This window comes from Electrona antarctica (assembly GCF_951216825.1).
Source record: "Electrona antarctica genome assembly, contig: scaffold_187, whole genome shotgun sequence".
Classification (NCBI taxonomy): domain Eukaryota; kingdom Metazoa; phylum Chordata; class Actinopteri; order Myctophiformes; family Myctophidae; genus Electrona; species Electrona antarctica.
The window spans coordinates 139,269-211,357 of NW_027637309.1; the positions used below are offsets into that span (position 1 = coordinate 139,269).

General features: G+C 51.9%; 1 protein-coding gene and 1 long non-coding RNA gene across 2 annotated transcripts; both read left to right on the top strand.

The window, feature by feature from the left end:
• Positions 1-19,138: 19,138 nt before the first annotated feature.
• LOC306918991 (putative nuclease HARBI1) lies at positions 19,139-22,193 on the top strand (the record flags this gene model as incomplete). Its single annotated transcript, XM_079531826.1, has 2 exons — positions 19,139-19,536; positions 21,311-22,193. 2 exons carry the CDS (start codon positions 19,139-19,141, stop codon positions 22,191-22,193), a joined length of 1,281 nt encoding a protein of 426 aa, XP_079387952.1.
• Positions 22,194-23,238: 1,045 nt separating this feature from the next.
• LOC306918990 lies at positions 23,239-24,589 on the top strand. Its single transcript, XR_013789449.1, has 4 exons — positions 23,239-23,512; positions 23,755-23,996; positions 24,138-24,270; positions 24,413-24,589. It is a non-coding gene; the product is annotated as an uncharacterized lncRNA (long non-coding RNA).
• The last annotated feature ends 47,500 nt before the right edge of the window (positions 24,590-72,089 follow it).

Below are 72,089 nucleotides of genomic sequence, written 5' to 3' on the forward strand. Positions count from 1 at the left end.
TGGTGTTAGATTGTGAAGATTCCGGGGGGGTGCTTAAGAGTGGGTACCCGGGTTCGGATGGAGAGCCGGGTCGTGGGTTTAGCTGGCTTCGGGCCTGGCACCCCGGTGGGGGACCAGGGCTCCCTGGGTCCGAGTGGAGAGCAGGGCAAAAGGTACCCGGGTTCGGATGGAGAGCCGGGTCGTGGGTTTAGCTGGCTTCGGGCCTGGCACCCCGGTGGGGGCCCAAGGCTTCCTGGGTCCGAGTGGAGGGCCGGGCAAAACGACTTTCTGCTGTCCACACTTTGAAGATTCTACACTCGTGCCCCGGAAGTCACGTTAGAGGCTGGCCCAGGCCACCCCCTCCCCCTCCTGGGTGACAAGGCTCCCCGGGGCCGCGTGGAGAGCCAGGCAAAACGCCACATTGGGTGTTTTTCAGGTAGGGTAGGGCTCCTTTCCAGCACTATCCGCATGTTTTCAACACTTAATCAGGGGAGAGCGCGAACGCAGTCCCCCACTACCAGAAATTGTGCAGTCGAGATTCCCACATTTGGGGAATTCGCCCGGGTCAGCAAAGCACGGGGTGCAATGGCTGAGCCTCGCCGAGGGTGAACCACCTTCATGATCATGGTGTCTCCCCTGCCAGGTAAGTATGAGTTGTACATGCTGGCCATAGAGGAAAGCACTCAATCCACATACCAGTGCCCTGCCGGTCAGTCAACGACTAGTCCCCTCCACGTGGGCGTAACAATGGCCTCTTTGCGGTACCCAACAACCAAGTCTTAAAATTCCCCTTTAAGCACACACACAAGACACAGTGGCAGTATGTGAGCTTGTAGATATTAAGACTTTGACACATTTTGAGAACCTTCGATACTATTAGTTAAAGCGCTCACACCTATTTGCACTCAAGACAACCGAGCGCACCACCGTGCTCCATGTCATTTTCTTCAACAGCTGAGCTGGCCTTGTCCAATGGGCAAGGCCTTCCAAAAATATCCATAACTCATCAACGTCCCTCTCCACGGAAGTCTTTAGTAAAAGGCGAAAGGCTTATTCGTCATGAAGAGAGACCCGAGTAATTCTACCCGCTTGCCACAGCGGCCGGCAAAGCCTCTAGCCGCGCCGGTCAAGCGCTTAACGGCGCGCGTGCACGCACACACTTGGCGTGGGCAGCTCCGCAAAACAGCACATGCGTTATTTCACAGTCCGAGGTGGCCCTGTGCCCCCGCGGCTGGGTTTAAGGCGTCTTGGGTGGGTGGTTAAGAGCGGGTGTCCGGGTTGAAAGCGGGGCCTGTCGGATTGAGGGTGGGGTTTAATGATGTAGGCGTGGCCTATGCGCTTTGGGGGGCAAAAAGTTTTAGTGGTGCACAAAGATCTAGTGTTTAGCATGGCCATTCATGAATGACCATTGCTCATTCAGTATGCCGACATGAAAATGCTTACAGCACCTGGTATTCCCAGGCGGTCTCCCATTCAAGTACTAACCAGGCCCGACCCTGCTTAGCTTCCGAGATCGGACGAGATCGGGCGTGTTCAGGGTGGTATGGCCGTAAGCAAAGGCAGTGGTGGCCGGTACGGCCCATATACATCAGATGGCAGTAGCCAATGCGTTAATGAAAAGCTTACAGCACCAGGTGTTAGATTGTGAAGATTCCGGGGGGGTGCTTAAGAGTGGGTACCCGGGTTCGGATGGAGAGCCGGGTCGTGGGTTTAGCTGGCTTCGGGCCTGGCACCCCGGTGGGAGACCAGGGCTCCCTGGGTCCGAGTGGAGAGCAGGGCAAAAGGTACCCGGGTTCGGATGGAGAGCCGGGTCGTGGGTTTAGCTGGCTTCGGGCCTGGCACCCCGGTGGGGGCCCAAGGCTTCCTGGGTCCGAGTGGAGGGCCGGGCAAAACGACTTTCTGCTGTCCACACTTTGAAGATTTTACACTCGTGCCCCGGAAGTCACGTTAGAGGCTGGCCCAGGCCACCCCCTCCCCCTCCTGGGTGACAAGGCTCCCCGGGGCCGCGTGGAGAGCCAGGCAAAACGCCACATTGGGTGTTTTTCAGGTAGGGTAGGGCTCCTTTCCAGCACTATCCGCATGTTTTCAACACTTAATCAGGGGAGAGCGCGAACGCAGTCGCCCACTACCAGAAATTGTGCAGTCGAGATTCCCACATTTGGGGAATTCGCCCGGGTCAGCAAAGCACGGGGTGCAATGGCTGAGCCTCGCCGAGGATGAACCACCTTCATGATCATGGTGTCTACCCTGCCAGGTAAGTATGAGTTGTACATGCTGGCCATAGAGGAAAGCACTCAATCCACACACCAGTGCCCTGCCGGTCAGTCAACGACTAGTCCCCTCCACGTGGGCGTAACAATGGCCTCTTTGCGGTACCCAACAACCAAGTCTTAAAATTCCCCTTTAAGCACACACACACACACAAGACACAGTGGCAGTATGTGAGCTTGCAGATATTAAGACTTTGACACATTTTGAGAACCTTCGATACTATTAGTTAAAGCGCTCACACCTATTTGCACTCAAGACAACCGAGCGCACCACCGTGCTCCATGTCTTTTTCTTCAACAGCTGAGCTGGCCTTGTCCAATGGGCAAGGCCTTCCAAAAATATCCATAACTCATCAACGTCCCTCTCCACGGAAGTCTTTAGTAAAAGGCGAAAGGCTTATTCGTCATGAAGAGAGACCCGAGTAATTCTACCCGCTTGCCACAGCGGCCGGCAAAGCCTCTAGCCGCGCCGGTCAAGCGCTTAACGGCGCGCGTGCACGCACACACTTGGCGTGGGCAGCTCCGCAAAACAGCACATGCGTTATTTCACAGTCCGAGGTGGCCCTGTGCCCCCGCGGCTGGGTTTAAGGCGTCTTGGATGGGTGGTTAAGAGCGGGTGTCCGGGTTGAAAGCGGGGCCTGTCGGATTGAGGGTGGGGTTTAATGATGTAGGCGTGGCCTATGCGCTTTGGGGGGCAAAAAGTTTTAGTGGTGCACAAAGATCTAGTGTTTAGCATGGCCATTCATGAATGACCATTGCTCATTCAGTATGCCGACATGAAAATGCTTACAGCACCTGGTATTCCCAGGCGGTCTCCCATCCAAGTACTAACCAGGCCCGACCCTGCTTAGCTTCCGAGATCGGATGAGATCGGGCGTGTTCAGGGTGGTATGGCCGTAAGCAAAGGCAGCGGTGGCCGGTACGGCCCATATACAGCAGATGGCAGTAGCCAATGCGTTAATGAAAAGCTTACAGCACCTGGTGTTAGATTGTGAAGATTCCGGGGGGGTGCTTAAGAGTGGGTACCCGGGTTCGGATGGAGAGCCGGGTCGTGGGTTTAGCTGGCTTCGGGCCTGGCACCCCGGTGGGGGACCAGGGCTCCCTGGGTCCGAGTGGAGAGCAGGGCAAAAGGTACCCGGGTTCGGATGGAGAGCCGGGTCGTTGGTTTAGCTGGCTTCGGGCCTGGCACCCCGGTGGGGGCCCAAGGCTTCCTGGGTCCGAGTGGAGGGCCGGGCAAAACGACTTTCTGCTGTCCACACTTTGAAGATTTTACACTCGTGCCCCGGAAGTCACGTTAGAGGCTGGCCCAGGCCACCCCCTCCCCCTCCTGGGTGACAAGGCTCCCCGGGGCCGCGTGGAGAGCCAGGCAAAACGCCACATTGGGTGTTTTTCAGGTAGGGTAGGGCTCCTTTCCAGCACTATCCACATGTTTTCAACACTTAATCAGGGGAGAGCGCGAACGCAGTCCCCCACTACCAGAAATTGTGCAGTCGAGATTCCCACATTTGGGGAATTCGCCCGGGTCAGCAAAGCACGGGGTGCAATGGCTGAGCCTCGCCGAGGGTGAACCACCTTCATGATCATGGTGTCTCCCCTGCCAGGTAAGTATGAGTTGTACATGCTGGCCATAGAGGAAAGCACTCAATCCACACACCAGTGCCCTGCCGATCAGTCAACGACTAGTCCCCTCCACGTGGGCGTAACAATGGCCTCTTTGCGGTACCCAACAACCAAGTCTTAAAATTCCCCTTTAAGCACACACACAAGACACAGTGGCAGTATGTGAGCTTGTAGATATTAAGACTTTGACACATTTTGAGAACCTTCGATACTATTAGTTAAAGCGCTCACACCTATTTGCACTCAAGACAACCGAGCGCACCACCGTGCTCCATGTCATTTTCTTCAACAGCTGACCTGGCCTTGTCCAATGGGCAAGGCCTTCCAAAAATATCCATAACTCATCAACGTCCCTCTCCACGGAAGTCTTTAGTAAAAGGCGAAAGGCTTATTCGTCATGAAGAGAGACCCGAGTAATTCTACCCGCTTGCCACAGCGGCCGGCAAAGCCTCTAGCCGCGCCGGTCAAGCGCTTAACGGCGCGCGTGCACGCACACACTTGGCGTGGGCAGCTCCGCAAAACAGCACATGCGTTATTTCACAGTCCGAGGTGGCCCTGTGCCCCCGCGGCTGGGTTTAAGGCGTCTTGGATGGGTGGTTAAGAGCGGGTGTCCGGGTTGAAAGCGGGGCCTGTCGGATTGAGGGTGGGGTTTAATGATGTAGGCGTGGCCTATGCGCTTTGGGGGGCAAAACGTTTTAGTGGTGCACAAAGATCTAGTGTTTAGCATGGCCATTCATGAATGACCATTGCTCATTCAGTATGCCGACATGAAAATGCTTACAGCACCTGGTATTCCCAGGCGGTCTCCCATCCAAGTACTAACCAGGCCCGACCCTGCTTAGCTTCCGAGATCGGACGAGATCGGGCGTGTTCAGGGTGGTATGGCCGTAAGCAAAGGCAGCAGTGGCCGGTACGGCCCATATACAGCAGATGGCAGTAGCCAATGCGTTAATGAAAAGCTTACAGCACCTGGTGTTAGATTGTGAAGATTCCGGGGGGGTGCTTAAGAGTGGGTACCCGGGTTCGGATGGAGAGCCGGGTCGTGGGTTTAGCTGGCTTCGGGCCTGGCACCCCGGTGGGGGCCCAAGGCTTCCTGGGTCCGAGTGGAGGGCCGGGCAAAACGACTTTCTGCTGTCCACACTTTAAGAGATTTTACACTCGTGCCACTGAAGTCACGTTAGAGGCTGGCCCAGGCCACCCCCTCCCCCTCCTGGGTGACAAGGCTCCCCGGGGCGGCGTGGAGAGCCAGGCAAAACGCCACATTGTGTGTTTTTCAGGTAGGGTAGGGCTCCTTTCCAGCACTATCCGCATGTTTTCAACACTTAATCAGGGGAGAGCGCAAACTTGCGTTCACACTCTCCCCTGAGGGTGAACCACCTTCATGATCATGGTGTCTCCCCTGCCAGGTAAGTATGAGTTGTACATGCTGGCCATAGAGGAAAGCACTCAATCCACACACCAGTGCCCTGCCGGTCAGTCAACGACTAGTCCCCTCCACGTGGGCGTAACAATGGCCTCTTTGCGGTACCCAACAACCAAGTCTTAAAATTCCCCTTTAAGCACACACACAAGACACAGTGGCAGTATGTGAGCTTGTAGATATTAAGACTTTGACACATTTTGAGAACCTTCGATACTATTAGTTAAAGCGCTCACACCTATTTGCACTCAAGACAACCGAGCGCACCACCGTGCTCCATGTCATTTTCTTCAACAGCTGACCTGGCCTTGTCCAATGGGCAAGGCCTTCCAAAAATATCCATAACTCATCAACGTCCCTCTCCACGGAAGTCTTTAGTAAAAGGCGAAAGGCTTATTCGTCATGAAGAGAGACCCGAGTAATTCTACCCGCTTGCCACAGCGGCCGGCAAAGCCTCTAGCCGCGCCGGTCAAGCGCTTAACGGCGCGCGTGCACGCACACACTTGGCGTGGGCAGCTCCGCAAAACAGCACATGCGTTATTTCACAGTCCGAGGTGGCCCTGTGCCCCCGCGGCTGGGTTTAAGGCGTCTTGGATGGGTGGTTAAGAGCGGGTGTCCGGGTTGAAAGCGGGGCCTGTCGGATTGAGGGTGGGGTTTAATGATGTAGGCGTGGCCTATGCGCTTTGGGGGGCAAAAAGTTTTAGTGGTGCACAAAGATCTAGTGTTTAGCATGGCCATTCATGAATGACCATTGCTCATTCAGTATGCCGACATGAAAATGCTTACAGCACCTGGTATTCCCAGGCGGTCTCCCATCCAAGTACTAACCAGGCCCGACCCTGCTTAGCTTCCGAGATCGGACGAGATCGGGCGTGTTCAGGGTGGTATGGCCGTAAGCAAAGGCAGCGGTGGCCGGTACGGCCCATATACAGCAGATGGCAGTAGCCAATGCGTTAATGAAAAGCTTACAGCACCTGGTGTTAGATTGTGAAGATTCCGGGGGGGTGCTTAAGAGTGGGTACCCGGGTTCGGATGGAGAGCCGGGTCGTGGGTTTAGCTGGCTTCGGGCCTGGCACCCCGGTGGGGGACCAGGGCTCCCTGGGTCCGAGTGGAGAGCAGGGCAAAAGGTACCCGGGTTCGGATGGAGAGCCGGGTCGTTGGTTTAGCTGGCTTCGGGCCTGGCACCCCGGTGGGGACCCAAGGCTTCCTGGGTCCGAGTGGAGGGCCGGGCAAAACGACTTTCTGCTGTCCACACTTTGAAGATTTTACACTCGTGCCCCGGAAGTCACGTTAGAGGCTGGCCCAGGCCACCCCCTCCCCCTCCTGGGTGACAAGGCTCCCCGGGGCCGCGTGGAGAGCCAGGCAAAACGCCACATTGGGTGTTTTTCAGGTAGGGTAGGGCTCCTTTCCAGCACTATCCGCATGTTTTCAACACTTAATCAGGGGAGAGCGCGAACGCAGTCCCCCACTACCAGAAATTGTGCAGTCGAGATTCCCACATTTGGGGAATTCGCCCGGGTCAGCAAAGCACGGGGTGCAATGGCTGAGCCTCGCCGAGGGTGAACCACCTTCATGATCATGGTGTCTCCCCTGCCAGGTAAGTATGAGTTGTACATGCTGGCCATAGAGGAAAGCACTCAATCCACACACCAGTGCCCTGCCGGTCAGTCAACGACTAGTCCCCTCCACGTGGGCGTAACAATGGCCTCTTTGCGGTACCCAACAACCAAGTCTTAAAATTCCCCTTTAAGCACACACACAAGACACAGTGGCAGTATGTGAGCTTGTAGATATTAAGACTTTGACACATTTTGAGAACCTTCGATACTATTAGTTAAAGCGCTCACACCTATTTGCACTCAAGACAACAGAGCGCACCACCGTGCTCCATGTCATTTTCTTCAACAGCTGACCTGGCCTTGTCCAATGGGCAAGGCCTTCCAAAAATATCCATAACTCATCAACGTCCCTCTCCACGGAAGTCTTTAGTAAAAGGCGAAAGGCTTATTCGTCATGAAGAGAGACCCGAGTAATTCTACCCGCTTGCCACAGCGGCCGGCAAAGCCTCTAGCCGCGCCGGTCAAGCGCTTAACGGCGCGCGTGCACGCACACACTTGGCGTGGGCAGCTCTGCAAAACAGCACATGCGTTATTTCACAGTCCGAGGTGGCCCTGTGCCCCCGCGGCTGGGTTTAAGGCGTCTTGGATGGGTGGTTAAGAGCGGGTGTCCGGGTTGAAAGCGGGGCCTGTCGGATTGAGGGTGGGGTTTAATGATGTAGGCGTGGCCTATGCGCTTTGGGGGGCAAAAAGTTTTAGTGGTGCACAAAGATCTAGTGTTTAGCATGGCCATTCATGAATGACCATTGCTCATTCAGTATGCCGACATGAAAATGCTTACAGCACCTGGTATTCCCAGGCGGTCTCCCATCCAAGTACTAACCAGGCCCGACCCTGCTTAGCTTCCGAGATCGGATGAGATCGGGCGTGTTCAGGGTGGTATGGCCGTAAGCAAAGGCAGCGGTGGCCGGTACGGCCCATATACAGCAGATGGCAGTAGCCAATGCGTTAATGAAAAGCTTACAGCACCTGGTGTTAGATTGTGAAGATTCCGGGGGGGTGCTTAAGAGTGGGTACCCGGGTTCGGATGGAGAGCCGGGTCGTGGGTTTAGCTGGCTTCGGGCCTGGCACCCCGGTGGGGGACCAGGGCTCCCTGGGTCCGAGTGGAGAGCAGGGCAAAAGGTACCCGGGTTCGGATGGAGAGCCGGGTCGTTGGTTTAGCTGGCTTCGGGCCTGGCACCCCGCTGGGGGCCCAAGGCTTCCTGGGTCCGAGTGGAGGGCCGGGCAAAACGACTTTCTGCTGTCCACACTTTGAAGATTTTACACTCGTGCCCCGGAAGTCACGTTAGAGGCTGGCCCAGGCCACCCCCTCCCCCTCCTGGGTGACAAGGCTCCCCGGGGCCGCGTGGAGAGCCAGGCAAAACGCCACATTGGGTGTTTTTCAGGTAGGGTAGGGCTCCTTTCCAGCACTATCCACATGTTTTCAACACTTAATCAGGGGAGAGCGCGAACGCAGTCCCCCACTACCAGAAATTGTGCAGTCGAGATTCCCACATTTGGGGAATTCGCCCGGGTCAGCAAAGCACGGGGTGCAATGGCTGAGCCTCGCCGAGGGTGAACCACCTTCATGATCATGGTGTCTCCCCTGCCAGGTAAGTATGAGTTGTACATGCTGGCCATAGAGGAAAGCACTCAATCCACACACCAGTGCCCTGCCGATCAGTCAACGACTAGTCCCCTCCACGTGGGCGTAACAATGGCCTCTTTGCGGTACCCAACAACCAAGTCTTAAAATTCCCCTTTAAGCACACACACAAGACACAGTGGCAGTATGTGAGCTTGTAGATATTAAGACTTTGACACATTTTGAGAACCTTCGATACTATTAGTTAAAGCGCTCACACCTATTTGCACTCAAGACAACCGAGCGCACCACCGTGCTCCATGTCATTTTCTTCAACAGCTGACCTGGCCTTGTCCAATGGGCAAGGCCTTCCAAAAATATCCATAACTCATCAACGTCCCTCTCCACGGAAGTCTTTAGTAAAAGGCGAAAGGCTTATTCGTCATGAAGAGAGACCCGAGTAATTCTACCCGCTTGCCACAGCGGCCGGCAAAGCCTCTAGCCGCGCCGGTCAAGCGCTTAACGGCGCGCGTGCACGCACACACTTGGCGTGGGCAGCTCCGCAAAACAGCACATGCGTTATTTCACAGTCCGAGGTGGCCCTGTGCCCCCGCGGCTGGGTTTAAGGCGTCTTGGATGGGTGGTTAAGAGCGGGTGTCCGGGTTGAAAGCGGGGCCTGTCGGATTGAGGGTGGGGTTTAATGATGTAGGCGTGGCCTATGCGCTTTGGGGGGCAAAAAGTTTTAGTGGTGCACAAAGATCTAGTGTTTAGCATGGCCATTCATGAATGACCATTGCTCATTCAGTATGCCGACATGAAAATGCTTACAGCACCTGGTATTCCCAGGCGGTCTCCCATCCAAGTACTAACAAGGCCCGACCCTGCTTAGCTTCCGAGATCGGACGAGATCGGGCGTGTTCAGGGTGGTATGGCCGTAAGCAAAGGCAGCGGTGGCCGGTACGGCCCATATACAGCAGATGGCAGTAGCCAATGCGTTAATGAAAAGCTTACAGCACCTGGTGTTAGATTGTGAAGATTCCGGGGGGGTGCTTAAGAGTGGGTACCCGGGTTCGGATGGAGAGCCGGGTCGTGGGTTTAGCTGGCTTCGGGCCTGGCAGCCCGGTGGGGGACCAGGGCTCCCTGGGTCTGAGTGGAGAGCAGGGCAAAAGGTACCCAGGGTTCGGATGGAGAGCCGGGTCGTGGGTTTAGCTGGCTTCGGGCCTGGCACCCCGGTGGGGGCCCAAGGCTTCCTGGGTCCGAGTGGAGGGCCGGGCAAAACGACTTTATGCTGTCCACACTTTAAGAGATTTTACACTCGTGCCACGGAAGTCACGTTAGAGGCTGGCCCAGGCCACCCCCTCCCCCTCCTGGGTGACAAGGCTCCCCGGGGCCGCGTGGAGAGCCAGGCAAAACGCCACATTGTGTGTTTTTCAGGTAGGGTAGGGCTCCTTTCCAGCACTATATCCGCATGTTTTCAACACTTAATCAGGGGAGAGCGCAAACTTGCGTTCACGCTCTCCCCTGAGGGTGAACCACCTTCATGATCATGGTGTCTCCCCTGCCTGGTAAGTATGAGTTGTACATGCTGGCCATAGAGGAAAGCACTCAATCCACACACCAGTGCCCTGCCGGTCAGTCAACGACTAGTCCCCTCCACGTGGGCGTAACAATGGCCTCTTTGCGGTACCCAACAACCAAGTCTTAAAATTCCCCTTTAAGCACACACACAAGACACAGTGGCAGTATGTGAGCTTGTAGATATTAAGACTTTGACACATTTTGAGAACCTTCGATAGTATTAGTTAAAGCGCTCACACCTATTTGCACTCAAGACAACCGAGCGCACCACCGTGCTCCATGTCATTTTCTTCAACAGCTGACCTGGCCTTGTCCAATGGGCAAGGCCTTCCAAAAATATCCATAACTCATCAACGTCCCTCTCCACGGAAGTCTTTAGTAAAAGGCGAAAGGCTTATTCGTCATGAAGAGAGACCCGAGTAATTCTACCCGCTTGCCACAGCGGCCGGCAAAGCCTCTAGCCGCGCCGGTCAAGCGCTTAACGGCGCGCGTGCACGCACACACTTGGCGTGGGCAGCTCCGCAAAACAGCACATGCGTTATTTCACAGTCCGAGGTGGCCCTGTGCCCCCGCGGCTGGGTTTAAGGCGTCTTGGATGGGTGGTTAAGAGCGGGTGTCCGGGTTGAAAGCGGGGCCTGTCGGATTGAGGGTGGGGTTTAATGATGTAGGCGTGGCCTATGCGCTTTGGGGGGCAAAAAGTTTTAGTGGTGCACAAAGATCTAGTGTTTAGCATGGCCATTCATGAATGACCATTGCTCATTCAGTATGCCGACATGAAAATGCTTACAGCACCTGGTATTCCCAGGCGGTCTCCCATCCAAGTACTAACCAGGCCCGACCCTGCTTAGCTTCCGAGATCGGACGAGATCGGGCGTGTTCAGGGTGGTATGGCCGTAAGCAAAGGCAGCGGTGGCCGGTACGGCCCATATACAGCAGATGGCAGTAGCCAATGCGTTAATGAAAAGCTTACAGCACCTGGTGTTAGATTGTGAAGATTCCGGGGGGGTGCTTAAGAGTGGGTACCCGGGTTCGGATGGAGAGCCGGGTCGTGGGTTTAGCTGGCTTCGGGCCTGGCACCCCGGTGGGGGACCAGGGCTCCCTGGGTCCGAGTGGAGAGCAGGGCAAAAGGTACCCGGGTTCGGATGGAGAGCCGGGTCGTTGGTTTAGCTGGCTTCGGGCCTGGCACCCCGGTGGGGACCCAAGGCTTCCTGGGTCCGAGTGGAGGGCCGGGCAAAACGACTTTCTGCTGTCCACACTTTGAAGATTTTACACTCGTGCCCCGGAAGTCACGTTAGAGGCTGGCCCAGGCCACCCCCTCCCCCTCCTGGGTGACAAGGCTCCCCGGGGCCGCGTGGAGAGCCAGGCAAAACGCCACATTGGGTGTTTTTCAGGTAGGGTAGGGCTCCTTTCCAGCACTATCCGCATGTTTTCAACACTTAATCAGGGGAGAGCGCGAACGCAGTCCCCCACTACCAGAAATTGTGCAGTCGAGATTCCCACATTTGGGGAATTCGCCCGGGTCAGCAAAGCACGGGGTGCAATGGCTGAGCCTCGCCGAGGGTGAAGCACCTTCATGATCATGGTGTCTCCCCTGCCAGGTAAGTATGAGTTGTACATGCTGGCCATAGAGGAAAGCACTCAATCCACACACCAGTGCCCTGCCGGTCAGTCAACGACTAGTCCCCTCCACGTGGGCGTAACAATGGCCTCTTTGCGGTACCCAACAACCAAGTCTTAAAATTCCCCTTTAAGCACACACACAAGACACAGTGGCAGTATGTGAGCTTGTAGATATTAAGACTTTGACACATTTTGAGAACCTTCGATACTATTAGTTAAAGCGCTCACACCTATTTGCACTCAAGACAACAGAGCGCACCACCGTGCTCCATGTCATTTTCTTCAACAGCTGACCTGGCCTTGTCCAATGGGCAAGGCCTTCCAAAAATATCCATAACTCATCAACGTCCCTCTCCACGGAAGTCTTTAGTAAAAGGCGAAAGGCTTATTCGTCATGAAGAGAGACCCGAGTAATTCTACCCGCTTGCCACAGCGGCCGGCAAAGCCTCTAGCCGCGCCGGTCAAGCGCTTAACGGCGCGCGTGCACGCACACACTTGGCGTGGGCAGCTCCGCAAAACAGCACATGCGTTATTTCACAGTCCGAGGTGGCCCTGTGCCCCCGCGGCTGGGTTTAAGGCGTCTTGAATGGGTGGTTAAGAGCGGGTGTCCGGGTTGAAAGCGGGGCCTGTCGGATTGAGGGTGGGGTTTAATGATGTAGGCGTGGCCTATGCGCTTTGGGGGGCAAAAAGTTTTAGTGGTGCACAAAGATCTAGTGTTTAGCATGGCCATTCATGAATGACCATTGCTCATTCAGTATGCCGACATGAAAATGCTTACAGCACCTGGTATTCCCAGGCGGTCTCCCATCCAAGTACTAACCAGGCCCGACCCTGCTTAGCTTCCGAGATCGGATGAGATCGGGCGTGTTCAGGGTGGTATGGCCGTAAGCAAAGGCAGCGGTGGCCGGTACGGCCCATATACAGCAGATGGCAGTAGCCAATGCGTTAATGAAAAGCTTACAGCACCTGGTGTTAGATTGTGAAGATTCCGGGGGGGTGCTTAAGAGTGGGTACCCGGGTTCGGATGGAGAGCCGGGTCGTGGGTTTAGCTGGCTTCGGGCCTGGCACCCCGGTGGGGGACCAGGGCTCCCTGGGTCCGAGTGGAGAGCAGGGCAAAAGGTACCCGGGTTCGGATGGAGAGCCGGGTCGTTGGTTTAGCTGGCTTCGGGCCTGGCACCCCGGTGGGGGCCCAAGGCTTCCTGGGTCCGAGTGGAGGGCCGGGCAAAACGACTTTCTGCTGTCCACACTTTGAAGATTTTACACTCGTGCCCCGGAAGTCACGTTAGAGGCTGGCCCAGGCCACCCCCTCCCCCTCCTGGGTGACAAGGCTCCCCGGGGCCGCGTGGAGAGCCAGGCAAAACGCCACATTGGGTGTTTTTCAGGTAGGGTAGGGCTCCTTTCCAGCACTATCCACATGTTTTCAACACTTAATCAGGGGAGAGCGCGAACGCAGTCCCCCACTACCAGAAATTGTGCAGTCGAGATTCCCACATTTGGGGAATTCGCCCGGGTCAGCAAAGCACGGGGTGCAATGGCTGAGCCTCGCCGAGGGTGAACCACCTTCATGATCATGGTGTCTCCCCTGCCAGGTAAGTATGAGTTGTACATGCTGGCCATAGAGGAAAGCACTCAATCCACACACCAGTGCCCTGCCGGTCAGTCAACGACTAGTCCCCTCCACGTGGGCGTAACAATGGCCTCTTTGCGGTACCCAACAACCAAGTCTTAAAATTCCCCTTTAAGCACACACACAAGACACAGTGGCAGTATGTGAGCTTGTAGATATTAAGACTTTGACACATTTTGAGAACCTTCGATACTATTAGTTAAAGCGCTCACACCTATTTGCACTCAAGACAACCGAGCGCACCACCGTGCTCCATGTCATTTTCTTCAACAGCTGACCTGGCCTTGTCCAATGGGCAAGGCCTTCCAAAAATATCCATAACTCATCAACGTCCCTCTCCACGGAAGTCTTTAGTAAAAGGCGAAAGGCTTATTCGTCATGAAGAGAGACCCGAGTAATTCTACCCGCTTGCCACAGCGGCCGGCAAAGCCTCTAGCCGCGCCGGTCAAGCGCTTAACGGCGCGCGTGCACGCACACACTTGGCGTGGGCAGCTCCGCAAAACAGCACATGCGTTATTTCACAGTCCGAGGTGGCCCTGTGCCCCCGCGGCTGGGTTTAAGGCGTCTTGGATGGGTGGTTAAGAGCGGGTGTCCGGGTTGAAAGCGGGGCCTGTCGGATTGAGGGTGGGGTTTAATGATGTAGGCGTGGCCTATGCGCTTTGGGGGGCAAAACGTTTTAGTGGTGCACAAAGATCTAGTGTTTAGCATGGCCATTCATGAATGACCATTGCTCATTCAGTATGCCGACATGAAAATGCTTACAGCACCTGGTATTCCCAGGCGGTCTCCCATCCAAGTACTAACCAGGCCCGACCCTGCTTAGCTTCCGAGATCGGACGAGATCGGGCGTGTTCAGGGTGGTATGGCCGTAAGCAAAGGCAGCGGTGGCCGGTACGGCCCATATACAGCAGATGGCAGTAGCCAATGCGTTAATGAAAAGCTTACAGCACCTGGTGTTAGATTGTGAAGATTCCGGGGGGGTGCTTAAGAGTGGGTACCCGGGTTCGGATGGAGAGCCGGGTCGTGGGTTTAGCTGGCTTCGGGCCTGGCAGCCCGGTGGGGGACCAGGGCTCCCTGGGTCCGAGTGGAGAGCAGGGCAAAAGGTACCCGGGTTCGGATGGAGAGCCGGGTCGTGGGTTTAGCTGGCTTCGGGCCTGGCACCCCGGTGGGGGCCCAAGGCTTCCTGGGTCCGAGTGGAGGGCCGGGCAAAACGACTTTCTGCTGTCCACACTTTAAGAGATTTTACACTCGTGCCACGGAAGTCACGTTAGAGGCTGGCCCAGGCCACCCCCTCCCCCTCCTGGGTGACAAGGCTCCCCGGGGCCGCGTGGAGAGCCAGGCAAAACGCCACATTGTGTGTTTTTCAGGTAGGGTAGGGCTCCTTTCCAGCACTATCCGCATGTTTTCAACACTTAATCAGGGGAGAGCGCAAACTTGCGTTGACGCTCTCCCCTGCGGGTGAACCACCTTCATGATCATGGTGTCTCCCCTGCCAGGTAAGTATGAGTTGTACATGCTGGCCATAGAGGAAAGCACTCAATCCACACACCAGTGCCCTGCCGGTCAGTCAACGACTAGTCCCCTCCACGTGGGCGTAACAATGGCCTCTTTGCGGTACCCAACAACCAAGTCTTAAAATTCCCCTTTAAGCACACACACAAGACACAGTGGCAGTATGTGAGCTTGTAGATATTAAGACTTTGACACATTTTGAGAACCTTCGATACTATTAGTTAAAGCGCTCACACCTATTTGCACTCAAGACAACCGAGCGCACCACCGTGCTCCATGTCATTTTCTTCAACAGCTGACCTGGCCTTGTCCAATGGGCAAGGCCTTCCAAAAATATCCATAACTCATCAACGTCCCTCTCCACGGAAGTCTTTAGTAAAAGGCGAAAGGCTTATTCGTCATGAAGAGAGACCCGAGTAATTCTACCCGCTTGCCACAGCGGCCGGCAAAGCCTCTAGCCGCGCCGGTCAAGGGCTTAACGGCGCGCGTGCACGCACACACTTGGCGTGGGCAGCTCCGCAAAACAGCACATGCGTTATTTCACAGTCCGAGGTGGCCCTGTGCCCCCGCGGCTGGGTTTAAGGCGTCTTGGATGGGTGGTTAAGAGCGGGTGTCCGGGTTGAAAGCGGGGCCTGTCGGATTGAGGGTGGGGTTTAATGATGTAGGCGTGGCCTATGCGCTTTGGGGGGCAAAAAGTTTTAGTGGTGCACAAAGATCTAGTGTTTAGCATGGCCATTCATGAATGACCATTGCTCATTCAGTATGCCGACATGAAAATGCTTACAGCACCTGGTATTCCCAGGCGGTCTCCCATCCAAGTACTAACCAGGCCCGACCCTGCTTAGCTTCCGAGATCGGACGAGATCGGGCGTGTTCAGGGTGGTATGGCCGTAAGCAAAGGCAGCGGTGGCCGGTACGGCCCATATACAGCAGATGGCAGTAGCCAATGCGTTAATGAAAAACTTAAAGCACCTGGTGTTAGATTGTGAAGATTCCGGGGGGGTGCTTAAGAGTGGGTACCCGGGTTCGGATGGAGAGCCGGGTCGTGGGTTTAGCTGGCTTCGGGCCTGGCACCCCGGTGGGGGCCCAAGGCTTCCTGGGTCCGAGTGGAGGGCCGGGCAAAACGACTTTCTGCTGTCCACACTTTAAGAGATTTTACACTCGTGCCACGGAAGTCACGTTAGAGGCTGGCCCAGGCCACCCCCTCCCCCTCCTGGGTGACAAGGCTCCCCGGGGCCGCGTGGAGAGCCAGGCAAAACGCCACATTGTGTGTTTTTCAGGTAGGGTAGGGCTCCTTTTCAGCACTATCCGCATGTTTTCAACACTTAATCAGGGGAGAGCGCAAACTTGCGTTCACGCTCTCCCCTGAGGGTGAACCACCTTCATGATCATGGTGTCTCCCCTGCCAGGTAAGTATGAGTTGTACATGCTGGCCATAGAGGAAAGCACTCAATCCACACACCAGTGCCCTGCCGGTCAGTCAACGACTAGTCCCCTCCACGTGGGCGTAACAATGGCCTCTTTGCGGTACCCAACAACCAAGTCTTAAAATTCCCCTTTAAGCACACACACAAGACACAGTGGCAGTATGTGAGCTTGTAGATATTAAGACTTTGACACATTTTGAGAACCTTCGATACTATTAGTTAAAGCGCTCACACCTATTTGCACTCAAGACAACCGAGCGCACCACCGTGCTCCATGTCATTTTCTTCAACAGCTGACCTGGCCTTGTCCAATGGGCAAGGCCTTCCAAAAATATCCATAACTCATCAACGTCCCTCTCCACGGAAGTCTTTAGTAAAAGGCGAAAGGCTTATTCGTCATGAAGAGAGACCCGAGTAATTCTACCCGCTTGCCACAGCGGCCGGCAAAGCCTCTAGCCGCGCCGGTCAAGCGCTTAACGGCGCGCGTGCACGCACACACTTGGCGTGGGCAGCTCCGCAAAACAGCACATGCGTTATTTCACAGTCCGAGGTGGCCCTGTGCCCCCGCGGCTGGGTTTAAGGCGTCTTGGATGGGTGGTTAAGAGCGGGTGTCCGGGTTGAAAGAGGGGCCTGTCGGATTGAGGGTGGGGTTTAATGATGTAGGCGTGGCCTATGCGCTTTGGGGGGCAAAACGTTTTAGTGGTGCACAAAGATCTAGTGTTTAGCATGGCCATTCATGAATGACCATTGCTCATTCAGTATGCCGACATGAAAATGCTTACAGCACCTGGTATTCCCAGGCGGTCTCCCATCCAAGTACTAACCAGGCCCGACCCTGCTTAGCTTCCGAGATCGGACGAGATCGGGCGTGTTCAGGGTGGTATGGCCGTAAGCAAAGGCAGCGGTGGCCGGTACGGCCCATATACAGCAGATGGCAGTAGCCAATGCGTTAATGAAAAGCTTACAGCACCTGGTGTTAGATTGTGAAGATTCCGGGGGGGTGCTTAAGAGTGGGTACCCGGGTTCGGATGGAGAGCCGGGTCGTGGGTTTAGCTGGCTTCGGGCCTGGCAGCCCGGTGGGGGACCAGGGCTCCCTGGGTCCGAGTGGAGAGCAGGGCAAAAGGTACCCGGGTTCGGATGGAGAGCCGGGTCGTGGGTTTAGCTGGCTTCGGGCCTGGCACCCCGGTGGGGGCCCAAGGCGTCCTGGGTCCGAGTGGAGGGCCGGGCAAAACGACTTTCTGCTGTCCACACTTTAAGAGATTTTACACTCGTGCCACGGAAGTCACGTTAGAGGCTGGCCCAGGCCACCCCCTCCCCCTCCTGGGTGACAAGGCTCCCCGGGGCCGCGTGGAGAGCCAGGCAAAACGCCACGTTGTGTGTTTTTCAGGTAGGGTAGGGCTCCTTTCCAGCACTATCCGCATGTTTTCAACACTTAATCAGGGGAGAGCGCAAACTTGCGTTGACGCTCTCCCCTGCGGGTGAACCACCTTCATGATCATGGTGTCTCCCCTGCCAGGTAAGTATGAGTTGTACATGCTGGCCATAGAGGAAAGCACTCAATCCACACACCAGTGCCCTGCCGGTCAGTCAACGACTAGTCCCCTCCACGTGGGCGTAACAATGGCCTCTTTGCGGTACCCAACAACCAAGTCTTAAAATTCCCCTTTAAGCACACACACAAGACACAGTGGCAGTATGTGAGCTTGTAGATATTAAGACTTTGACACATTTTGAGAACCTTCGATACTATTAGTTAAAGCGCTCACACCTATTTGCACTCAAGACAACCGAGCGCACCACCGTGCTCCATGTCATTTTCTTCAACAGCTGACCTGGCCTTGTCCAATGGGCAAGGCCTTCCAAAAATATCCATAACTCATCAACGTCCCTCTCCACGGAAGTCTTTAGTAAAAGGCGAAAGGCTTATTCGTCATGAAGAGAGACCCGAGTAATTCTACCCGCTTGCCACAGCGGCCGGCAAAGCCTCTAGCCGCGCCGGTCAAGCGCTTAACGGCGCGCGTGCACGCACACACTTGGCGTGGGCAGCTCCGCAAAACAGCACATGCGTTATTTCACAGTCCGAGGTGGCCCTGTGCCCCCGCGGCTGGGTTTAAGGCGTCTTGGATGGGTGGTTAAGAGCGGGTGTCCGGGTTGAAAGCGGGGCCTGTCGGATTGAGGGTGGGGTTTAATGATGTAGGCGTGGCCTATGCGCTTTGGGGGGCAAAACGTTTTAGTGGTGCACAAAGATCTAGTGTTTAGCATGGCCATTCATGAATGACCATTGCTCATTCAGTATGCCGACATGAAAATGCTTACAGCACCTGGTATTCCCAGGCGGTCTCCCATCCAAGTACTAACCAGGCCCGACCCTGCTTAGCTTCCGAGATCGGACGAGATCGGGCGTGTTCAGGGTGGTATGGCCGTAAGCAAAGGCAGTGGTGGCCGGTACGGCCCATATACAGCAGATGGCAGTAGCCAATGCGTTAATGAAAAACTTAAAGCACCTGGTGTTAGATTGTGAAGATTCCGGGGGGGTGCTTAAGAGTGGGTACCCGGGTTCGGATGGAGAGCCGGGTCGTGGGTTTAGCTGGCTTCGGGCCTGGCACCCCGGTGGGGGCCCAAGGCTTCCTGGGTCCGAGTGGAGGGCCGGGCAAAACGACTTTCTGCTGTCCACACTTTAAGGCGCCGTTCACACCTATCAGACGGCCGTCTTATGAAAGTCTTGTCGTCTCATCTGTCTTATCGTTTGCCGCATCAGTTTCCCACAATGCTTTGCGGGTGTGGGCGGTGCGAGGGCGGTGCGAGGACATGCGGAAACAGATCCACGTGTTGCTTGTTGTGCTTACGCTGTTTAGCTGCCAGAGACAGTAGTTTGTTGGTTGTGTGTGTGGTGACTGCCGACAAAATGGTTTTTTGGAGGAGAAAGAGGGCTCTTGTCCTGGCGATATTGGTGGCGAGGAGAAAGAGGGAGAGGGAGACGCGCCAGAGAGAGATTGTGGCCAGGAGATTGAGGCAGGAGGAGGAGGAGAGAATGCGAGCGAGGGAGATTCAAATGGCCCCGCTGGTCCGTAGAAGGAGGCGAGTTTGGGTCCATCCGATCTTCCAAGTTCGGAAACAACTCGGGGACGGCCACCAGCTTTATTGGGAGCTACGGAGGGATGAAAGTCGTTTCCACCAGGAATTCAGGATGTCTATCCACCAGTTCGATTTCCTGCTGGCGAGGGTGACTCCAGAAATCCAGAAGCAGGACACATTCTTCAGGGAAGCTATACCTCCCGCTGTACGTCTTGCTATCTGTTTACGGTAACTACTACAGTAACTATTTTACGTTCATTTTGTTCATTACCCACCTAGTAAATGCATCGTTAGCTCGAAAACTCGCCAATCAGCTAACGTGTGCAGCAAGGAATGCCAGGTTGACTTAAATATGTTACTGTAAGCTGGAAATCATAACAGCACCAGGAATGTAAATGGATGTGAGGATGAAAGATAATATTATATATATATATATATATATGCTTAGTGGTCTACTAAAGGCTGCTGGTGTTTGAGACCATGCGAGGTGGAGAGAGCACCAAATACTTTCCAGCTCTGTTCAACTGGCTTTTTATAGCTTACCTACTGTAAAGCAGCGGGTCTTAAACTTTTTCATGTCAAACTCCACATTAATATGATTTTCTGCCGAGGATCCCCATGTGAAAAGATGTGTTGGGAACCCCCTGGTCCAGTGCGTCATGACGCACTGGGCACCCATGCAAGGACCAGGGCACCAATGCAAGTAGCCCAAGATTAGACTTTTCGATTCGGACGATATCACAATCTTGGGCTACCATGCAAGATTTGTGTTACAAAAATGAAAACAAAAAGCAAATCAACAAGCTTGTCACAAAGCAATGGGTTGTGAGCTAGTAGATCGCCTCTTTTCAAATCGCTGGGTTAAAGGCGTTCAAGTGATTCTGATGCTATATTAACACATTTTGCAACACACTTCTCACTTTGAGAACCACCACTGTAAAAGCAGTAATCCAATTTCAATTCAAAGGAGATGTATTGGCATGAGAAAACAAACGTTTACATTGCCAAAGCCAGTGTCACAATACACTAAAAAAAGTTGAAAATGGGGAAAGTATTGTATGCAGTTGGATGAGGTGCAGCATTTTGCAAACAGAGCTATGCCACTTTGTATCGTTATGTTAGAACATGGTATAAAGCTTTTTGAAACAAACAGCAATTATTTTGCAGTCACTTGAGTTAGGGTTAGGGTTAGGGTTAACCCTAACACAAATGACATTTATTCTCAGGACTATTGAAATAGTATGCAGACTCTGATTTAAGATCTGTTTAAATCCAAAGTTAAACATTTGAATAGGAAGGAAGACACTGGAGCATCACAGACAGTTCAAGCCCTTTTTAATGCACACACAGGGTGCAGGTAAAAATTGACAACGTTTCGAAGTATAGGGCACATCTTTGTCAGGTCATGACGAAGATGTGACCTATACATATGAACGAAATGTTCTCGAACTGTCTGTGATGCTCCAGTGTCTTCCTTCCTATTCGTCCCCCTTCTGCTTAAACATTTGAATGTCGTGGGAAAAATGAAACTGTCATATTATAGATGCATTATGTATAAACTGAATATGAATATATATATATATATGTATGTATGTATAGTGGCGCGCTATGAGCTTGTAGATCTGCTATTTGTATGTATGTATGTATGTATGTATGTATGTATGTATGTATGTATGTATATATATATATATATATATATATATATATATATATATATATATATAATTTATTATTATAACGTTTTTAATACAGACATGTTGACCATCTGATGTGACCATGTTGCTGTGGGCTACTTTTGAACAAATTATTTCATCATTCAGCCATGTCATTGTTCTCCAGAGGCACTATTAAAGCAATGCCATTATACATCCGGTATATATGGATGCTAAGGTTCTGTAATATTATGAATGCAGAGCTAACATTATCTTATCAACCTCACTTGTAACATGTCAGTTCAGATTGTGTGTTAACGTTGTGATTATTGTCTCTACCTATTTTACAGATATCTTGCCACTGGTCACAACTACCTGGCCATCTCCACCAGTTACCGAGTTGGCCGCTCCACTGTGTGTGGCATTGTGCCCACTGTGGCAGCTGCCATCTGGAACACAATGGCTGAGGACTTCATGCCTGTGCCAAAGAAGGATGATTGGAAAGCTATATCCGATGTATTTGGTGAGAAGTGGCACTTTCCTCACTGTTTGGGTGCCATAGATGGCAAACACATTGCCATCAAGGCACCCGACAGATCAGGATCGCTCTTCCACAACTACAAAGGCCACTTTTCAATTGTCCTGCTGGCTGTGGTGGATGCTCTTGGCCTGTTCCGTGTGGTGGACGTAGGTGCGTATGGGGGTGGCAGTGACGGTGGGGTACTTGCGGTGTCTCATTTTGGGCGGGCTCTGACGAGGGGTACACTGGACCTTCCCGATGATGCCCCGCTCCAAAATGCTGAGTACCTGGGGCCACTTCCGTACGCGTTTGTGGCGGATTTGGCTTTCCCTCTGCGCCAGAACCTGCTTCGCCCATACACACGTCAGTCTCTCCGCACGGACTCCCACCGCATCTACAACTACCGGCTGTCCCGTGCACGGCATGTTGTGGAGAGTGCCTTTGGTGTGCTGGTGACAAAGTTCAGGGTGTACCACGGAGTCATCGAGCTCACCCCTGACCACGCTGAGAAGGTTGTGAAGGCTACCACCGTCCTCCACAACTTAATCAAATGGGGCCAGCAGGACGCAGCCCACATGCCTCCAGTGGAGCCTTCCCATGCTGCAGGAGGAGGAGTCAGGAGGAACTTTGATGGTCTCCAAGTGCAAAACACTTTCAGGGAGTACTTTAACTCTCCAGCCGGTGCGGTGCCGTGGCAGGATCGCCATTTGTAATCCCCTGTGTCTTTTTTTTTGTTTTTGTTTATTTTTTAGTGAACGGATTGTGAGTTCCAAAGAACCTGAGAGCGATGCCGTCCAGGGTCACCCATGGCGGTAAGGTCAAGGGGGAGGTTCCATTTTCTTCTTTTTTGTCCTTTTTAGTTAGGAGAAGATTGTGAGTTCCAACGAACCTGAGAGCGATGCCGTCCAGGGTCACCCATGGCGGTAAGGTCAAGGGGGAGGTTCCACTTTCTTCTCCATTTAATTTGTCTTCTCCTTGGATCGTCACCTTGTAGTGGTGGAGAAGCTTGTGAGTTCCAATGAACCTGAGAGCTATGCCGTCGGGAGCTTTGCTCCTGGTAGGGTCACCCATGGCGGAAAGCTCAAGGGGGAGGTTCCAGACGAAGTGCGATCCAACAAACGCCTCTACGGAGGACCAGACACATGCTGACTTTCCAGGGGCATCACAACAGCTGGATCTGAAGGCTGCAGCAGCATTGAGCCCCGACTATTCTTGGACTCTATGCGACTGGATCCTGACCCACATCTGTTAATGACTGCTTGATGGCTGTCTGTGTGCCCGTCTCCCCATGTGATGCAAACGCAAAGGTATCCTCCCGAAAGTGAATGTACACATGACATCCCTCATTTCAACTGACAGTGGATGACCACCACAAATGAGCTTGACATCCTGGGTGTCAAAATAGACCAAAAGCTGTCTTGGTTGACAACACCTGACCAAAATCTCCATCCGGCCCGGTCAGAAGCTAACAGCACTGAGGACAGTGGCCATGCAGTAAACTCACCCCCAGAGCCGAGCAACTGTCTACAAGCTACAGGTCCACAGTGTCATGGAGTACGCCTCACTCAGCTGGATGAGTGCTCCACCTACAAATCTCAGTCTACTTGAAAATATTCAGAGGAAGGCTCTCAAAATAATTTGAGTTGACCAGGAGGACACTGCCAGTACAACACTCTCCATCAGCCAACACGTTGCTGCTGCTACAGTCCTTGCCCCCCCGCCCTAGGGACCTCCAGGACATGCTCCCTCCACCATACATCAGATGGCGAAACACCCACCTTATATGGCACAGCTCCAACACACCCCCCTAGGCTCCAATACACGCACATTGGACAGAACCTTTCTCCACACAGCTGTCTGTGGGTGGAACAGCCTACCAGAGCATGTACTTGACTCCATCACAGCCAATGGCCTTCAAGCCTTTAAACGCGGAGTTCATAGACACCCCTCACACTGATTGTTGAGCTGCAGTGAACCGTAGGATTGACCAATGGAAATATATATGCAGTGACAGATGACACTATGATCCCAGGTAAATGTCCCTGTGAAGCAGTAGTAACATGTAATAATATGCATTTTCAATCTCCCCACTATCATTATTGAACACACTTGAGCTTGGACATATACTCTCTTTGCTTAATGTCCACCTATCACTGAAATCAGTATACACATGCAGAGGTTCACTGAGTTTATATATACCTGAACTAAGTTGTTACATGTCATTTCTGATTGTGTGTTAACATTGTGATTGATTTTTGTCTTCCTCTTATCCAGACACCATGCCACTGGTAATTAATATATCACTACATTTGCAAAAGCGTCCACATACCAAAGTCCCTCATCACAGCTGATTTGACACGAGAAGTTGATGATCAGTCTACAGTGAGCAGTGTCCCCATGAGCAAGTAACACATGTAGGAGCTACACACTATTCCTCCTACTTCCCCAGCTGACCTACGTCACGCTGGCAAACCAAAGGATTCCTAGTGCAGCTACAAAATAAACTATCATCCGAGGTAACGTCCCTGTTAAAGCATTAGTAACATGTAATAATCTGTATTCTCCGATTCCCCACTGTCATTGCTCAGTGCAAACATTGCTCAAACTGTGAGCTTGTACATCTGCTGTCTTTGATTCATGTCCACCTATCTCTGCAGAATGTTGAAGGAGTCAGTGGAGGAGTACCTGGCCCTGCAGGAAGTGCTGTGCCAAGTGGATAAGATGTAGGCCAAGCTGCTCAAAGATGAGGCCTTCCTGGAGGGACCAGACCACCTAATCTCTAGAGCAAAGGTCAGGAAATTATGTGTCTGCCTGTGTAGCTCTGTTAGTAAGATTGGATATACTGCTGTGGTTGGATACCACCTCCCCAGCCACTGCAGATATGCTACTGTATGTCCTGAGATTATAAAAATATGTGTGAACATGTGTGCAGGTACTCTGACCACACCCAGCTGCAGACGCCAGCGGACGGTGCAGGAGGCCATCCAGGGCAAGCTGTCTGACCTGGACCAGTGGATCTCCCAGTACCAGACGGCCTTCTCCAGGCTCTCTGACCTGGACCAGTGGAACTCCCAGTACCAGACAGCCTTATCTAGCCTACAGGCTACAAAGCTGGCCATGCGTCGGTGAGATACAGTGATACTGTGCTGTCATATGTGCACTCCTTGCAAATTAACCCATTAAGACTTCAGCTCGATTCTACAAAATGTTTTCTAAATCATGACAGTTTTCTGAAAAACCTATGTTTCTATGTCAGTGGTCCTGAAACTATTTCATGTCAACGACCCCTAGAATTATAAGTATTTGGCCACCGACCCCCATCTCAAAATAGGTTGTTCCACGAACCCCCCAGAAGCAAACATTTGAGTTAAAAACATTTGCTCTGAAAGTTCCAAATTTGCACCACATTTTCACAAATTCTCAAAAACAGCAGATCAACAAGCTTGTAGCACAGCACCAAGTGCCTCGTTATGAGCTTGTAGATCTGCTATTTTTCAATAGTTAACCCATTCAGGCCTGACCTCAAAATTTTAAAAAGATATTCTAAATCCTCCAGTTTTCTGAAATAAATATTTTCACGATTTTTCAAAAATAGCAGACCTACAAGCTCGTAGCGTGCCACTCGGTGGCACGCTATGAGCTTGTAGATCTGCTATTTTTCAATAGCTAAATTATAACATAATGTTTAAAACACCAAAAGGGGTTCCCGCCCAAAATGGGCTAAAGTATAACATAATGCTTAAAACACCAAAAGGGGTTTCCGTCCTGAATTGGTTAACTATATCAACCTGGTATGGCACTCCTACTATGCTTGACACAGTAGGTGGATTGAACTATTGGTTCACAGGCCTTCGTCTGGCTTCCAGAATGTAGAACAGCAGCAATACTATTTATGATACTAAAACATCATCATTGTGAATATTGTTCATTGTGTAGGATACGCCACTAGCATATGGGACGCTTCTTTCAACACGATTTCACTGGCATTTTATTTTTGCTCTAATCCATGTACACCTGAACTATAATTATTAACCATGCTTGTTAACATTGATGATTGTGTACCTCTCTTACAGATATCTTATTTGCACTGGAATTGTCTATCACTCAATTTCCAAAAGCTTCCTCATACCATAGCCCCTCACCGCTGCTGTCACGTAGTGAGTACGTTCATCAGAGAAAGTTGATACAACAGCCAGCAAGAGGATGGAACGGGGAACCTTCCAATTCCAAGACGGCCACTCCACCTCCTGAGTCACTTGGTAATTATGATATTGTAACACTTGGTGCAAATGGTCTCCCATAGTGAAGTACGTAGAAAATGCTCACTTTCATGTGACCCAACAACATTAACAAATAGCCATTGAAAAACATGTCATAATCGTTGATGCAAAGTCATTTAGGACGAATGGATCAGCAATGGCTATAGAAAATGCTCGATTTTCAGTCGTCTGCTGTGTAACCCTTAAGTTTTGAAATTGATCTATTGACAGAATAGGCTATTCCTGTGGAAGATTATTTCACTGACCAACTACAACAGAAGGTTGTTTTGTTTTTGGATATTATCAAATATCTGTGAAGAAAAACAGTGAGTACATTTAATAGTCACTTATAGGCTCATTTAAAAAAAGGAGAAGGCATGCTTTTCAGGCTACGGACAGAGGGAGTAACCACACACACACACACACACACACACACACACACACACACACACACACGCACACACTCTCACACTTTCACACTCTCACACTCTCTCACTCGTGAACCAGTCAGTCTAGCCACCCCTCTGCCGATTTTTATTTTTTGACGAAAAAAAGATTAAAAAAAAACGTCAAATAAGGGTTTCCATTTCCACATTAAATAATAATAGTCATAATTGGAACATTAACATATAAATAGATTCTGGAAAAAACAAACAAACATGGTAATACATCAAATACATAAAAAAAGAAGGCCTGGGCCATGGCTCAGTGGTCCAGGCACCTTGGCTGGTAATCCAGTCTGGCAGTGTGCTGCGGGCTCGGCCTTTACTGCATGTCATCCCCCCCCCCCATCTCTCGCCCCATTTCCTGTCAGCCTACTGTCTGTCCCTCTATAACAAATATAAAATAAAGGCGAAAGCCACCAAAAAAAGAAAAAATGTCAGTCATGTCAGTCATGTCAGTCAGAATTGTCTGGTTCCCTGGTTCCCTGGTCCCTGGTTCCCTGGTCGCGGTTTTGTGCCTCTGCCAGTGCCTGGTGTATGGCCAGGCGAAGGCTGTTTTTGGACCTGGGGGTGAGCTTGTCCATCTCATGGCCTATAAAATAAATGAAATGGTGGGTGTCGGGTTGCAGGTCCCGTCCATCCCGCAGCTGGTGCAGAACGTCACGCTCGAAGGCGTTGGGCTGCTGTTCTGCCCCTTCACCCTGCCCAGACCCAGAGGCCGTCTGCTGCTGCTGACTGGATCCTATTCAACAAAGGTTCAACCATTTATTACATTGACCTGAAATTGATTTTGTATTGTATTACACATCCATCATGTCAAATCTGACTATAGTCACACACAGTTGAGTTGTTTTTGTCTTGGCTTTGTACAAGTGTTTATGACTCTTACCACTTTCCACTGTCGGACCAACAGAGGCTGGTGGTCCGACCTGATGGCTCCTGGTGGCAGGGTTCCAGTTCCTGTACGTGTGACTGCCTGCTATGAAGTAAGATTTAATAGCATTATATAGAGCTTGTATTTTTTGGTGTTTGACTTGCAAATCCCAATGAGTTGTCTAAAGATCTTACCATTTCCACTAGCCGATGGCAGCACAGACCTCTGCTCAACCACAGCAGAGGCCTGTGGTCCAGTCAGATGACCGGACTGGCCACCAGTCATATGACTGGACCACTGCTGGTTGGCCGACCCTGCAGAGGCCTGTGGGCCAGTCGGATGTCCAGCAGACTGCTGGTTGGACCCTCCTCTGCCTCTGCCTCTGCCTCTCCCTCTCGCTGTTGCACAGCTGGTGGCAGTGTGGCTGGTGTGACTGACCACTATGAAGTAAGTTTTAATCACAATATGATATAGACCTTGAATTGTTTTTGGGTTAGATTCTTAAATGGAAATGGCTTCATTTGGAATGTCTTACCACTTTCAGCAGCTGTGTACAGCATGGGCCGGTGACCTGCCTGGTACCCAGGTACCGTGGCCTGTCTGTGGCCTGCTGCCCGACTGGACCCTTTCCCTCGTCTTTTGGAACAGGCTGCAGTGACGTAAAGTTTAATCATAATATGATATTGTGCTAGAATAGTTTTTGTTGCATTTGTAAATGTCAATGACTGTCTTTTACACCTTACCACTTTCAGCAGCTGGCGACTGCATATACCCAGACCCGGGTCCAGCTGGGGACTGCATATACCCAGACCCGGGTCCAGGGGTGATGGGTCTGATGTCTGCTGCCCAACTCGGCCCTGCTGTTTGGCTGGTGCCAGCAGGTGTGCTGCGACTGGCAACTATGAAGAAGTTTAATCATATGATATTGAGCTTGATTTTCTTTTGTTGCATTTCTAAATGTCAATGTCTTGTCTGTACATCTTACCACGTTCAGCAGGCTGTGGACCTCGCTCCCTGGCTGGCACTGACAGGAGAGACTGGGACTGGCTGGGCTCGTCCTCGTCTATTAGGTAATGTTGCAAACATGTCAGTAGACCTTTCTATTGGATTTGTAAGCCCTAAAGTGCGTTTGCTTGTGTGAAAAGTCTGCATTTGAGACCTCTTTCTGTACATGAGGAGATTATTCTGGATTCTTTAGCAACTTTAATCTAACTCTCAAATGTTTGGAGTTCCGTCGTGGCTATGTTACTACAAACCTAAAATTCTAGAAAAGTGTAATTTAGTTTGGATAACTATCACAACATGTTACCTGGTAGATTCAGGTACCCCATGTCAACCGTGAACTCCGGGTCATCCTCCAAGGCTGCTGGTGGCGCCATGTCAGCTCCACGTTGAGTTGGCTCTGAAATTGTATGCTTCTGTTTGGTCTAAAGTAAAGTTTCATGTCTTAACATTTAGAGCACCGAAGGAATAAGAAAGCTTCTGCCGGCTTCCTTCTATGAAGTAAGGTTCAAACATTTATTGAATTTGTTGTTCTTGTAAACATTTGTTCTGATTAATATGCATGTCTTACTTGTACCTCTTGCAACAGCAAAAAGGTCCTGCCTGGAGCCATGGGAAATCTGAGTGGCATCTGTAAAGTAAGGGTTAACATGTTGAATACAGCTTTATGACTTGATGTTGAATTTGTAATTAGTTGTCTTATTACTAATATACATAATTATCTTACCACTGTCATCAATCCAGGGGTGGAGGACTGGGTGAAGCTGCACACTTCTTTCTATGAAGTTAGATTCAAACATATATTGTGTACACCTGTATGGTTTGGATTGGTGTTGTGTTTGTAAACGGTTATGATTAACATGCATATATTACCTCTTTCAGCAGGAAACACTGAGCTGGGCACCTGATATGGAGGTAGACTTCCTTCTATTAACAAATGGGAAAGAAAATGGAGGTTCAGAATTCCCAAGATTCAAAAGATAAACAAATACGTGAAATACAACACATTTCCAGAAATGTCATCGTAGGTAAAATCAGCACTATTAAAAGTGTACAGATGCTTAAAACTAGAATCATCCTAGGATTCTCTCATGACTTTACAAAGGTCTTCTGGAAATGCAAGTTCACAACACATTGCATGTTAACGAAAGGTGTGCGACAAATTTGATAAACATCTTTGGAGACAATCTTTACATTCTCCAGCTCAGAAAAGAAAAACCATGGTGGTAGGCTCTGGATGTTAGAGATGAGGGGATGCTAATCTTTTTGATAGAACTGTGTTCAGTCAAATTCACAACCACATGGTGAATGTCTGTGTAGAGCAACGGTGCCCAGACTTTTTTTATTTGACTTCAAAATGACCTGCTCAACAATATCTACCAACCTCAAAATAATTATCTATCTATATTATATATACCTGTACTTCTATATATTAGAGAAGTTATACAGATTTATATTATATAAATATTATCCCCACATAACTGTAAATAATTTAGTTTTAACATTTTACATGAGGGGTTTCTGGAATAGCGATGCTGGCATTACATATAGACCAGGGGTGCCCAATAGATCACATGATATGCCCCTAAAAAGTATAAAAAAAACTATTTTTGGCATCTGCCACTTGAATTAAGGGGACTTGATTGATTGACATCAAAAAGGGCCTGTCAGCTCAAACCCACTATTTTGTTTTCAAGAGTGTTGCTGTGCACAAACGTCAGTAGCATTACAGATTAAATACAACAAACCCTACCTATTCTATTTCTCCCCCTCTATTTCCAATTCCAAGTGTATTTGTCTTATATGTAACGCCAGCTCTGCTATTCCATATTTAAACTATTTTCAGCAATGGTATAATATTATTTTTTTCGGCGGGTAGATCTTGTTGAGCTTGTCATTTTGAAAGTAGCTCTCAAGTCAAAGTGTGGGCACCCCTGATATAGACAAACCTACTCAGAGTGGGAAGTAGTGGGGGAGATGGAATTGGTATTGTATTATTATTATTTTGTATACAACTTTGTAATGCTACTGTTTGTGTGCAACAGCAACACTCTTGAAAACAGTATTGGAATGTGGGTTTGAACCTACTTAGCTTTTTGATGTAAATCAATCAAGACACCTTCAAGTAGCAGATGCCAAAACATCTATTTTTCCATATTTAAATGATATACTTTTAGGGGCATGCCATGTCGTCTACCTGAACAGCCTTTGTGATCTGCTGGGAGATTGCGATCTACCTTTTGGGCAGCCCTGGTGTAGAGTGTTATTTTATTTATTTTTTGGCAGTGCATTTGGTGTGTTTTTGCACACACACAAATTAAGGGACCATTGAAAAACATGCAGATACTTTATCGTATGTACAAGGACAAATAATGTAGCAGAGGCTCTTCGGCACAAAGACTGAATAGAAAAGCAAAACACTGTAATGTGACACGCATTTATCTGTTCTTTTCCCAAATAAAAGTACATTTCAAAAAGGAAAAAAGGCTCTAAATATGTGTTAAGTCTTGCATTTGTTAACAGTCATGAGTAATATGCGTCTCACCACTGTCAGGGAAGAGGTGGCGGCTGTGACCTGCTGGGTGTTGCTGATGCTGAATTTCATCTGAGAAAAGTTCCAAACATATTTATTGTGTACAAGGGTTGGTGTTGAATTTGAAAACAGTCATGAGTGATATGCATCTTACCACCGTCAGCAAAGAAGTGGCTGGGACCTGCTGCATAGTGCTGCTGCTGCTGAGTTTCATCTGAGAAAGGTTCCAAACATATTTATTGTGTACAATTCTTTAAGGGTTGGTGTTGAATTTGGAAACAGTCACGAGTGCTGTGTATTATTATTTATTACCTGCATGTCCAGCATGGAAGAGCTCCATTTCATCTCCATCCTGGCTGTCGTGCTGCTGAGTGCTGTCTATAAAGGTTGAAAGATATATTGTAAAACTTTGGCCTGTTGTGTGCTGCCTCAAAACGGTCATAACAAATATTTCTCTTACCAGTTGGAGGTGGGAAATTGGAGGTGGTTTCTCTCTCCGTGACGTGGGGCTCCACAAACGACATGATGTCGAATAGTGGCGATACTGGGCCCTTCCTGCCTTCACTGCCACTTTTTGGGGCTCTTAATTCCCTCCGTACCCTGGTGTACTGGTTCCGGAGGCCTGTCCACCTATCAAAGCACCTTTGTGCTGAGTATGCAAGACACGGAAATGAAGCATATAGCACAAATCCAAAGGGACACCCAGGAAAGGTTTTTTGTCCATTTGATAGATATGTATTATAGGCCTATCCAAACGTTAAAGAATGATTCACTCAATCAACATGGTTTGTATTCTGTCCTATTCAAATTGTTGCCCAAGGCACTGCAGAGGTCTGGGTTTACTCTACTCTACTCATCATACCTGATCCCTACAACAAGCATCTCTCCTTCATATTTTTTACATGATAAAATCAAGTAGGCTTATACCATTTCTTGATTCCAAGCAGTGTATAATCACAGTATGATACACGTATCGACAGGAATACAAGCAGAGTGGGCACCTCGATCATAAATAGGATATTTTGTCCAACATGTAGAAGTATATGGAAAATGACCTCAAGTAATATACGTCCATGATTTGGACATATAGCCTCAATGCTGCATCATTTATACTATCTTACTTCCTTCAAGGTATTGTTTATTGGGAAAATGAATTTATATAGAGGATTTGTAGCAATTACGCCCGAACTTTACGCAGAGTAGACGCGTGACGCACGTGCTTGGTGGAGCCGCTATCATTGCGGCCTAGCTACATCAGGCTTTTCAGCGCGCACACACGAGCCCCGCATACGCGCACAGCACATATTAACTGGATGCGTGGGGCACGTGTACGCGCGCGCGCTTTGAAAAGCCGTGTGTGGCTCGGCCGTATAGGGAATGAACTTGAATACGGTTTTAATTTCCTTCTGAATATATTTGAGACGACGAGCTAATTTGAGACCCGGCCTCTTTATTAATGAGAGCCTATACGGGAGGCATGAAGATGTCCACAAAATACGTGAAGCCTATAGAATAATGATTTATATTTGGGTCAAAAAGTCAGATCAAATGAAGAATAAATCACAACATCGCATCTGTGCTCAGTTACACGCGTTCGGAAATAGCGCACTGAGCGCACGGTGCAATGCAAACTAATAGGCGAGTGCGCTCCCGGTGCGCATTTCCGAAGCACACATGTAGCAAAATGTTAGAATTACTAGACCTTATTGTCCAATGTTTAAGCATGTTCAAATCACTTACACATTTTGATGTCCTTTTTTACATTTTGGAACAAATTGCCTATATTTAATAGAGGTGCACAGACCCTTCCTTGCATGGTGCCAACCTATGCTGTTACAGTGGCAGCGGTGGCCGAACGGATAACGGCGCGGTCTAGATACCGGAAGGTTCCCAGTTCGAATCAGCCGTCCGACACGTTAAAATTACCACCGCTGAAATGCCCTTGAACAAGGCATCAACCACTACGATGAAATGTGTTCTATGAGCAGGGCCTGGCTGGAAACAAGTTCTTGAGCTTAGCCCAGATACCCTGGGTAAATATAGATTTCATTTCATTTCATTTCATTTCATTTCATTTCACCCATCCCATGCCATCTTATCCTACGTTTGGCTGTATTTCGCCTACTTACCATCTTCGCCTATCTCAAGGCCAATAGCCAGATATGCGGCCCATCTCATGTCGTTCCTGGAGTGGAACGGATGCCTCTTATTGTACAGGATGGGGTAGTTGGAAACACAAAAAATCAATCTTTCTTCAAAAGATGCCATGATGCTCTCTGCTAGTCTGCGTCCCTGGGGGGTTACTAGCCCACAATCAGTGCCAGATAGAATCGACAAATCTGGTACTGATTGTCGAACGAACTTAGTACCAGACTGGAGTGGAGACAGCTGCGCGTAACTTGGAGACTCCAAGTTGCGTCCGGGCGCACGGCTGTCTCCACTTTATCAGTACCACCACAGTAGCCGGTGCCAAGTCTGGCACTGATTCTGTGTGTATGTAGTAGCCTCCATGTACTAGCAGAGAGCATGGAGATCATTTGAGGAAAATTCATATTTTCTGTTAGAAACCACCCCATTATTTTTAATAAAGTGCATCCATTTTACCACAACACGCTCAGACGACTTGCTGCATTTCAGGCTGTTAGCCATGACGCAGACGTCGATGGTAGGCTATAGGCGAAATATAGGATAAGATGACATGCGTCTCCAAGTTGGAGCCTCCAGGTTGCAGCGCCTGGGCGCACGGCTCTCCACTCTGCAGTCGGACCGTTCAGCGACTTTACATTTACATGACTACGACTCTTTCATAATCTCCAATGCGCACTGCCCATGCAAACTGAACACACGGGCCATGGCATTCATATTAACTTTGTTTGTTATATAACAACCGAATCATATGGAATGGTTTGAAGTAGGCCTAATTCATTTATAATGTCGCATCCTCTGTGTAAAGCACTGATGTCCTTTTATATCGTTGGTCCGTGGTCTGGCGGATAACTATTGATTATGGGTCGGGTGGAATAACAAACTGATGCGAGGGGGAACGAGAGATCCCAAACTTCACGGAGTCGACGTGACACCTGAATTATTTGATGGCTTGCATGCAAGCTCTTTTGATATGGATATGTGGATACTGTAGCCTACTGTTTCTGGGTTAGGAGTGAATGACAAAATGCATGCACCTTGAATTATAACGTTTGTTTTAATTTTTTGTTCGGCCACGACGGGCAGGGATTCTATTTTCCTGTTGAATTGCTTTCTGGACCAGACCAAACTACTTTTATTTACAATAAAATCCTTTTCGTTCCGAAAGTGCCTATTTCCTCTTCCGTGACTGTGCACTGTGCACTGCAGTAAAAATAAAAGTACAAGTGTGAAAAGACCGCCCAGTGTAGCGTCACAAACGGACCTTCTCTCCTATTGGTTGGCGGGTAAACCCAACCCCTTTTGTCTTGTCTGAAGTCCCACCCAGGTCTTTCAATGTTTCGCCTACAGCTCGCTTCATGCCTTGTGTCTTGCCCCCCACACCCCATGTAACAAGTTTGTCTCATCAAACCACGTGACTCCCATTGGAAATGAATTGGAGCTGTTTCACCGCTCCGTTTTTGATGAGACTTCGATAAGACGGCTGTCTGATAGGTGTGAACGGCGCCTAAGAGATTTTACACTCGTGCCACGGAAGTCACGTTAGAGGCTGGCCCAGGCCACCCCCTCCCCCTCCTGGGTGACAAGGCTCCCAGGGGCCGCGTGGAGAGCCAGGCAAAACGCCACATTGTGTGTTTTTCAGGTAGGGTAGGGCTCCTTTCCAGCACTATCCGCATGTTTTCAACACTTAATCAGGGGAGAGCGCAAACTTGCGTTCACGCTCTCCCCTGAGGGTGAACCACTTTCACTTTTCACTTTTTAGACATTTTATTTGATTTTGTCAATAGTTTACAGGCAATTCATCAATACAACAATAGTCACACACTGTTCATGGCATAAATACATACATTAATACATACATTACTGATCACATCTTTAACAAGGTACAGATTCTTTTTCTTTTTTTTTTTTTTTATAGCACATCTTTTAAAAGGTCATATACCAAACCAGATTCTCCCACTTTCCACATTTCCTTTATTACCCTTGTGTTACATTTGGTCTTGTCCCTGAGGATGTAGTCCCTGGCTATCGTCACTGCTAATTTGGCCACTGACTCCGTGGGCATACAAAATCTTTTGAAAACCAGAATATTTCGGCATTTCCAGATAGCGTCTTTAGTGCAGTTGATCACCGCCCACCATCTTAACCAATTTTCACAGTTGTTACCATTTAGTTCCCCATACATAATGTCATTTTCTGTGGGGTCCCTATGAAGGTCTATCAGCCAGGGCCTCAGGAAGCCCCAGACCTTGTGAGCATGTGGACAAAACCAGAATAGATGTTTGACGTATTCATCTGAGTCACATGTTACTCTTGGGCATTTGCTAGTTCTGGAGCATCTCCTTCCATGCAAAAATGCCCTGGTAGGGAGACAGTTTTGTACTGTGCTCCAGGCCACGTCTTTATGGACATTTTGCAAGAAAGGAGAGTTTACATTCTTCCAGACCTGTAAACATTCTTTTGAAATTAAGGTACTGACCGGCACCGTCCTAGTTGTCTGGGGCGACAGGCCCTTTTCAACAATCTCCCTACTGATCTTGTCTACTGACGTTCCCTTCAAGTTAGCGGACTGAAACAATATCATTGCCTTATCATATATTGTAGGCCTTGTTTCAGCATGTGGGGTGTCTAATGGGAGCCTCTTCCCAAAACGCTGCGCTATATTTTGACCCACCCAAAACTTAGCAAAAAAGGACCATAAACATGTGTTATTGACATTCAGAACAGATTTTACAATTGGAGTTAGAAACAAGGCTTCTAATTTGATGCCCAAATCTGGTACTGCTTTCCCTCCCTTATCCAAAGGTCTATACATTATTTCCCTTTTTACTCTCTCCTGCTGAGAACTCCATAAAAACTGAAAGACAGATCTTCTCAGAGGATTGAGGAAGGTTCTAGGCACAGGCAAGGTGGCAGCCAGATACGTTAGCGAGGCATAGATTTCTGCTTTTATAATTAAAACCTTTCCTGTAATGGACAAGTCTCTTCCCTCCCATCTTAAAAACTTACTTTTAAGCTTTGGAAGTCTTGACTCCCAGTTAACCTTTAACATGTCTTTGCCTATTTCAATTCCGAGCACCTTAATTCGATCATTCTTTTCTGTTAGCCCCAAATTCATTTTCTCTTCCCTCCAATGTGTATACAAACATTCACTTTTAGCTCTATTGAGCTTAGCCCCTGATGCCCTGGAAAAACAATCGCTCCATCCAAGAGCTTTATCCACTGAGGTGTTATCTGTAGCTAAAATGGTCATATCATCCATATACAGGGTCATCTTTGCCTCCCTCCCGCTGCTCCCTGGTACCAAAAGCCCACGGATGGACTGATCTTGTCTTATTGCGCAAGCCAGAGGTTCCATGGCAAGGATAAAAAGGACAACAGACAGGGGGCATCCTTGCCTAACCCCCGATTCCACCTTAAATGTGTCAGTGCTGTTTCCATTGATGACAACCCTGCTCACACATTCTTTATGGAGCACATCAATCCAGGCCCTAATTGTTGGCCCAAAACCGAAGGCCAGCATTACCTTCTTTAAGTAGGCATGGTTAACCCTATCAAAGGCCTTTTCTAGGTCTAGGCCTACTATACACAGGGGCACCCTTCTGTCAATTGAGTACAAAAAAGAATCCCTTACCAGAGCCAGACTATCACTCATGGAGCGTCCTGGGACAACGCAGGTTTGCTCATCCCCCACCACATTTCCCGCCACCCCCTGTAACCTGAAAAAGAGTGCCTTTGCCAGGATCTTGCGATCCACACCCAACAAAGTAAGTGGTCTCCAATTTTTTATCTCTTTTTTATCACCTTTTTTAAAAAGCAAAGAAATTGTGCCTTCTCTCAAAGTTGCAGGTAGTTGGCCCATGCGTAGGCTTTCATTAAACACTTCTAAAAGGTGACATTTAATTTCTTCCCAGAAAGTGACATAAAATTCCTTTGGCAGGCCATCTGTTCCCGGTGCCTTGTTATCCTGCATGCTTTTTACAGCTTTAAACAGCTCATTAACAGTTAACTCTCCTTCCAACAATCCATTAAAATCCCCTACACTCTTATTCACCTTTGAAAGGATCATCTCTAGGGAAGGACTGTCGAGGTCCTCACCTTTATAGAGGTCGGCATAAAAGTTACCTACCACCGTAAGTATGTCTTTGGTTACCGTTTTTTCGTTGCCATTTTCATCTTTTATGGCTTCCATAATATTCTTGGGTCTTGCTAATTCTTTAAAAAAGTACCTTGTGCACTTTTCATTTTGCTCCATATGTTGCACACGGCTACGGGTTATTAGGCCACGACTCGTCTCTGCGCATCTTCTTAACATCTCACGTTTTAAATTGGCTATTTCTTCAGATACATTCAAACCAGCATGTGCCATTGTATACAGTCTTTGCAATTTTGCCTGCTCTTTTTTACATTTAAAACGTTTTGTTTTTGCAACTTTTCTGCCAACCTCCATAAAAAAACGTTTTACTCTCTCCTTCACATCCTCCCACCATTCACCAACCGTGTTGAAAGCAAATTGTAGTGAAGACCATTGAACTAATTTTTCTTTTAGTCTGTCAACAACCTTCTTCTCCTGGAGCAGGGAAGTGTTAAGCTTCCAGGACCCCTTCCCCCTCTCAATTTTTTCTTTCAAAACCATGGTACAATCAATTTTAGAATGGTCAGAAAAACACACTGGGGTAACCGATGCCCGTTGAACCTGCAAACCTTTTGAGGTCAATAGAAAATCAATCCTCGAGTGGGTTCGTCCATTGGTCCATGTGTACCCAGGCTGTCTGGGGTTCATGGCACGAAAAGTATCCATTAATTTAAAATCTTTTATAATGTTTTTCAATGACTCTGTGCTGGAGTCCAGCCTAACTGTACTCGTTGTGAGCCTGTCTTTGGCATCAACAAGACAGTTAAAATCACCTCCCAAGATAATCTCACTGCCACACACCAACAGAGGCTGTAGGGCATTTAATGTCTCAAGGCGATGTTGTAGGTCCGCTGGACAGTACACATTAATCAGTCTTACACTGGCATTGTTTATTTCAATGTCCACACACAAAACCCTCCCGTGGATAACATGTTGGACCCTCTTTATGTTAAAGCCCCACCCTTTAAACAGCACGGCCACCCCTGATGACCTGTTGTCATTGTCTCCAGACCATACAGACTGTCCGTGGCTCCACCTGGCCTCATAACCCTTATAACTGTCTTTAAAGGGGATGTTGCACTCCTGCAAGAGGAATATGTCATTACCCTCTGAGTGCAAAAAGTTAAAGGCTGTCAGACACTTAACCGGGTCGTTCAAACCTCTAGTATTGAGGGAGGCGATGGAGATAGCAGCCATTAATTAGGGTAAGGGGAGACCCTTGAACGGGTCTGTAGGGGGGCTGGTGCGGAGCTTTTTCCCTTTGTTCCTTTTGGGTTTTTCCCAGATGCCCTCCCCCACTGCCCCCTTCATTTGGGTGGCATTGGAGAAGAACTCAAGGCTCTGGGGATCCAAAAAGGAGACAGAGGTAGTAAGAGGGGATGGCCATACCTGGTTATCGGCGTCGATGGACTCTCCCGAGGAGGAGTGCTGTTGCCGCTTCTGGGATGTGGGTTTCTGGCCGGCTGAGTCATCCGAGGCCATGATCAGATGCTGTGCTGGTCCCACTGGACCTGGCAGATCGACGATCAAGGCATCCAGGAGATCACGACAATCAGCTGAACAGATGGTGGTGGAGTTTGCCAGTTGCTGTGCGAGACTGATGTCCTCCTCGTGATCTAGACGAGACGAGACACCCACGAGACTGATGTCATCCTCGTCTGGCTGGTCCTCAGCTGGTGTGGCGCTCCAGTCCAGCTGGCCGTCCTCTCCCATCAGGGCGCTTTCTCCGGGTGGCTCGAAGTTCGCCTCCGCTGCTGATGTTGGTGGTTCGGCGATGGCTGCAGGAGTGTCTCCCCGGACGTTCTGTGCCGGCTCGGCTTGTTGAAGGTCGGCTGCTGGAACTTCCTGTGGAGGTGTCGGCTCCACATCTGGGGCAAGGTTGTGCTCCGGGTCCGTCTGCCAAAAGTTAGGATCTATCTGGCTGGATGCCTTGAAGGCATAGGATTTGGGGCAAGTCCTGAAGGTGTGGGAGGTGGCTCCGCAGAGGTTGCACTTCTTCGGCTCTACACAGTCCCTGGTGGTATGACTGGACGTTTTGCAGTGCTTGCAGTAGGTGTTGTTGCAATCAGCCGCAAAATGGCCCAGCGAACCGCACTTCCTGCACGTCTTGGGCTGGCCTTGATAGAAAACGTTTCCTCTCACCCTTCCCAGCTGGATCGTAGAGGGTAGATGTTGTAGCTGCCCGTGCACTTGGTCTCTCCTCAGCTTGACCCAAAAACCCAAAAGGAACAAAGGGAAAAAGCTCCGCACCAGCCCCCCTACAGACCCGTTCAAGGGTCTCCCCTTACCCTAATTAATGGCTGCTATCTCCATCGCCTCCCTCAATACTAGAGGTTTGAACGACCCGGTTAAGTGTCTGACAGCCTTTAACTTTTTGCACTCAGAGGGTAATGACATATTCCTCTTGCAGGAGTGCAACATCCCCTTTAAAGACAGTTATAAGGGTTATGAGGCCAGGTGGAGCCACGGACAGTCTGTATGGTCTGGAGACAATGACAACAGGTCATCAGGGGTGGCCGTGCTGTTTAAAGGGTGGGGCTTTAACATAAAGAGGGTCCAACATGTTATCCACGGGAGGGTTTTGTGTGTGGACATTGAAATAAACAATGCCAGTGTAAGACTGATTAATGTGTACTGTCCAGCGGACCTACAACATCGCCTTGAGACATTAAATGCCCTACAGCCTCTGTTGGTGTGTGGCAGTGAGATTATCTTGGGAGGTGATTTTAACTGTCTTGTTGATGCCAAAGACAGGCTCACAACGAGTACAGTTAGGCTGGACTCCAGCACAGAGTCATTGAAAAACATTATAAAAGATTTTAAATTAATGGATACTTTTCGTGCCATGAACCCCAGACAGCCTGGGTACACATGGACCAATGGACGAACCCACTCGAGGATTGATTTTCTATTGACCTCAAAAGGTTTGCAGGTTCAACGGGCATCGGTTACCCCAGTGTGTTTTTCTGACCATTCTAAAATTGATTGTACCATGGTTTTGAAAGAAAAAATTGAGAGGGGGAAGGGGTCCTGGAAGCTTAACACTTCCCTGCTCCAGGAGAAGAAGGTTGTTGACAGACTAAAAGAAAAATTAGTTCAATGGTCTTCACTACAATTTGCTTTCAACACGGTTGGTGAATGGTGGGAGGATGTGAAGGAGAGAGTAAAACGTTTTTTTATGGAGGTTGGCAGAAAAGTTGCAAAAACAAAACGTTTTAAATGTAAAAAAGAGCAGGCAAAATTGCAAAGACTGTATACAATGGCACATGCTGGTTTTAATGTATCTGAAGAAATAGCCAATTTAAAACGTGAGATGTTAAGAAGATGCGCAGAGACGAGTCGTGGCCTAATAACCCGTAGCCGTGTGCAACATATGGAGCAAAATGAAAAGTGCACAAGGTACTTTTTTAAAGAATTAGCAAGACCCAAGAATATTATGGAAGCCATAAAAGATGAAAATGGCAACGAAAAAACGGTAACCAAAGACATACTTACGGTGGTAGGTAACTTTTATGCCGACCTCTATAAAGGTGAGGACCTCGACAGTCCTTCCCTAGAGATGATCCTTTCAAAGGTGAATAAGAGTGTAGGGGATTTTAATGGATTGTTGGAAGGAGAGTTAACTGTTAATGAGCTGTTTAAAGCTGTAAAAAGCATGCAGGATAACAAGGCACCGGGAACAGATGGCCTGCCAAAGGAATTTTATGTCACTTTCTGGGAAGAAATTAAATGTCACCTTTTAGAAGTGTTTAATGAAAGCCTACGCATGGGCCAACTACCTGCAACTTTGAGAGAAGGCACAATTTCTTTGCTTTTTAAAAAAGGTGATAAAAAAGAGATAAAAAATTGGAGACCACTTACTTTGTTGGGTGTGGATCGCAAGATCCTGGCAAAGGCACTCTTTTTCAGGTTACAGGGGGTGGCGGGAAATGTGGTGGGGGATGAGCAAACCTGCGTTGTCCCAGGACGCTCCATGAGTGATAGTCTGGCTCTGGTAAGGGATTCTTTTTTGTACTCAATTGACAGAAGGGTGCCCCTGTGTATAGTAGGCCTAGACCTAGAAAAGGCCTTTGATAGGGTTAACCATGCCTACTTAAAGAAGGTAATGCTGGCCTTCGGTTTTGGGCCAACAATTAGGGCCTGGATTGATGTGCTCCATAAAGAATGTGTGAGCAGGGTTGTCATCAATGGAAACAGCACTGACACATTTAAGGTGGAATCGGGGGTTAGGCAAGGATGCCCCCTGTCTGTTGTCCTTTTTATCCTTGCCATGGAACCTCTGGCTTGCGCAATAAGACAAGATCAGTCCATCCGTGGGCTTTTGGTACCAGGGAGCAGCGGGAGGGAGGCAAAGATGACCCTGTATATGGATGATATGACCATTTTAGCTACAGATAACACCTCAGTGGATAAAGCTCTTGGATGGAGCGATTGTTTTTCCAGGGCATCAGGGGCTAAGCTCAATAGAGCTAAAAGTGAATGTTTGTATACACATTGGAGGGAAGAGAAAATGAATTTGGGGCTAACAGAAAAGAATGATCGAATTAAGGTGCTCGGAATTGAAATAGGCAAAGACATGTTAAAGGTTAACTGGGAGTCAAGACTTCCAAAGCTTAAAAGTAAGTTTTTAAGATGGGAGGGAAGAGACTTGTCCATTACAGGAAAGGTTTTAATTATAAAAGCAGAAATCTATGCCTCGCTAACGTATCTGGCTGCCACCTTGCCTGTGCCTAGAACCTTCCTCAATCCTCTGAGAAGATCTGTCTTTCAGTTTTTATGGAGTTCTCAGCAGGAGAGAGTAAAAAGGGAAATAATGTATAGACCTTTGGATAAGGGAGGGAAAGCAGTACCAGATTTGGGCATCAAATTAGAAGCCTTGTTTCTAACTCCAATTGTAAAATCTGTTCTGAATGTCAATAACACATGTTTATGGTCCTTTTTTGCTAAGTTTTGGGTGGGTCAAAATATAGCGCAGCGTTTTGGGAAGAGGCTCCCATTAGACACCCCACATGCTGAAACAAGGCCTACAATATATGATAAGGCAATGATATTGTTTCAGTCCGCTAACTTGAAGGGAACGTCAGTAGACAAGATCAGTAGGGAGATTGTTGAAAAGGGCCTGTCGCCCCAGACAACTAGGACGGTGCCGGTCAGTACCTTAATTTCAAAAGAATGTTTACAGGTCTGGAAGAATGTAAACTCTCCTTTCTTGCAAAATGTCCATAAAGACGTGGCCTGGAGCACAGTACAAAACTGTCTCCCTACCAGGGCATTTTTGCATGGAAGGAGATGCTCCAGAACTAGCAAATGCCCAAGAGTAACATGTGACTCAGATGAATACGTCAAACATCTATTCTGGTTTTGTCCACATGCTCACAAGGTCTGGGGCTTCCTGAGGCCTTGGCTGATAGACCTTCATAGGGACCCCACAGAAAATGACATTATGTATGGGGAACTAAATGGTAACAACTGTGAAAATTGGTTAAGATGGTGGGCGGTGATCAACTGCACTAAAGACGCTATCTGGAAATGCCGAAATATTCTGGTTTTCAAAAGATTTTGTATGCCCACGGAGTCAGTGGCCAAATTAGCAGTGACGATAGCCAGGGACTACATCCTCAGGGACAAGACCAAATGTAACACAAGGGTAATAAAGGAAATGTGGAAAGTGGGAGAATCTGGTTTGGTATATGACCTTTTAAAAGATGTGCTATAAAAAAAAAGAAAAAAAAAAAAGAATCTGTACCTTGTTAAAGATGTGATCAGTAATGTATGTATTAATATATGTATTTATGCCATGAACAGTGTGTGACTATTGTTGTATTGATGAATTGCCTGTAAACTATTGACAAAATCAAATAAAATGTCTAAAAAGTGAAAGTGAAGTGGTTCACCCTCGGCGAGGCTCAGCCATTGCACCCCGTGCTTTGCTGACCCGGGCGAATTCCCCAAATGTGGGAATCTCGACTGCACAATTTCTGGTAGTGGGGGACTGCGTTCGCGCTCTCCCCTGATTAAGTGTTGAAAACATGCGGATAGTGCTGGAAAGGAGCCCTACCCTACCTGAAAAACACCCAATGTGGCGTTTTGCCTGGCTCTCCACGCGGCCCCGGGGAGCCTTGTCACCCAGGAGGGGGAGGGGGTGGCCTGGGCCAGCCTCTAACGTGACTTCCGGGGCACGAGTGTAAAATCTTCAAAGTGTGGACAGCAGAAAGTCGTTTTGCCCGGCCCTCCACTCGGACCCAGGAAGCCTTGGGCCCCCACCGGGGTGCCAGGCCCGAAGCCAGCTAAACCAACGACCCGGCTCTCCATCCGAACCCGGGTACCTTTTGCCCTGCTCTCCACTCGGACCCAGGGAGCCCTGGTCCCCCACCGGGGTGCCAGGCCCGAAGCCAGCTAAACCCAGGACCTGGCTCTCCATCCGAACCCGGGTACCCACTCTTAAGCACCCCCCCGGAATCTTCACAATCTAACACCAGGTGCTGTAAGCTTTTCATTAACGCATTGGCTACTGCCATCTGCTGTATATGGGCCGTACCGGCCACCGCTGCCTTTGCTTACGGCCATACCACCCTGAACACGCCCGATCTCGTCCGATCTCGGAAGCTAAGCAGGGTCGGGCCTGGTTAGTACTTGGATGGGAGACCGCCTGGGAATACCAGGTGCTATAAGCATTTTCATGTCGGCATACTGAATGAGCAATGGTCATTCATGAATGGCCATGCTAAACACTAGATCTTTGTGCACCACTAAAACTTTTTGCCCCCCAAAGCGCATAGGCCACGCCTACATCATTAAACCCCACCCTCAATCCGACAGGCCCCGCTTTCAACCCGGACACCCGCTCTTAACCACCCATCCAAGACGCCTTAAACCCAGCCGCGGGGGCACAGGGCCACCTCGGACTGTGAAATAACGCATGTGCTGTTTTGCGGAGCTGCCCACGCCAAGTGTGTGCGTGCACGCGCGCCGTTAAGCGCTTGACCGGCGCGGCTAGAGGCTTTGCCGGCCGCTGTGGCAAGCGGGTAGAATTACTCGGGTCTCTCTTCATGACGAATAAGCCTTTCGCCTTTTACTAAAGACTTCCGTGGAGAGGGACGTTGATGAGTTATGGATATTTTTGGAAGGCCTTGCCCATTGGACAAGGCCAGGTCAGCTGTTGAAGAAAATGACATGGAGCACGGTGGTGCGCTCGGTTGTCTTGAGTGCAAATAGGTGTGAGCGCTTTAACTAATAGTATCGAAGGTTCTCAAAATGTGTCAAAGTCTTAATATCTACAAGCTCACATACTGCCACTGTGTCTTGTGTGTGTGCTTAAAGGGGAATTTTAAGACTTGGTTGTTGGGTACCGCAAAGAGGCCATTGTTACGCCCACGTGGAGGGGACTAGTCGTTGACTGATCGGCAGGGCACTGGTGTGTGGATTGAGTGCTTTCCTCTATGGCCAGCATGTACAACTCATACTTACCTGGCAGGGGAGACACCATGATCATGAAGGTGGTTCACCCTCGGCGAGGCTCAGCCATTGCACCCCGTGCTTTGCTGACCCGGGCGAATTCCCCAAATGTGGGAATCTCGACTGCACAATTTCTGGTAGTGGGGGACTGCGTTCGCGCTCTCCCCTGATTAAGTGTTGAAAACATGTGGATAGTGCTGGAAAGGAGCCCTACCCTACCTGAAAAACACCCAATGTGGCGTTTTGCCTGGCTCTCCACGCGGCCCCGGGGAGCCTTGTCACCCAGGAGGGGGAGGGGGTGGCCTGGGCCAGCCTCTAACGTGACTTCCGGGGCACGAGTGTAAAATCTTCAAAGTGTGGACAGCAGAAAGTCGTTTTGCCCGGCCCTCCACTCGGACCCAGGAAGCCTTGGGCCCCCACCGGGGTGCCAGGCCCGAAGCCAGCTAAACCCACGACCCGGCTCTCCATCCGAACCCGGGTACCTTTTGCCCTGCTCTCCACTCGGACCCAGGGAGCCCTGGTCCCCCACCGGGCTGCCAGGCCCGAAGCCAGCTAAACCCACGACCCGGCTCTCCATCCGAACCCGGGTACCCACTCTTAAGCACCCCCCCGGAATCTTCACAATCTAACACCAGGTGCTGTATAAGCTTTTCATTAACGCATTGGCTACTGCCATCTGCTGTATATGGGCCGTACCGGCCACCGCTGCCTTTGCTTACGGCCATACCACCCTGAACACGCCCGATCTCGTCCGATCTCGGAAGCTAAGCAGGGTCGGGCCTGGTTAGTACTTGGATGGGAGACCGCCTGGGAATACCAGGTGCTGTAAGCATTTTCATGTCGGCATACTGAATGAGCAATGGTCATTCATGAATGGCCATGCTAAACATTAGATCTTTGTGCACCACTAAAACTTTTTGCCCCCCAAAGCGCATAGGCCACGCCTACATCATTAAACCCCACCCTCAATCCGACAGGCCCCGCTTTCAACCCGGACACCCGCTCTTAACCACCCATCCAAGACGCCTTAAACCCAGCCGCGGGGGCACAGGGCCACCTCGGACTGTGAAATAACGCATGTGCTGTTTTGCGGAGCTGCCCACGCCAAGTGTGTGCGTGCACGCGCGCCGTTAAGCGCTTGACCGGCGCAGCTAGAGGCTTTGCCGGCCGCTGTGGCAAGCAGGTAGAATTACTCGGGTCTCTCTTCATGACGAATAAGCCTTTCGCCTTTTACTAAAGACTTCCGTGGAGAGGGACGTTGATGAGTTATGGATATTTTTGGAAGGCCTTGCCCATTGGACAAGGCCAGGTCAGCTGTTGAAGAAAATGACATGGAGCACGGTGGTGCGCTCGGTTGTCTTGAGTGCAAATAGGTGTGAGCGCTTTAACTAATAGTATCGAAGGTTCTCAAAATGTGTCAAAGTCTTAATATCTACAAGCTCACATACTGCCACTGTGTCTTGTGTGTGTGCTTAAAGGGGAATTTTAAGACTTGGTTGTTGGGTACCGCAAAGAGGCCATTGTTACGCCCACGTGGAGGGGACTAGTCATTGACTGACCGGCAGGCCACTGGTGTGTGGATTGAGTGCTTTCCTCTATGGCCAGCATGTACAACTCATACTTACCTGGCAGGGGAGACACCATGATCATGAAGGTGGTTCACCCTCAGGGGAGAGCGTGAACGCAAGTTTGCGCTCTCCCCTGATTAAGTGTTGAAAACATGCGGATAGTGCTGGAAAGGAGCCCTACCCTACCTGAAAAACACACAATGTGGCGTTTTGCCTGGCTCTCCACGCGGCCCCGGGGAGCCTTGTCACCCAGGAGGGGGAGGGGGTGTCCTGGGCCAGCCTCTAACGTGACTTCCGTGGCACGAGTGTAAAATCTCTTAAAGTGTGGACAGCAGAAAGTCGTTTTGCCCGGCCCTCCACTCGGACCCAGGAAGCCTTGGGCCCCCACCGGGGTGCCAGGCCCGAAGCCAGCTAAACCCACGACCCGGCTCTCCATCCGAACCCGGGTACCTTTTGCCCTGCTCTCCACTCGGACCCAGGGAGCCCTGGTCCCCCACCGGGCTGCCAGGCCCGAAGCCAGCTAAACCCACGACCCGGCTCTCCATCCGAACCCGGGTACCCACTCTTAAGCACCCCCCCGGAATCTTCACAATCTAACACCAGGTGCTGTAAGCTTTTCATTAACGCATTGGCTACTGCCATCTGCTGTATATGGGCCGTACCGGCCACCGCTACCTTTGCTTACGGCCATACCACCCTGAACACGCCCGATCTCGTCCGATCTCGGAAGCTAAGCAGGGTCGGGCCTGGTTAGTACTTGGATGGGAGACCGCCTGGGAATACCAGGTGCTGTAAGCATTTTCATGTCGGCATACTGAATGAGCAATGGTCATTCATGAATGGCCATGCTAAACACTAGATCTTTGTGCACCACTAAAACTTTTTGCCCCCCAAAGCGCATAGGCCACGCCTACATCATTAAACCCCACCCTCAATCCGACAGGCCCCGCTTTCAACCCGGACACCCGCTCTTAACCACCCATCCAAGACGCCTTAAACCCAGCCGCGGGGGCACAGGGCCACCTCGGACTGTGAAATAACGCATGTGCTGTTTTGCGGAGCTGCCCACGCCAAGTGTGTGCGTGCACGCGCGCCGTTAAGCGCTTGACCGGCGCGGCTAGAGGCTTTGCCGGCCGCTGTGGCAAGCGGGTAGAATTACTCGGGTCTCTCTTCATGACGAATAAGCCTTTCGCCTTTTACTAAAGACTTCCGTGGAGAGGGACGTTGATGAGTTATGGATATTTTTGGAAGGCCTTGCCCATTGGACAAGGCCAGGTCAGCTGTTGAAGAAAATGACATGGAGCACGGTGGTGCGCTCGGTTGTCTTGAGTGCAAATAGGTGTGAGCGCTTTAACTAATACTATCGAAGGTTCTCAAAATGTGTCAAAGTCTTAATATCTACAAGCTCACATACTGCCACTGTGTCTTGTGTGTGTGCTTAAAGGGGAATTTTAAGACTTGGTTGTTGGGTACCGCAAAGAGGCCATTGTTACGCCCACGTGGAGGGGACTAGTCGTTGACTGACCGGCAGGGCACTGGTGTGTGGATTGAGTGCTTTCCTCTATGGCCAGCATGTACAACTCATACTTACCTGGCAGGGGAGACACCATGATCATGAAGGTGGTTCACCCTCGGCGAGGCTCAGCCATTGCACCCCGTGCTTTGCTCACCCGGGCGAATTCCCCAAATGTGGGAATCTCGACTGCACAATTTCTGGTAGTGGGGGACTGCGTTCGCGCTCTCCCCTGATTAAGTGTTGAAAACATGTGGATAGTGCTGGAAAGGAGCCCTACCCTACCTGAAAAACACCCAATGTGGCGTTTTGCCTGGCTCTCCACGCGGCCCCGGGGAGCCTTGTCACCCAGGAGGGGGAGGGGGTGGCCTGGGCCAGCCTCTAACGTGACTTCCGGGGCACGAGTGTAAAATCTTCAAAGTGTGGACAGCAGAAAGTCGTTTTGCCCGGCCCTCCACTCGGACCCAGGAAGCCTTGGGCCCCCACCGGGGTGCCAGGCCCGAAGCCAGCTAAACCAACGACCCGGCTCTCCATCCGAACCCGGGTACCTTTTGCCCTGCTCTCCACTCGGACCCAGGGAGCCCTGGTCCCCCACCGGGGTGCCAGGCCCGAAGCCAGCTAAACCCAGGACCTGGCTCTCCATCCGAACCCGGGTACCCACTCTTAAGCACCCCCCCGGAATCTTCACAATCTAACACCAGGTGCTGTAAGCTTTTCATTAACGCATTGGCTACTGCCATCTGCTGTATATGGGCCGTACCGGCCACCGCTGCCTTTGCTTACGGCCATACCACCCTGAACACGCCCGATCTCGTCCGATCTCGGAAGCTAAGCAGGGTCGGGCCTGGTTAGTACTTGGATGGGAGACCGCCTGGGAATACCAGGTGCTGTAAGCATTTTCATGTCGGCATACTGAATGAGCAATGGTCATTCATGAATGGCCATGCTAAACACTAGATCTTTGTGCACCACTAAAACTTTTTGCCCCCCAAAGCGCATAGGCCACGCCTACATCATTAAACCCCACCCTCAATCCGACAGGCCCCGCTTTCAACCCGGACACCCGCTCTTAACCACCCATCCAAGACGCCTTAAACCCAGCCGCGGGGGCACAGGGCCACCTCGGACTGTGAAATAACGCATGTGCTGTTTTGCGGAGCTGCCCACGCCAAGTGTGTGCGTGCACGCGCGCCGTTAAGCGCTTGACCGGCGCAGCTAGAGGCTTTGCCGGCCGCTGTGGCAAGCGGGTAGAATTACTCGGGTCTCTCTTCATGACGAATAAGCCTTTCGCCTTTTACTAAAGACTTCCGTGGAGAGGGACGTTGATGAGTTATGGATATTTTTGGAAGGCCTTGCCCATTGGACAAGGCCAGGTCAGCTGTTGAAGAAAATGACATGGAGCACGGTGGTGCGCTCGGTTGTCTTGAGTGCAAATAGGTGTGAGCGCTTTAACTAATAGTATCGAAGGTTCTCAAAATGTGTCAAAGTCTTAATATCTACAAGCTCACATACTGCCACTGTGTCTTGTGTGTGTGCTTAAAGGGGAATTTTAAGACTTGGTTGTTGGGTACCGCAAAGAGGCCATTGTTACGCCCACGTGGAGGGGACTAGTCGTTGACTGACCGGCAGGGCACTGGTGTGTGGATTGAGTGCTTTCCTCTATGGCCAGCATGTACAACTCATACTTACCTGGCAGGGGAGACACCATGATCATGAAGGTGGTTCACCCTCAGGGGAGAGCGTGAACGCAAGTTTGCGCTCTCCCCTGATTAAGTGTTGAAAACATGCGGATAGTGCTGGAAAGGAGCCCTACCCTACCTGAAAAACACACAATGTGGCGTTTTGCCTGGCTCTCCACGCGGCCCCGGGGAGCCTTGTCACCCAGGAGGGGGAGGGGGTGGCCTGGGCCAGCCTCTAACGTGACTTCCGTGGCACGAGTGTAAAATCTCTTAAAGTGTGGACAGCATAAAGTCGTTTTGCCCGGCCCTCCACTCGGACCCAGGAAGCCTTGGGCCCCCACCGGGGTGCCAGGCCCGAAGCCAGCTAAACCCACGACCCGGCTCTCCATCCGAACCCGGGTACCTTTTGCCCTGCTCTCCACTCGGACCCAGGGAGCCCTGGTCCCCCACCGGGCTGCCAGGCCCGAAGCCAGCTAAACCCACGACCCGGCTCTCCATCCGAACCCGGGTACCCACTCTTAAGCACCCCCCCGGAATCTTCACAATCTAACACCAGGTGCTGTAAGCTTTTCATTAACGCATTGGCTACTGCCATCTGCTGTATATGGGCCGTACCGGCCACCGCTGCCTTTGCTTACGGCCATACCACCCTGAACACGCCCGATCTCGTCCGATCTCGGAAGCTAAGCAGGGTCGGGCCTGGTTAGTACTTGGATGGGAGACCGCCTGGGAATACCAGGTGCTGTAAGCATTTTCATGTCGGCATACTGAATGAGCAATGGTCATTCATGAATGGCCATTCTAAACACTAGATCTTTGTGCACCACTAAAACGTTTTGCCCCCCAAAGCGCATAGGCCACGCCTACATCATTAAACCCCACCCTCAATCCGACAGGCCCCGCTTTCAACCCGGACACCCGCTCTTAACCACCCATCCAAGACGCCTTAAACCCAGCCGCGGGGGCACAGGGCCACCTCGGACTGTGAAATAACGCATGTGCTGTTTTGCGGAGCTGCCCACGCCAAGTGTGTGCGTGCACGCGCGCCGTTAAGCGCTTGACCGGCGCGGCTAGAGGCTTTGCCGGCCGCTGTGGCAAGCGGGTAGAATTACTCGGGTCTCTCTTCATGACGAATAAGCCTTTCGCCTTTTACTAAAGACTTCCGTGGAGAGGGACGTTGATGAGTTATGGATATTTTTGGAAGGCCTTGCCCATTGGACAAGGCCAGGTCAGCTGTTGAAGAAAATGACATGGAGCACGGTGGTGCGCTCGGTTGTCTTGAGTGCAAATAGGTGTGAGCGCTTTAACTAATAGTATCGAAGGTTCTCAAAATGTGTCAAAGTCTTAATATCTACAAGCTCACATACTGCCACTGTGTCTTGTGTGTGTGCTTAAAGGGGAATTTTAAGACTTGGTTGTTGGGTACCGCAAAGAGGCCATTGTTACGCCCACGTGGAGGGGACTAGTCGTTGACTGACCGGCAGGGCACTGGTGTGTGGATTGAGTGCTTTCCTCTATGGCCAGCATGTACAACTCATACTTACCTGGCAGGGGAGACACCATGATCATGAAGGTGGTTCACCCTCGGCGAGGCTCAGCCATTGCACCCCGTGCTTTGCTGACCCGGGCGAATTCCCCAAATGTGGGAATCTCGACTGCACAATTTCTGGTAGTGGGGGACTGCGTTCGCGCTCTCCCCTGATTAAGTGTTGAAAACATGTGGATAGTGCTGGAAAGGAGCCCTACCCTACCTGAAAAACACCCAATGTGGCGTTTTGCCTGGCTCTCCACGCGGCCCCGGGGAGCCTTGTCACCCAGGAGGGGGAGGGGGTGGCCTGGGCCAGCCTCTAACGTGACTTCCGGGGCACGAGTGTAAAATCTTCAAAGTGTGGACAGCAGAAAGTCGTTTTGCCCGGCCCTCCACTCGGACCCAGGAAGCCTTGGGCCCCCACCGGGGTGCCAGGCCCGAAGCCAGCTAAACCAACGACCCGGCTCTCCATCCGAACCCGGGTACCTTTTGCCCTGCTCTCCACTCGGACCCAGGGAGCCCTGGTCCCCCACCGGGGTGCCAGGCCCGAAGCCAGCTAAACCCACGACCCGGCTCTCCATCCGAACCCGGGTACCCACTCTTAAGCACCCCCCCGGAATCTTCACAATCTAACACCAGGTGCTGTAAGCTTTTCATTAACGCATTGGCTACTGCCATCTGCTGTATATGGGCCGTACCGGCCACCGCTGCCTTTGCTTACGGCCATACCACCCTGAACACGCCCGATCTCGTCCGATCTCGGAAGCTAAGCAGGGTCGGGCCTGGTTAGTACTTGGATGGGAGACCGCCTGGGAATACCAGGTGCTGTAAGCATTTTCATGTCGGCATACTGAATGAGCAATGGTCATTCATGAATGGCCATTCTAAACACTAGATCTTTGTGCACCACTAAAACGTTTTGCCCCCCAAAGCGCATAGGCCACGCCTACATCATTAAACCCCACCCTCAATCCGACAGGCCCCGCTTTCAACCCGGACACCCGCTCTTAACCACCCATCCAAGACGCCTTAAACCCAGCCGCGGGGGCACAGGGCCACCTCGGACTGTGAAATAACGCATGTGCTGTTTTGCGGAGCTGCCCACGCCAAGTGTGTGCGTGCACGCGCGCCGTTAAGCGCTTGACCGGCGCGGCTAGAGGCTTTGCCGGCCGCTGTGGCAAGCGGGTAGAATTACTCGGGTCTCTCTTCATGACGAATAAGCCTTTCGCCTTTTACTAAAGACTTCCGTGGAGAGGGACGTTGATGAGTTATGGATATTTTTGGAAGGCCTTGCCCATTGGACAAGGCCAGGTCAGCTGTTGAAGAAAATGACATGGAGCACGGTGGTGCGCTCGGTTGTCTTGAGTGCAAATAGGTGTGAGCGCTTTAACTAATAGTATCGAAGGTTCTCAAAATGTGTCAAAGTCTTAATATCTACAAGCTCACATACTGCCACTGTGTCTTGTGTGTGTGCTTAAAGGGGAATTTTAAGACTTGGTTGTTGGGTACCGCAAAGAGGCCATTGTTACGCCCACGTGGAGGGGACTAGTCGTTGACTGACCGGCAGGGCACTGGTGTGTGGATTGAGTGCTTTCCTCTATGGCCAGCATGTACAACTCATACTTACCTGGCAGGGGAGACACCATGATCATGAAGGTGGTTCACCCTCGGCGAGGCTCAGCCATTGCACCCCGTGCTTTGCTGACCCGGGCGAATTCCCCAAATGTGGGAATCTCGACTGCACAATTTCTGGTAGTGGGGGACTGCGTTCGCGCTCTCCCCTGATTAAGTGTTGAAAACATGTGGATAGTGCTGGAAAGGAGCCCTACCCTACCTGAAAAACACCCAATGTGGCGTTTTGCCTGGCTCTCCACGCGGCCCCGGGGAGCCTTGTCACCCAGGAGGGGGAGGGGGTGGCCTGGGCCAGCCTCTAACGTGACTTCCGGGGCACGAGTGTAAAATCTTCAAAGTGTGGACAGCAGAAAGTCGTTTTGCCCGGCCCTCCACTCGGACCCAGGAAGCCTTGGGCCCCCACCGGGGTGCCAGGCCCGAAGCCAGCTAAACCAACGACCCGGCTCTCCATCCGAACCCGGGTACCTTTTGCCCTGCTCTCCACTCGGACCCAGGGAGCCCTGGTCCCCCACCGGGGTGCCAGGCCCGAAGCCAGCTAAACCCACGACCCGGCTCTCCATCCGAACCCGGGTACCCACTCTTAAGCACCCCCCCGGAATCTTCACAATCTAACACCAGGTGCTGTAAGCTTTTCATTAACGCATTGGCTACTGCCATCTGCTGTATATGGGCCGTACCGGCCACCGCTGCCTTTGCTTACGGCCATACCACCCTGAACACGCCCGATCTCGTCCGATCTCGGAAGCTAAGCAGGGTCGGGCCTGGTTATTACTTGGATGGGAGACCGCCTGGGAATACCAGGTGCTGTAAGCATTTTCATGTCGGCATACTGAATGAGCAATGGTCATTCATGAATGGCCATGCTAAACACTAGATCTTTGTGCACCACTAAAACGTTTTGCCCCCCAAAGCGCATAGGCCACGCCTACATCATTAAACCCCACCCTCAATCCGACAGGCCCCGCTTTCAACCCGGACACCCGCTCTTAACCACCCATCCAAGACGCCTTAAACCCAGCCGCGGGGGCACAGGGCCACCTCGGACTGTGAAATAACGCATGTGCTGTTTTGCGGAGCTGCCCACGCCAAGTGTGTGCGTGCACGCGCGCCGTTAAGCGCTTGACCGGCGCGGCTAGAGGCTTTGCCGGCCGCTGTGGCAAGCGGGTAGAATTACTCGGGTCTCTCTTCATGACGAATAAGCCTTTCGCCTTTTACTAAAGACTTCCGTGGAGAGGGACGTTGATGAGTTATGGATATTTTTGGAAGGCCTTGCCCATTGGACAAGGCCAGGTCAGCTGTTGAAGAAAATGACATGGAGCACGGTGGTGCGCTCGGTTGTCTTGAGTGCAAATAGGTGTGAGCGCTTTAACTAATAGTATCGAAGGTTCTCAAAATGTGTCAAAGTCTTAATATCTACAAGCTCACATACTGCCACTGTGTCTTGTGTGTGTGCTTAAAGGGGAATTTTAAGACTTGGTTGTTGGGTACCGCAAAGAGGCCATTGTTACGCCCACGTGGAGGGGACTAGTCGTTGACTGACCGGCAGGGCACTGGTGTGTGGATTGAGTGCTTTCCTCTATGGCCAGCATGTACAACTCATACTTACCTGGCAGGGGAGACACCATGATCATGAAGGTGGTTCACCCTCAGGGGAGAGCGTGAACGCAAGTTTGCGCTTTCCCCTGATTAAGTGTTGAAAACATGCGGATAGTGCTGGAAAGGAGCCCTACCCTACCTGAAAAACACACAATGTGGCGTTTTGCCTGGCTCTCCACGCGGCCCCGGGGAGCCTTGTCACCCAGGAGGGGGAGGGGGTGGCCTGGGCCAGCCTCTAACGTGACTTCCGTGGCACGAGTGTAAAATCTCTTAAAGTGTGGACAGCAGAAAGTCGTTTTGCCCGGCCCTCCACTCGGACCCAGGAAGCCTTGGGCCCCCACCGGGGTGCCAGGCCCGAAGCCAGCTAAACCCACGACCCGGCTCTCCATCCGAACCCGGGTACCTTTTGCCCTGCTCTCCACTCGGACCCAGGGAGCCCTGGTCCCCCACCGGGCTGCCAGGCCCGAAGCCAGCTAAACCCACAACCCGGCTCTCCATCCGAACCCGGGTACCCACTCTTAAGCACCCCCCCGGAATCTTCACAATCTAACACCAGGTGCTGTAAGCTTTTCATTAACGCATTGGCTACTGCCATCTGCTGTATATGGGCCGTACCGGCCACCGCTGCCTTTGCTTACGGCCATACCACCCTGAACACGCCCGATCTCGTCCGATCTTGGAAGCTAAGCAGGGTCGGGCCTGGTTAGTACTTGGATGGGAGACCGCCTGGGAATACCAGGTGCTGTAAGCATTTTCATGTCGGCATACTGAATGAGCAATGGTCATTCATGAATGGCCATGCTAAACACTAGATCTTTGTGCACCACTAAAACTTTTTGCCCCCCAAAGCGCATAGGCCACGCCTACATCATTAAACCCCACCCTCAATCCGACAGGCCCCGCTTTCAACCCGGACACCCGCTCTTAACCACCCATCCAAGACGCCTTAAACCCAGCCGCGGGGGCACAGGGCCACCTCGGACTGTGAAATAACGCATGTGCTGTTTTGCGGAGCTGCCCACGCCAAGTGTGTGCGTGCACGCGCGCCGTTAAGCGCTTGACCGGCGCGGCTAGAGGCTTTGCCGGCCGCTGTGGCAAGCGGGTAGAATTACTCGGGTCTCTCTTCATGACGAATAAGCCTTTCGCCTTTTACTAAAGACTTCCGTGGAGAGGGACGTTGATGAGTTATGGATATTTTTGGAAGGCCTTGCCCATTGGACAAGGCCAGGTCAGCTGTTGAAGAAAATGACATGGAGCACGGTGGTGCGCTCGGTTGTCTTGAGTGCAAATAGGTGTGAGCGCTTTAACTAATAGTATCGAAGGTTCTCAAAATGTGTCAAAGTCTTAATATCTACAAGCTCACATACTGCCACTGTGTCTTGTGTGTGTGCTTAAAGGGGAATTTTAAGACTTGGTTGTTGGGTACCGCAAAGAGGCCATTGTTACGCCCACGTGGAGGGGACTAGTCGTTGACTGACCGGCAGGGCACTGGTGTGTGGATTGAGTGCTTTCCTCTATGGCCAACATGTACAACTCATACTTACCTGGCAGGGGAGACACCATGATCATGAAGGTGGTTCACCCTCAGGGGAGAGCGTGAACGCAAGTTTGCGCTCTCCCCTGATTAAGTGTTGAAAACATGCGGATAGTGCTGGAAAGGAGCCCTACCCTACCTGAAAAACACACAATGTGGCGTTTTGCCTGGCTCTCCACGCGGCCCCGGGGAGCCTTGTCACCCAGGAGGGGGAGGGGGTGGCCTGGGCCAGCCTCTAACGTGACTTCCGTGGCACGAGTGTAAAATCTCTTAAAGTGTGGACAGCATAAAGTCGTTTTGCCCGGCCCTCCACTCGGACCCAGGAAGCCTTGGGCCCCCACCGGGGTGCCAGGCCCGAAGCCAGCTAAACCCACGACCCGGCTCTCCATCCGAACCCGGGTACCTTTTGCCCTGCTCTCCACTCGGACCCAGGGAGCCCTGGTCCCCCACCGGGCTGCCAGGCCCGAAGCCAGCTAAACCCACGACCCGGCTCTCCATCCGAACCCGGGTACCCACTCTTAAGCACCCCCCCGGAATCTTCACAATCTAACACCAGGTGCTGTAAGCTTTTCATTAACGCATTGGCTACTGCCATCTGCTGTATATGGGCCGTACCGGCCACCGCTGCCTTTGCTTACGGCCATACCACCCTGAACACGCCCGATCTCGTCCGATCTCGGAAGCTAAGCAGGGTCGGGCCTGGTTAGTACTTGGATGGGAGACCGCCTGGGAATACCAGGTGCTGTAAGCATTTTCATGTCGGCATACTGAATGAGCAATGGTCATTCATGAATGGCCATGCTAAACACTAGATCTTTGTGCACCACTAAAACTTTTTGCCCCCCAAAGCGCATAGGCCACGCCTACATCATTAAACCCCACCCTCAATCCGACAGGCCCCGCTTTCAACCCGGACACCCGCTCTTAACCACCCATCCAAGACGCCTTAAACCCAGCCGCGGGGGCACAGGGCCACCTCGGACTGTGAAATAACGCATGTGCTGTTTTGCGGAGCTGCCCACGCCAAGTGTGTGCGTGCACGCGCGCCGTTAAGCGCTTGACCGGCGCGGCTAGAGGCTTTGCCGGCCGCTGTGGCAAGCGGGTAGAATTACTCGGGTCTCTCTTCATGACGAATAAGCCTTTCGCCTTTTACTAAAGACTTCCGTGGAGAGGGACGTTGATGAGTTATGGATATTTTTGGAAGGCCTTGCCCATTGGACAAGGCCAGGTCAGCTGTTGAAGAAAATGACATGGAGCACGGTGGTGCGCTCGGTTGTCTTGAGTGCAAATAGGTGTGAGCGCTTTAACTAATACTATCGAAGGTTCTCAAAATGTGTCAAAGTCTTAATATCTACAAGCTCACATACTGCCACTGTGTCTTGTGTGTGTGCTTAAAGGGGAATTTTAAGACTTGGTTGTTGGGTACCGCAAAGAGGCCATTGTTACGCCCACGTGGAGGGGACTAGTCGTTGACTGACCGGCAGGGCACTGGTGTGTGGATTGAGTGCTTTCCTCTATGGCCAGCATGTACAACTCATACTTACCTGGCAGGGGAGACACCATGATCATGAAGGTGGTTCACCCTCGGCGAGGCTCAGCCATTGCACCCCGTGCTTTGCTGACCCGGGCGAATTCCCCAAATGTGGGAATCTCGACTGCACAATTTCTGGTAGTGGGGGACTGCGTTCGCGCTCTCCCCTGATTAAGTGTTGAAAACATGCGGATAGTGCTGGAAAGGAGCCCTACCCTACCTGAAAAACACCCAATGTGGCGTTTTGCCTGGCTCTCCACGCGGCCCCGGGGAGCCTTGTCACCCAGGAGGGGGAGGGGGTGGCCTGGGCCAGCCTCTAACGTGACTTCCGGGGCACGAGTGTAAAATCTTCAAAGTGTGGACAGCAGAAAGTCGTTTTGCCCGGCCCTCCACTCGGACCCAGGAAGCCTTGGGCCCCCACCGGGGTGCCAGGCCCGAAGCCAGCTAAACCAACGACCCGGCTCTCCATCCGAACCCGGGTACCTTTTGCCCTGCTCTCCACTCGGACCCAGGGAGCCCTGGTCCCCCACCGGGGTGCCAGGCCCGAAGCCAGCTAAACCCAGGACATGGCTCTCCATCCGAACCCGGGTACCCACTCTTAAGCACCCCCCCGGAATCTTCACAATCTAACACCAGGTGCTGTAAGCTTTTCATTAACGCATTGGCTACTGCCATCTGCTGTATATGGGCCGTACCGGCCACCGCTGCCTTTGCTTACGGCCATACCACCCTGAACACGCCCGATCTCGTCCGATCTCGGAAGCTAAGCAGGGTCGGGCCTGGTTAGTACTTGGATGGGAGACCGCCTGGGAATACCAGGTGCTGTAAGCATTTTCATGTCGGCATACTGAATGAGCAATGGTCATTCATGAATGGCCATGCTAAACACTAGATCTTTGTGCACCACTAAAACTTTTTGCCCCCCAAAGCGCATAGGCCACGCCTACATCATTAAACCCCACCCTCAATCCGACAGGCCCCGCTTTCAACCCGGACACCCGCTCTTAACCACCCATCCAAGACGCCTTAAACCCAGCCGCGGGGGCACAGGGCCACCTCGGACTGTGAAATAACGCATGTGCTGTTTTGCGGAGCTGCCCACGCCAAGTGTGTGCGTGCACGCGCGCCGTTAAGCGCTTGACCGGCGCAGCTAGAGGCTTTGCCGGCCGCTGTGGCAAGCGGGTAGAATTACTCGGGTCTCTCTTCATGACGAATAAGCCTTTCGCCTTTTACTAAAGACTTCCGTGGAGAGGGACGTTGATGAGTTATGGATATTTTTGGAAGGCCTTGCCCATTGGACAAGGCCAGGTCAGCTGTTGAAGAAAATGACATGGAGCACGGTGGTGCGCTCGGTTGTCTTGAGTGCAAATAGGTGTGAGCGCTTTAACTAATAGTATCGAAGGTTCTCAAAATGTGTCAAAGTCTTAATATCTACAAGCTCACATACTGCCACTGTGTCTTGTGTGTGTGCTTAAAGGGGAATTTTAAGACTTGGTTGTTGGGTACCGCAAAGAGGCCATTGTTACGCCCACGTGGAGGGGACTAGTCGTTGACTGACCGGCAGGGCACTGGTGTGTGGATTGAGTGCTTTCCTCTATGGCCAGCATGTACAACTCATACTTACCTGGCAGGGGAGACACCATGATCATGAAGGTGGTTCACCCTCAGGGGAGAGCGTGAACGCAAGTTTGCGCTCTCCCCTGATTAAGTGTTGAAAACATGCGGATAGTGCTGGAAAGGAGCCCTACCCTACCTGAAAAACACACAATGTGGCGTTTTGCCTGGCTCTCCACGCGGCCCCGGGGAGCCTTGTCACCCAGGAGGGGGAGGGGGTGGCCTGGGCCAGCCTCTAACGTGACTTCCGTGGCACGAGTGTAAAATCTCTTAAAGTGTGGACAGCATAAAGTCGTTTTGCCCGGCCCTCCACTCGGACCCAGGAAGCCTTGGGCCCCCACCGGGGTGCCAGGCCCGAAGCCAGCTAAACCCACGACCCGGCTCTCCATCCGAACCCGGGTACCTTTTGCCCTGCTCTCCACTCGGACCCAGGGAGCCCTGGTCCCCCACCGGGCTGCCAGGCCCGAAGCCAGCTAAACCCACGACCCGGCTCTCCATCCGAACCCGGGTACCCACTCTTAAGCACCCCCCCGGAATCTTCACAATCTAACACCAGGTGCTGTAAGCTTTTCATTAACGCATTGGCTACTGCCATCTGCTGTATATGGGCCGTACCGGCCACCGCTGCCTTTGCTTACGGCCATACCACCCTGAACACGCCCGATCTCGTCCGATCTCGGAAGCTAAGCAGGGTCGGGCCTGGTTAGTACTTGGATGGGAGACCGCCTGGGAATACCAGGTGCTGTAAGCATTTTCATGTCGGCATACTGAATGAGCAATGGTCATTCATGAATGGCCATGCTAAACACTAGATCTTTGTGCACCACTAAAACGTTTTGCCCCCCAAAGCGCATAGGCCACGCCTACATCATTAAACCCCACCCTCAATCCGACAGGCCCCGCTTTCAACCCGGACACCCGCTCTTAACCACCCATCCAAGACGCCTTAAACCCAGCCGCGGGGGCACAGGGCCACCTCGGACTGTGAAATAACGCATGTGCTGTTTTGCGGAGCTGCCCACGCCAAGTGTGTGCGTGCACGCGCGCCGTTAAGCGCTTGACCGGCGCGGCTAGAGGCTTTGCCGGCCGCTGTGGCAAGCGGGTAGAATTACTCGGGTCTCTCTTCATGACGAATAAGCCTTTCGCCTTTTACTAAAGACTTCCGTGGAGAGGGACGTTGATGAGTTATGGATATTTTTGGAAGGCCTTGCCCATTGGACAAGGCCAGGTCAGCTGTTGAAGAAAATGACATGGAGCACGGTGGTGCGCTCGGTTGTCTTGAGTGCAAATAGGTGTGAGCGCTTTAACTAATAGTATCGAAGGTTCTCAAAATGTGTCAAAGTCTTAATATCTACAAGCTCACATACTGCCACTGTGTCTTGTGTGTGTGCTTAAAGGGGAATTTTAAGACTTGGTTGTTGGGTACCGCAAAGAGGCCATTGTTACGCCCACGTGGAGGGGACTAGTCGTTGACTGACCGGCAGGGCACTGGTGTGTGGATTGAGTGCTTTCCTCTATGGCCAGCATGTACAACTCATACTTACCTGGCAGGGGAGACACCATGATCATGAAGGTGGTTCACCCTCGGCGAGGCTCAGCCATTGCACCCCGTGCTTTGCTGACCCGGGCGAATTCCCCAAATGTGGGAATCTCGACTGCACAATTTCTGGTAGTGGGGGACTGCGTTCGCGCTCTCCCCTGATTAAGTGTTGAAAACATGTGGATAGTGCTGGAAAGGAGCCCTACCCTACCTGAAAAACACCCAATGTGGCGTTTTGCCTGGCTCTCCACGCGGCCCCGGGGAGCCTTGTCACCCAGGAGGGGGAGGGGGTGGCCTGGGCCAGCCTCTAACGTGACTTCCGGGGCACGAGTGTAAAATCTTCAAAGTGTGGACAGCAGAAAGTCGTTTTGCCCGGCCCTCCACTCGGACCCAGGAAGCCTTGGGCCCCCACCGGGGTGCCAGGCCCGAAGCCAGCTAAACCAACGACCCGGCTCTCCATCCGAACCCGGGTACCTTTTGCCCTGCTCTCCACTCGGACCCAGGGAGCCCTGGTCCCCCACCGGGGTGCCAGGCCCGAAGCCAGCTAAACCCACGACCCGGCTCTCCATCCGAACCCGGGTACCCACTCTTAAGCACCCCCCCGGAATCTTCACAATCTAACACCAGGTGCTGTAAGCTTTTCATTAACGCATTGGCTACTGCCATCTGCTGTATATGGGCCGTACCGGCCACCGCTGCCTTTGCTTACGGCCATACCACCCTGAACACGCCCGATCTCGTCCGATCTCGGAAGCTAAGCAGGGTCGGGCCTGGTTAGTACTTGGATGGGAGACCGCCTGGGAATACCAGGTGCTGTAAGCATTTTCATGTCGGCATACTGAATGAGCAATGGTCATTCATGAATGGCCATTCTAAACACTAGATCTTTGTGCACCACTAAAACGTTTTGCCCCCCAAAGCGCATAGGCCACGCCTACATCATTAAACCCCACCCTCAATCCGACAGGCCCCGCTTTCAACCCGGACACCCGCTCTTAACCACCCATCCAAGACGCCTTAAACCCAGCCGCGGGGGCACAGGGCCACCTCGGACTGTGAAATAACGCATGTGCTGTTTTGCGGAGCTGCCCACGCCAAGTGTGTGCGTGCACGCGCGCCGTTAAGCGCTTGACCGGCGCGGCTAGAGGCTTTGCCGGCCGCTGTGGCAAGCGGGTAGAATTACTCGGGTCTCTCTTCATGACGAATAAGCCTTTCGCCTTTTACTAAAGACTTCCGTGGAGAGGGACGTTGATGAGTTATGGATATTTTTGGAAGGCCTTGCCCATTGGACAAGGCCAGGTCAGCTGTTGAAGAAAATGACATGGAGCACGGTGGTGCGCTCGGTTGTCTTGAGTGCAAATAGGTGTGAGCGCTTTAACTAATAGTATCGAAGGTTCTCAAAATGTGTCAAAGTCTTAATATCTACAAGCTCACATACTGCCACTGTGTCTTGTGTGTGTGCTTAAAGGGGAATTTTAAGACTTGGTTGTTGGGTACCGCAAAGAGGCCATTGTTACGCCCACGTGGAGGGGACTAGTCGTTGACTGACCGGCAGGGCACTGGTGTGTGGATTGAGTGCTTTCCTCTATGGCCAGCATGTACAACTCATACTTACCTGGCAGGGGAGACACCATGATCATGAAGGTGGTTCACCCTCGGCGAGGCTCAGCCATTGCACCCCGTGCTTTGCTGACCCGGGCGAATTCCCCAAATGTGGGAATCTCGACTGCACAATTTCTGGTAGTGGGGGACTGCGTTCGCGCTCTCCCCTGATTAAGTGTTGAAAACATGTGGATAGTGCTGGAAAGGAGCCCTACCCTACCTGAAAAACACCCAATGTGGCGTTTTGCCTGGCTCTCCACGCGGCCCCGGGGAGCCTTGTCACCCAGGAGGGGGAGGGGGTGGCCTGGGCCAGCCTCTAACGTGACTTCCGGGGCACGAGTGTAAAATCTTCAAAGTGTGGACAGCAGAAAGTCGTTTTGCCCGGCCCTCCACTCGGACCCAGGAAGCCTTGGGCCCCCACCGGGGTGCCAGGCCCGAAGCCAGCTAAACCAACGACCCGGCTCTCCATCCGAACCCGGGTACCTTTTGCCCTGCTCTCCACTCGGACCCAGGGAGCCCTGGTCCCCCACCGGGGTGCCAGGCCCGAAGCCAGCTAAACCCACGACCCGGCTCTCCATCCGAACCCGGGTACCCACTCTTAAGCACCCCCCCGGAATCTTCACAATCTAACACCAGGTGCTGTAAGCTTTTCATTAACGCATTGGCTACTGCCATCTGCTGTATATGGGCCGTACCGGCCACCGCTGCCTTTGCTTACGGCCATACCACCCTGAACACGCCCGATCTCGTCCGATCTCGGAAGCTAAGCAGGGTCGGGCCTGGTTATTACTTGGATGGGAGACCGCCTGGGAATACCAGGTGCTGTAAGCATTTTCATGTCGGCATACTGAATGAGCAATGGTCATTCATGAATGGCCATGCTAAACACTAGATCTTTGTGCACCACTAAAACGTTTTGCCCCCCAAAGCGCATAGGCCACGCCTACATCATTAAACCCCACCCTCAATCCGACAGGCCCCGCTTTCAACCCGGACACCCGCTCTTAACCACCCATCCAAGACGCCTTAAACCCAGCCGCGGGGGCACAGGGCCACCTCGGACTGTGAAATAACGCATGTGCTGTTTTGCGGAGCTGCCCACGCCAAGTGTGTGCGTGCACGCGCGCCGTTAAGCGCTTGACCGGCGCGGCTAGAGGCTTTGCCGGCCGCTGTGGCAAGCGGGTAGAATTACTCGGGTCTCTCTTCATGACGAATAAGCCTTTCGCCTTTTACTAAAGACTTCCGTGGAGAGGGACGTTGATGAGTTATGGATATTTTTGGAAGGCCTTGCCCATTGGACAAGGCCAGGTCAGCTGTTGAAGAAAATGACATGGAGCACGGTGGTGCGCTCGGTTGTCTTGAGTGCAAATAGGTGTGAGCGCTTTAACTAATAGTATCGAAGGTTCTCAAAATGTGTCAAAGTCTTAATATCTACAAGCTCACATACTGCCACTGTGTCTTGTGTGTGTGCTTAAAGGGGAATTTTAAGACTTGGTTGTTGGGTACCGCAAAGAGGCCATTGTTACGCCCACGTGGAGGGGACTAGTCGTTGACTGACCGGCAGGGCACTGGTGTGTGGATTGAGTGCTTTCCTCTATGGCCAGCATGTACAACTCATACTTACCTGGCAGGGGAGACACCATGATCATGAAGGTGGTTCACCCTCAGGGGAGAGCGTGAACGCAAGTTTGCGCTTTCCCCTGATTAAGTGTTGAAAACATGCGGATAGTGCTGGAAAGGAGCCCTACCCTACCTGAAAAACACACAATGTGGCGTTTTGCCTGGCTCTCCACGCGGCCCCGGGGAGCCTTGTCACCCAGGAGGGGGAGGGGGTGGCCTGGGCCAGCCTCTAACGTGACTTCCGTGGCACGAGTGTAAAATCTCTTAAAGTGTGGACAGCAGAAAGTCGTTTTGCCCGGCCCTCCACTCGGACCCAGGAAGCCTTGGGCCCCCACCGGGGTGCCAGGCCCGAAGCCAGCTAAACCCACGACCCGGCTCTCCATCCGAACCCGGGTACCTTTTGCCCTGCTCTCCACTCGGACCCAGGGAGCCCTGGTCCCCCACCGGGCTGCCAGGCCCGAAGCCAGCTAAACCCACAACCCGGCTCTCCATCCGAACCCGGGTACCCACTCTTAAGCACCCCCCCGGAATCTTCACAATCTAACACCAGGTGCTGTAAGCTTTTCATTAACGCATTGGCTACTGCCATCTGCTGTATATGGGCCGTACCGGCCACCGCTGCCTTTGCTTACGGCCATACCACCCTGAACACGCCCGATCTCGTCCGATCTTGGAAGCTAAGCAGGGTCGGGCCTGGTTAGTACTTGGATGGGAGACCGCCTGGGAATACCAGGTGCTGTAAGCATTTTCATGTCGGCATACTGAATGAGCAATGGTCATTCATGAATGGCCATGCTAAACACTAGATCTTTGTGCACCACTAAAACTTTTTGCCCCCCAAAGCGCATAGGCCACGCCTACATCATTAAACCCCACCCTCAATCCGACAGGCCCCGCTTTCAACCCGGACACCCGCTCTTAACCACCCATCCAAGACGCCTTAAACCCAGCCGCGGGGGCACAGGGCCACCTCGGACTGTGAAATAACGCATGTGCTGTTTTGCGGAGCTGCCCACGCCAAGTGTGTGCGTGCACGCGCGCCGTTAAGCGCTTGACCGGCGCGGCTAGAGGCTTTGCCGGCCGCTGTGGCAAGCGGGTAGAATTACTCGGGTCTCTCTTCATGACGAATAAGCCTTTCGCCTTTTACTAAAGACTTCCGTGGAGAGGGACGTTGATGAGTTATGGATATTTTTGGAAGGCCTTGCCCATTGGACAAGGCCAGGTCAGCTGTTGAAGAAAATGACATGGAGCACGGTGGTGCGCTCGGTTGTCTTGAGTGCAAATAGGTGTGAGCGCTTTAACTAATAGTATCGAAGGTTCTCAAAATGTGTCAAAGTCTTAATATCTACAAGCTCACATACTGCCACTGTGTCTTGTGTGTGTGCTTAAAGGGGAATTTTAAGACTTGGTTGTTGGGTACCGCAAAGAGGCCATTGTTACGCCCACGTGGAGGGGACTAGTCGTTGACTGACCGGCAGGGCACTGGTGTGTGGATTGAGTGCTTTCCTCTATGGCCAACATGTACAACTCATACTTACCTGGCAGGGGAGACACCATGATCATGAAGGTGGTTCACCCTCAGGGGAGAGCGTGAACGCAAGTTTGCGCTCTCCCCTGATTAAGTGTTGAAAACATGCGGATAGTGCTGGAAAGGAGCCCTACCCTACCTGAAAAACACACAATGTGGCGTTTTGCCTGGCTCTCCACGCGGCCCCGGGGAGCCTTGTCACCCAGGAGGGGGAGGGGGTGGCCTGGGCCAGCCTCTAACGTGACTTCCGTGGCACGAGTGTAAAATCTCTTAAAGTGTGGACAGCATAAAGTCGTTTTGCCCGGCCCTCCACTCGGACCCAGGAAGCCTTGGGCCCCCACCGGGGTGCCAGGCCCGAAGCCAGCTAAACCCACGACCCGGCTCTCCATCCGAACCCGGGTACCTTTTGCCCTGCTCTCCACTCGGACCCAGGGAGCCCTGGTCCCCCACCGGGCTGCCAGGCCCGAAGCCAGCTAAACCCACGACCCGGCTCTCCATCCGAACCCGGGTACCCACTCTTAAGCACCCCCCCGGAATCTTCACAATCTAACACCAGGTGCTGTAAGCTTTTCATTAACGCATTGGCTACTGCCATCTGCTGTATATGGGCCGTACCGGCCACCGCTGCCTTTGCTTACGGCCATACCACCCTGAACACGCCCGATCTCGTCCGATCTCGGAAGCTAAGCAGGGTCGGGCCTGGTTAGTACTTGGATGGGAGACCGCCTGGGAATACCAGGTGCTGTAAGCATTTTCATGTCGACATACTGAATGAGCAATGGTCATTCATGAATGGCCATGCTAAACACTAGATCTTTGTGCACCACTAAAACTTTTTGCCCCCCAAAGCGCATAGGCCACGCCTACATCATTAAACCCCACCCTCAATCCGACAGGCCCCGCTTTCAACCCGGACACCCGCTCTTAACCACCCATCCAAGACGCCTTAAACCCAGCCGCGGGGGCACAGGGCCACCTCGGACTGTGAAATAACGCATGTGCTGTTTTGCGGAGCTGCCCACGCCAAGTGTGTGCGTGCACGCGCGCCGTTAAGCGCTTGACCGGCGCGGCTAGAGGCTTTGCCGGCCGCTGTGGCAAGCGGGTAGAATTACTCGGGTCTCTCTTCATGACGAATAAGCCTTTCGCCTTTTACTAAAGACTTCCGTGGAGAGGGACGTTGATGAGTTATGGATATTTTTGGAAGGCCTTGCCCATTGGACAAGGCCAGGTCAGCTGTTGAAGAAAATGACATGGAGCACGGTGGTGCGCTCGGTTGTCTTGAGTGCAAATAGGTGTGAGCGCTTTAACTAATACTATCGAAGGTTCTCAAAATGTGTCAAAGTCTTAATATCTACAAGCTCACATACTGCCACTGTGTCTTGTGTGTGTGCTTAAAGGGGAATTTTAAGACTTGGTTGTTGGGTACCGCAAAGAGGCCATTGTTACGCCCACGTGGAGGGGACTAGTCGTTGACTGACCGGCAGGGCACTGGTGTGTGGATTGAGTGCTTTCCTCTATGGCCAGCATGTACAACTCATACTTACCTGGCAGGGGAGACACCATGATCATGAAGGTGGTTCACCCTCGGCGAGGCTCAGCCATTGCACCCCGTGCTTTGCTGACCCGGGCGAATTCCCCAAATGTGGGAATCTCGACTGCACAATTTCTGGTAGTGGGGGACTGCGTTCGCGCTCTCCCCTGATTAAGTGTTGAAAACATGCGGATAGTGCTGGAAAGGAGCCCTACCCTACCTGAAAAACACCCAATGTGGCGTTTTGCCTGGCTCTCCACGCGGCCCCGGGGAGCCTTGTCACCCAGGAGGGGGAGGGGGTGGCCTGGGCCAGCCTCTAACGTGACTTCCGGGGCACGAGTGTAAAATCTTCAAAGTGTGGACAGCAGAAAGTCGTTTTGCCCGGCCCTCCACTCGGACCCAGGAAGCCTTGGGCCCCCACCGGGGTGCCAGGCCCGAAGCCAGCTAAACCAACGACCCGGCTCTCCATCCGAACCCGGGTACCTTTTGCCCTGCTCTCCACTCGGACCCAGGGAGCCCTGGTCCCCCACCGGGGTGCCAGGCCCGAAGCCAGCTAAACCCAGGACATGGCTCTCCATCCGAACCCGGGTACCCACTCTTAAGCACCCCCCCGGAATCTTCACAATCTAACACCAGGTGCTGTAAGCTTTTCATTAACGCATTGGCTACTGCCATCTGCTGTATATGGGCCGTACCGGCCACCGCTGCCTTTGCTTACGGCCATACCACCCTGAACACGCCCGATCTCGTCCGATCTCGGAAGCTAAGCAGGGTCGGGCCTGGTTAGTACTTGGATGGGAGACCGCCTGGGAATACCAGGTGCTGTAAGCATTTTCATGTCGGCATACTGAATGAGCAATGGTCATTCATGAATGGCCATGCTAAACACTAGATCTTTGTGCACCACTAAAACTTTTTGCCCCCCAAAGCGCATAGGCCACGCCTACATCATTAAACCCCACCCTCAATCCGACAGGCCCCGCTTTCAACCCGGACACCCGCTCTTAACCACCCATCCAAGACGCCTTAAACCCAGCCGCGGGGGCACAGGGCCACCTCGGACTGTGAAATAACGCATGTGCTGTTTTGCGGAGCTGCCCACGCCAAGTGTGTGCGTGCACGCGCGCCGTTAAGCGCTTGACCGGCGCAGCTAGAGGCTTTGCCGGCCGCTGTGGCAAGCGGGTAGAATTACTCGGGTCTCTCTTCATGACGAATAAGCCTTTCGCCTTTTACTAAAGACTTCCGTGGAGAGGGACGTTGATGAGTTATGGATATTTTTGGAAGGCCTTGCCCATTGGACAAGGCCAGGTCAGCTGTTGAAGAAAATGACATGGAGCACGGTGGTGCGCTCGGTTGTCTTGAGTGCAAATAGGTGTGAGCGCTTTAACTAATAGTATCGAAGGTTCTCAAAATGTGTCAAAGTCTTAATATCTACAAGCTCACATACTGCCACTGTGTCTTGTGTGTGTGCTTAAAGGGGAATTTTAAGACTTGGTTGTTGGGTACCGCAAAGAGGCCATTGTTACGCCCACGTGGAGGGGACTAGTCGTTGACTGACCGGCAGGGCACTGGTGTGTGGATTGAGTGCTTTCCTCTATGGCCAGCATGTACAACTCATACTTACCTGGCAGGGGAGACACCATGATCATGAAGGTGGTTCACCCTCAGGGGAGAGCGTGAACGCAAGTTTGCGCTCTCCCCTGATTAAGTGTTGAAAACATGCGGATAGTGCTGGAAAGGAGCCCTACCCTACCTGAAAAACACACAATGTGGCGTTTTGCCTGGCTCTCCACGCGGCCCCGGGGAGCCTTGTCACCCAGGAGGGGGAGGGGGTGGCCTGGGCCAGCCTCTAACGTGACTTCCGTGGCACGAGTGTAAAATCTCTTAAAGTGTGGACAGCATAAAGTCGTTTTGCCCGGCCCTCCACTCGGACCCAGGAAGCCTTGGGCCCCCACCGGGGTGCCAGGCCCGAAGCCAGCTAAACCCACGACCCGGCTCTCCATCCGAACCCGGGTACCTTTTGCCCTGCTCTCCACTCGGACCCAGGGAGCCCTGGTCCCCCACCGGGCTGCCAGGCCCGAAGCCAGCTAAACCCACGACCCGGCTCTCCATCCGAACCCGGGTACCCACTCTTAAGCACCCCCCCGGAATCTTCACAATCTAACACCAGGTGCTGTAAGCTTTTCATTAACGCATTGGCTACTGCCATCTGCTGTATATGGGCCGTACCGGCCACCGCTGCCTTTGCTTACGGCCATACCACCCTGAACACGCCCGATCTCGTCCGATCTCGGAAGCTAAGCAGGGTCGGGCCTGGTTAGTACTTGGATGGGAGACCGCCTGGGAATACCAGGTGCTGTAAGCATTTTCATGTCGGCATACTGAATGAGCAATGGTCATTCATGAATGGCCATGCTAAACACTAGATCTTTGTGCACCACTAAAACGTTTTGCCCCCCAAAGCGCATAGGCCACGCCTACATCATTAAACCCCACCCTCAATCCGACAGGCCCCGCTTTCAACCCGGACACCCGCTCTTAACCACCCATCCAAGACGCCTTAAACCCAGCCGCGGGGGCACAGGGCCACCTCGGACTGTGAAATAACGCATGTGCTGTTTTGCGGAGCTGCCCACGCCAAGTGTGTGCGTGCACGCGCGCCGTTAAGCGCTTGACCGGCGCGGCTAGAGGCTTTGCCGGCCGCTGTGGCAAGCGGGTAGAATTACTCGGGTCTCTCTTCATGACGAATAAGCCTTTCGCCTTTTACTAAAGACTTCCGTGGAGAGGGACGTTGATGAGTTATGGATATTTTTGGAAGGCCTTGCCCATTGGACAAGGCCAGGTCAGCTGTTGAAGAAAATGACATGGAGCACGGTGGTGCGCTCGGTTGTCTTGAGTGCAAATAGGTGTGAGCGCTTTAACTAATAGTATCGAAGGTTCTCAAAATGTGTCAAAGTCTTAATATCTACAAGCTCACATACTGCCACTGTGTCTTGTGTGTGTGCTTAAAGGGGAATTTTAAGACTTGGTTGTTGGGTACCGCAAAGAGGCCATTGTTACGCCCACGTGGAGGGGACTAGTCGTTGACTGACCGGCAGGGCACTGGTGTGTGGATTGAGTGCTTTCCTCTATGGCCAGCATGTACAACTCATACTTACCTGGCAGGGGAGACACCATGATCATGAAGGTGCTTCACCCTCAGGGGAGAGCGTGAACGCAAGTTTGCGCTTTCCCCTGATTAAGTGTTGAAAACATGCGGATAGTGCTGGAAAGGAGCCCTACCCTACCTGAAAAACACACAATGTGGCGTTTTGCCTGGCTCTCCACGCGGCCCCGGGGAGCCTTGTCACCCAGGAGGGGGAGGGGGTGGCCTGGGCCAGCCTCTAACGTGACTTCCGTGGCACGAGTGTAAAATCTCTTAAAGTGTGGACAGCAGAAAGTCGTTTTGCCCGGCCCTCCACTCGGACCCAGGAAGCCTTGGGCCCCCACCGGGGTGCCAGGCCCGAAGCCAGCTAAACCCACGACCCGGCTCTCCATCCGAACCCGGGTACCTTTTGCCCTGCTCTCCACTCGGACCCAGGGAGCCCTGGTCCCCCACCGGGCTGCCAGGCCCGAAGCCAGCTAAACCCACGACCCGGCTCTCCATCCGAACCCGGGTACCCACTCTTAAGCACCCCCCCGGAATCTTCACAATCTAACACCAGGTGCTGTAAGCTTTTCATTAACGCATTGGCTACTGCCATCTGCTGTATATGGGCCGTACCGGCCACCGCTGCCTTTGCTTACGGCCATACCACCCTGAACACGCCCGATCTCGTCCGATCTCGGAAGCTAAGCAGGGTCGGGCCTGGTTAGTACTTGGATGGGAGACCGCCTGGGAATACCAGGTGCTGTAAGCATTTTCATGTCGGCATACTGAATGAGCAATGGTCATTCATGAATGGCCATGCTAAACACTAGATCTTTGTGCACCACTAAAACTTTTTGCCCCCCAAAGCGCATAGGCCACGCCTACATCATTAAACCCCACCCTCAATCCGACAGGCCCCGCTTTCAACCCGGACACCCGCTCTTAACCACCCATCCAAGACGCCTTAAACCCAGCCGCGGGGGCACAGGGCCACCTCGGACTGTGAAATAACGCATGTGCTGTTTTGCGGAGCTGCCCACGCCAAGTGTGTGCGTGCACGCGCGCCGTTAAGCGCTTGACCGGCGCAGCTAGAGGCTTTGCCGGCCGCTGTGGCAAGCGGGTAAAATTACTCGGGTCTCTCTTCATGACGAATAAGCCTTTCGCCTTTTACTAAAGACTTCCGTGGAGAGGGACGTTGATGAGTTATGGATATTTTTGGAAGGCCTTGCCCATTGGACAAGGCCAGGTCAGCTGTTGAAGAAAATGACATGGAGCACGGTGGTGCGCTCGGTTGTCTTGAGTGCAAATAGGTGTGAGCGCTTTAACTAATAGTATCGAAGGTTCTCAAAATGTGTCAAAGTCTTAATATCTACAAGCTCACATACTGCCACTGTGTCTTGTGTGTGTGCTTAAAGGGGAATTTTAAGACTTGGTTGTTGGGTACCGCAAAGAGGCCATTGTTACGCCCACGTGGAGGGGACTAGTCGTTGACTGACCGGCAGGGCACTGGTGTGTGGATTGAGTGCTTTCCTCTATGGCCAGCATGTACAACTCATACTTACCTGGCAGGGGAGACACCATGATCATGAAGGTGGTTCACCCTCAGGGGAGAGCGTGAACGCAAGTTTGCGCTCTCCCCTGATTAAGTGTTGAAAACATGCGGATAGTGCTGGAAAGGAGCCCTACCCTACCTGAAAAACACACAATGTGGCGTTTTGCCTGGCTCTCCACGCGGCCCCGGGGAGCCTTGTCACCCAGGAGGGGGAGGGGGTGGCCTGGGCCAGCCTCTAACGTGACTTCCGTGGCACGAGTGTAAAATCTCTTAAAGTGTGGACAGCAGAAAGTCGTTTTGCCCGGCCCTCCACTCGGACCCAGGAAGCCTTGGGCCCCCACCTGGGTGCCAGGCCCGAAGCCAGCTAAACCCACGACCCGGCTCTCCATCCGAACCCGGGTACCTTTTGCCCTGCTCTCCACTCGGACCCAGGGAGCCCTGGTCCCCCACCGGGCTGCCAGGCCCGAAGCCAGCTAAACCCACGACCCGGCTCTCCATCCGAACCCGGGTACCCACTCTTAAGCACCCCCCCGGAATCTTCACAATCTAACACCAGGTGCTGTAAGCTTTTCATTAACGCATTGGCTACTGCCATCTGCTGTATATGGGCCGTACCGGCCACCGCTGCCTTTGCTTACGGCCATACCACCCTGAACACGCCCGATCTCGTCCGATCTCGGAAGCTAAGCAGGGTCGGGCCTGGTTAGTACTTGGATGGGAGACCGCCTGGGAATACCAGGTGCTGTAAGCATTTTCATGTCGGCATACTGAATGAGCAATGGTCAATCATGAATGGCCATGCTAAACACTAGATCTTTGTGCACCACTAAAACTTTTTGCCCCCCAAAGCGCATAGGCCACGCCTACATCATTAAACCCCACCCTCAATCCGACAGGCCCCGCTTTCAACCCGGACACCCGCTCTTAACCACCCATCCAAGACGCCTTAAACCCAGCCGCGGGGGCACAGGGCCACCTCGGACTGTGAAATAACGCATGTGCTGTTTTGCGGAGCTGCCCACGCCAAGTGTGTGCGTGCACGCGCGCCGTTAAGCGCTTGACCGG